The 72,089-nt window shown below is 45.9% G+C and overlaps 2 long non-coding RNA genes across 2 annotated transcripts; both read right to left on the bottom strand.

Moving 5' to 3' along the window:
- Positions 1-18,760: 18,760 nt before the first annotated feature.
- Positions 18,761-41,268, bottom strand: LOC147119704 (uncharacterized). The gene is made up of 2 exons (XR_015077834.1): positions 41,181-41,268; positions 18,761-20,252 (listed from the first exon to the last, which is right to left on the bottom strand). It is a non-coding gene; the product is annotated as an uncharacterized LOC147119704 (long non-coding RNA).
- An 8,239-nt stretch (positions 41,269-49,507) lies between these two features.
- On the bottom strand, positions 49,508-56,197 carry LOC147119703 (uncharacterized). The gene is made up of 2 exons (XR_015078063.1): positions 55,270-56,197; positions 49,508-51,438 (listed from the first exon to the last, which is right to left on the bottom strand). It is a non-coding gene; the product is annotated as an uncharacterized LOC147119703 (long non-coding RNA).
- Positions 56,198-72,089: the final 15,892 nt, after the last annotated feature.

The raw sequence follows: 72,089 nt of genomic DNA, 5'->3' as shown, positions 1-72,089 counted from the left end.
CCTGCCGCACCGCATCGGTTGCCGCAGCGGCAGCTGGGCGCCGGAAACTGACATTCTTCGCCCCAAACGAGGCGTCCAAACCCTCCAATAGCACCCGCCTCCGTCTTGGGGCGGCGCTACTGAATTTCAGGTGGGCGCTAGGGGAATCCGGCCCAGCGCTAAATTTCGGGCACTAAAGACCTGGCGCGGCGATACCGAATTTTTAGCCCACAGTGTTTAAATGGACATGATCACACTGAATGTAAATGTGCTGAACAGGACCTGTCCATCCTGAATGTCACTGCGTTTAACTGGACCTGTCCACACTGAATGTAACTGTGCTGAACTGGAACATTCAACACTGAATGTAACTGTGCTGTCGTGGATCTGTCCAAAGTGAATGTAACTGTGCCGAACTACAATTGCCCATCTTGAATGTCACCGTGTTGAACTGGACCTGTCCACACTGAATGTAACTATGCTGAACTGGACCTGTCCACATTAATGTCATTGCGTTGAACTGGACCTGTCCACACTGAATGTAACTTTGCTGAACTCGAACAGTCAACACTGAATGTAACTGTGCTGAACTTGACCTGTTCATACTGAATATAGACAGGCTGAACTGGAACTTTCCACAATGAATGTCACTGTGTTATACTGGGCATGTCCACACTGAATGCAACGGTGCTCTACTGGACAAGTCCACATTAAAAATAACTGTGCTCAGCTGGACCTGCGATCACAAAATGTAACCGTGCTGAAGTGGACCTGTCCACACTGAATGTCACAGTGTTGAAATGGACCTGATCACAATGAATGTAAATGTGCTGAACTGGACCTGTCCTCACTGTGTGTCTCTGTGTTGAACTGGACCTGTCCACACTGAATATAACTGTGCTGAGCTGGACCTGTCCACACTGAATGTTACAGTTTTTAAATGGACATGATCACACTGAATGTAAATGTGCTGAACTGGACATGTTCACACTGAATGTCAGCGTGTTGAACTAGACCTGACCACATAGAATTTAACTGTGCTGAACTGGACCTGTCCACCCTGAATGTCACATCGTTTAACTGGACCTGTCCACACTGAATGTAACTGTGCTGAACTGGAACAGTCAACACTGAATGTAACTGTGCTGTAGTGGATCTGTCCAAAGTGAATGTAACAATGCTGAAATGGACCTGTCCACATTGAATGTAAATGTGTTGATATGGACCTACCCACTCTGAATTTAACTGTGCTGAAACTGAACTGTCCTCACTGAATGTAACTGTGTTGAACTGGCCCTGTCCACACTGAAAGTATCTCTGCTGAGCTGGACCTCTCCACTCTGAATGTAGCCATGCTATTCTTGACCTTTCCACACTGAATGTAACCGTGCTGGACTGGACCTATCCACACTGAATGTAACTGTACTGAACTGGACCTGTCCTCACTGAATGTAAGTGTGTTGAGCTGGACCTGTCCTCACTGGAGGCAACTGTGTTGAACTAGACCTGTCCACACTGAATGTCACAGCGCTGAACTGGTCCTGGTCACACTGAATGTAAATGTGCTGAACTGGACATGTTCACACTGAATGTCACCCTTTTGTGAACTAGACCTGTCCACATTGAATGTAACTGTGCTGAACTGGACCTGTGCATACTGAATGTAGACATGCGGAACGAGACTCGGGAACACGGTATGCCTCTCTGTTGAACTGGACCTGTCCACACTGAATATAACTGTCCAGACTGAATGTCACCGCGTTGAACTGGATCTGTCCACACTGAATGTAACTGTGCTGAACTGGAACAGTCAAAACTGAATAATGTAACTGTGCTGTAGTGGATCTGTCCAAACTGAATGTAACTGTGCCGAACTACAATTGTCCATCCTGAATGTCACCACGTTGAACTGGAACTGTCCACACTGAATGTAACTGTCCTGAAGTGGAACAGTCAATACTGAATGTAACTGTGCTGTAGTGGATCTGTCCAAAGGGAATGTAACTGTGCTAAACTGCACCTGTCAACACTGAATGTAACTGTGCTGAGAGGGAACTGTCCACACTGAATGTAACTGTGCTGAGCTGGACCTCCCACACTGAATAGAACTGTGCTGAACTGGGCCAGTCCACTCTGAATTTAAATTTGCTGATGTGGACCGATTCACACTGAGTATAGACTTACTGTAATGGGCCTCTCCACACTGAATGCAGTCATACTAAACTGGACCACTCTCCACTGAAAGTAACTGTGCTGAACTGGACCTATCCACACTGAATGCAACTGTGTTGAACTGGACCGGTCCACTCTGAATTTAACTTTGCTGAACTGGACCTGTCGAAATTGAATGTAACCGTCCTGAACTGGACCTGTCCACACTGAATGTAGCCATGCTAAACTTGACCTTTCCACACTGAAGTAGCCGTGGTGAACTCGACCTATGCACACTGAATGTAACTGTGCTGAACTGGACCTGTCCTCACTGAATGTAACTGTGTTGAACTGTACCTGTCCACAGTGAATGTAAGTGTGCTGAACTGGACCTGCCCACTCTGAATGTAACCGTGCTGAACTGGACCTGTCCACACTGGATGTACCAGTGCTGAACTTGAACTTTCCACACTGAATGTAATTGTGCTAAACTGCACCTGCCCTCACTAAATGTAACTGTGCAGAACTGCACCTGTAGACACTGAATGTACCTGTGCTGAACTGGAACTGTGCACAATGAATGTAATTGTGCTGAACTAGACCTGCCCACCCTGAATGTAACTGTGCTGAGCTGGACCTGTCCACACTGAATGTAGCTGTGCTGAATTTATCCTGTCCTCACTGAATGTAACTGTGCTGAATTGGACCTGTCAACGCTGAATACAGAGACCGTTGGTTAAATGGGTGTACACTCTCAGATGATTTTGGATACAGCTGCATGCGACCCGTGCTTACCCGGACTGGAGCTGGATGCTGCGCCGCGTTTTTCGGCTTCAGGACCAGAGTTTCGCTGGTCATTTAGAGAGTCTGCTGAGATCTGTTCACTCAGCACTTGTAGGTTTAAACCGGGCATTCCTCCTGTATAATGTTCACTTTCACCTTGGCAAATACTTTTTTGGCGTTTTATTATATCTTATGAAGAAATCTAATCGGTTCATAATGTAAATCTGAGTATTTCACTTCAGAGCCGGGTCAGAGTTATTCAAAGACATTCCATTCCATCAAAACATAAACACCATCCTGGCAACGGCTGCACTAATCTGCTTGTATCAATTAGTGTCATTAATATAAAAGATCAAGCCATCTGATTATCTCCCTGGGGCCTGACATCAGGTATAAATGTGACAATCTGTGAGTGTAGAGCAGAGCTTCTGAGAGAAATGCACGGGATACCAAAAGGTCTGGCGTTTGCCATTTACTATCCCATCATTGCAGCTAACGGGGTTCCAGGTAAAGTATTGGAGTTAGTTACTAGTTATGGGAATCATTGTTTAACTGTATCACTGTTCCTATTTACCGGGAATGCTTCTCCCCTTTAACTGTCATTTCCGCCATTGTACAGTATATTTTATCCCCTTTAATGGAATCATTTCTCCTCTTTGACGGTATAATTCCTCCCCATTTACCGCGATCATTTTTCCCCTTTAACGGAATCACTATCTATTTTGAGGACCTTGTTCTCCATTATTTTTTTTAGTGTTTTTTCCACAGAACCGCCTTTTCATCGATATCTGTCTATTTGCTCCGTGTGATGTTTTATTGAAATTTAATAGCAGATGTCGCTGCACTGTGAGTGATATTATCACAATATTTTAACTGTGTGCATATATTTCCTATTGTGTTATTGGTATTTCACTCAGTGGTATTATCACACTATTATAACTGTGTTCATATATTTCCTATTGGGCCAGAAATTCCAGAACGGGGCTTGCAGCGCGTGCAAGCCCCATATTTGCACTTACCCCGCGCTCCTGCCGATCAGCTTCTGGGACGCCTGAACTTGGAGAAATTGAAAGCACATTCCCGGGCAGCGTATGACTCCACTTGCCGGGACTGTCTGGAGCGGGGTTCGAAACCCTACCCTGCTCTGGCCCAGCGGCGGGGATCCATACCGCTATGACAAACGCCCAATCCGATTAGCTACGTGAAATGGCAGCATAGGGCTCCAGTCACGGGGAGGGAAAAGGCGCAGGAAACGTATGGGTGTCACCTTTTGTGCGGAGTGGGCCTTTTGCGTAGCAGTAAGCATCCCTGCCGTTGGGCCAGAAGGAGTAGGGTTTTGAACCCCACTCCAGACAGTCCCGGCAAGTGGAGTCGGAGCTCCAACTTTAAATTCTGGGTGGACATCCAGCGGGATACTTGCGTCCGTGGGTGTTGGTGGCCCCCCCCTCAGATGGGTTGTGGGAGCCCGTAAAACCCTCCCGCCATAGGACTAACCACCCTAATGGCTGGTTCAAAGATGGTTACGGTCACGGAATGAGCGTTAATCACGGCCATAAATCCTTCCACCACTTCATACAGTTCCCCAAAGGGAACAGTGTGAGGATACGTGCGATGATGACCTCTTGCGCAATGCACCTCCTTGGACCCTCAGTCGCAGATGCGAGGGGGCAAGTCGTGCAAGTGTTAATTTTTTTATTTTATTGACATGTAAAATGTTGGCCCAATAATTCCCTTCCAAATGCGCTAGTACGGTCGGGGTACTTACGCATCTGGCCGGATGAAATGCCGGTTTTCAGCATGCACAGTGCATGTGGGGAAAACCGGCATTTCCTGTCCTCTGAACGAAGGGGTTCAGAGGCAGAACGCGTGCGACTGCACAGGCAGCGCGTGCGCAGTATAATTCGCCGCTTTCATTAATGCTTTCAGTGAGGTCCAGTCATTACAACTTACACATGAAAAAAGCATGGGTACAGTTGCTACAGAGGCTGCGGAGGAAGATATTTCTTATCGTGGAGCTTCTGAAAGTATGTATGTCTGTATATATTCCTTTGCGTGTTATGTATATATTCCTTTACTTATGTGTATGAATGTATTATTTAATTATGACTTTCAGAGAAAGTAACTTATTGGAAAATCATAATTAAAAACATACATTCATAGTAAAGGAATATAAAACATACATACATATACGTAAAGGAATATATGTGGACAGACATACATAACTCATTCTCACATTCCATTCACACAGCCACAATTGCTCCTTCTACCTACCGTTCTGAAAACCCTTTAAAAAAAAAAAATAATAATAATTTTAACTTTAAAACTTACTTAAAATTTCTTAAAATAACTTCCCTCCCTTTCCCAAACAAAAATATTGCATTTCAAAAGCTCCACGATAAAATATATCTTCCTCCGCAGCCAATGAACCACTTTACACTTGCTTTTTTTCAGTGTAACTTCTAAGGACTTAACCTCACGGATTTCATGAATGAAATCCACGAAGTTCACTGCGCAAGCGCTGCCTGTGCAGTCGCACGCGCTCGAGGTCTGGAAATGCCGGCGTTCCCCGCATGCGCTGTTCATGCTGAACGCCGGCATTTCCAACGGCCAGAAGCGTGAGTAAGCCGACCGCACTCACGCTTCTGGCCTGGAATTTCTGGCCCATTGTGTTTTTGGTATTTCACAGTGAGTGGTATTATCACACTATTATAACTGTGTGCATATATTTCCTATTATGTTATTGGTATTTCACTGTGAGCTTTATTATCACACTATTATAACTGTTGTACATATATATCCTATTGTGTTATTGGTATTTCAAGTGAGTGGTATTGCACTATTATAACTGTGTACATATATTTCATATTGTTATGCTGGTATTTCACTGCGAGTGGTGTTATCACTGTATTGTTACTGTGTACATATATTTCCTATTGTGTTATTCGTATTTCACTGTGAGTTGTATTATCACACTATTATTACTGTGTACATATATCTCCTATTCGATTAGGCACTTTACAGCCTTCCAGACTAAATATTGAGTTCAAAAATTTCAGATCATAACCGTTGCTCCCATTTATTCAGGCAGCAGTAGTTGGTCATGACTCTGTTGTTGCCAGTTACACCTCTTCTTGCATCATATTGGTATACATTATTTGTCCCATTACCACCCCCTTTTGCGTTGCCCATCATCCCTTTTGTCATTTAATCAGTCCTTCCTTCCACCCATTCACAGACCTTCCCTTTTGATATTACCTCCCCTCCCCCTTTCCCAGCACCTATACTTGCTTGAAAACAGTTAAATCTCTAACGTTATCCAGTTCTGATGAAAAGTCCATCGACCTGAAACGTTAACTCTGTTTCTCTCTGCACTGATGCTGCCTGACCTGCTGAGTATTTCCAGAATTTTCTCATTTTATTTCAGATTTTCAGCACTTGCCATATTATGTTTTTGTGCAAATATTTCCTATTGTGTTATTGACATTTCACTGTGAATGGTATTATCACACTATTATAACTGTGTGCATATATTTGCTATTGTGTTGTTGGTAGTTCACTGTGAATGGTATTATCACACTATTATAACTGTGTACATATATTTCCTATTATGTTATTAGTATTTCACTGTGAGTGGCATTATCACCCTGTTATAGGTGTTTCCATATATTTCCTATTGTGTTATTGGTATTTCCTATTGTGAGTGGTATTATCACACTATTATAACTGTGTTCATATATTTCCTATTGTGTTACTGGTATTTAACTGTGAGTGGTATCACACTATTATAACTGTGTACATATATTTCATATTGTGCTGTTGGTATTGCACTGTGAGTGGTATTATCACACTATTATAACTGTTTCCATATATTTCCTATTGTGCTGTTGGTATTTCACTGTGAGTGGTATTATCACACTATTATAACTGTTTCCATATATTTCCTGTTGTGCTGTTGGTATTTCACTGTGAGTGGTATTATCACACTATTGTAACTGTGTTCATATATTTCCTATTTTGTTACTGGTATTTCACTGTGAGTGGTATCACACTATTATAACTGTGTACATATATTTCCTATTGTGCTAATGGTATTTCACTGTGAGTGGTATTATCACATTATTCTAACTGTTTCCATATATTTCCTATTGTGCTGCTGGTATTTCACTGTGAGTGGTATTATCACACTATTCTAACTGTGTTCATATATTTCCTATTGTGTTACTGCTATTTCACTATGAGTGGTGTCACACTATTATAACTGTGTACATATATTTCCAATTGTGCTCCTGGTATTTCACTGTGAGTGGTATTATCACAATATTATAAGTGTTTCCATATATTTCCTATTGTGCTTTTGGTATTTCACTGTGTGTGGTATTATCACACTATTCTAACTGTGTTCATATATTTCCTATTGTATTACTGGTATTTCACTGTGAGTGGTATTATCACACTATTATAACTGTGATATACCTATCAATTTATCCAATGAAAAGCGACGAGTTAAGAAAGTAACTATAGGTTTTTCTTGGCTAAATAACAGAGCCCACCCTCGTGGGTGATCGGATCCAACAAGGAGGAATACCAGCCAGTCGACCACCTTTATACCTGGGCAGGTAGGTGGAGCCGTGGGCGGAGCCAGCAGTGGTCAGCCCAGGTATAACAGCGTGACAAGAGGCGACCTCGTACAGTGATACAACAGTGTGAACAGTGATAACCATAGAGTAACGATATAACAGTGATAACTATAGTGTAACGATAGTGAACGATAAAAGTGGTTTACCACATTCACCCCTTGTTTAGATTTGAGTCTGGCGGGGTGAAGTGTACTACCAGTTCTGGTATGTCAGTCTGTCCGGAGGCCTCGTAAGCCTTTCTGATCGTCGCAGCGGCGGTGTTGCATTATCCGGTGTTAATGCTGGTGTCTGCGTGGTCGGCGAAGGCTCGGGGGTTGTAGCTGGTGGTCCTGCTTGCAGCGATACCTCTCGCTAGTAGGAACTGACGGAGTTCCTCGCTCATGAAGGAGGAGCCCCGGTCACTATGTATATAGTTTGGGAACCCGAACAAGGCGAAGAGGTCGTTCAGGCATTTAATGACCGTGGTACTGGTCATGTCTGGGCAGGGGAAGGCAAAGGGGAAACGGGAGTACTCATCAACAATGTTGAGGAAGTACACATTGCGGTCAGAGGACGGGAGGGGCCCCTTAAAGTCGATGCTCAGGCGCTCGAAGGGGCGGGTGGCCTTGATCAGGCTTGCTCTGTCCGGCCTAAAGAAGTGCGGTTTGCACTCGGCACAGGTCTGGCAGTTCCTGGTCATGGTCCTGACCTCCTCGATGGAGTAGGGCAGGTTGCGGGCCTTAATGAAGTGGTAAAGTCTGGTGACTCCGGGGTGGCAGAGGTCGTTGTGGAGGGTCTGAATTCTATCACTTTGCGCGCTGGCGCATGTAATTCGTGAAAGAGCATCAGGGGGTTCGTTCAGCTTACCTGGCCGGTACAAGATATCATAATCATAGGTGGAGAGCTCGATTCTCCACCTCAAGATCTTGTCATTCTTGATTTTGCCCCTCAGCTTGTTATTAAACATAAAAGCGACCGAACGCTGGTCGGTGAGGAGGGTAAATCATTTGCCTGCCAGGTAATGCCTCCAGCATCGTACCGCCTCCACAATCACCTGGGCCTCCTTCTCGACCGACGAGTGTCGGATCTCAGGGCCCTGTAGGGTCCTTGAGAAGAAGGCCACCGGTCTCCCCTCCTGGTTATGGGTAGCGGCTAGGGCGAAGTCGGATGCATCGCTCTCCACTTGGAAGGGGATGGACTCATCCACTGCGTGCATTGTGGCCTTGGCAATGTCTCCCTTAATGAGGGAGAAGGCTGCGCACGCTTCCTCCGTAAGGGGGAAGGATGTGGACTTCATGAGGGGTCTGGCTTTGTCCGCATAATTGGGCACCCATTGGGCATAGTAGGCGAAGAGCCCCAGGGTTCTCTTTAGTGTCTTTGGACAGTGGGGGAGGGGTAGCTCCATGAGGGGGCACATTCTTTCGGGGTCAGGGCCGATGACTCCGTTCTCTACTACACAGCCGAGGATGGCAAGGCGCGAGGTGTTAAACACACATTTCTCCTTATTGTAGGTGAGGTTCAGCCGTTGGGCCGTACGGAGGAATCTCTCCAGATTAACATCATGGTCCTGCCGGTCACGGCCGCAGATGGTGACGTTATCTAGGTAGGGGAACGTGGCGTGCAGCCCGTTCTGGTCAACCATCCGGTCCATCTCCCTTTGGAAGACCGAAACCCCGTTGGTGACGCCGAAGGGAACCCTAAGGAAGTGGTAGAGGCGGCCATTCGCCTCGAAGGCGGTATACTGGCGGCCCTCAGGGCGGATAGGGAGTTGGTGGTAGGCCGACTTAAGGTCGATGGTCGAGAATACTCGGTATTGTGCGATCTGATTGACAATATCAGATATGCGGGGAAGGGGGTATGAGTCCAGCTGGGTGTACCTGTTTATGGTCTGGCTGTAGTCGATGACCAGGCGGTTTTTATTGCCAGTCTTAACGACCATGACCTGGGCACGCCAGGGGCTGGTGCTCCCCTCGATGATGCCCTCCTTCAGGAGATGCTGCACCTCCGAGCTAATGAAAGCTCTGTCCCCGGCGCTGTACCGCCTGCTCTTGGTAGCGACGGGTTTGCAGTAGGGGGTGAGGTTAGCGAACAGGGAAGGTGGCGGAACCTTGAGGGTGGATAGGCCACAGGTGTTATGCGGTGGGCGGTTTAAAATCTGTTGGTTGTCGACTGTGAGTGGGGGGAGGGGTCCGCCGTATGCTAGCGTGACGCTTTGGAGGTGGGATTGGAAGTCTAGACCTAGTAGGACGGCAGCGCATAGCTGGGGCAGGACGAGGAGTTTAAAATGTTTATACTCCGTGCCCTTAACCGACAGGGTCACAAAACAGTAGCCGCTGATGTCTGTGGCATGGGACCTCGATGCCATCGAGATCCGGTTGCGCATTGGCCGGACAGTGAGGGAGTAGTGGCTCACCGTGTCTGGGTGGATGAAACTCTCCTTGCTTCCGCTGTTGAACAGGCAGGTCGTGGCGTGGCCGTTTACTTTGATGTCCATCATGGACTTGGACAGGTGGTGCGGGCGGGCTTGGTCCAGTGTGATGGAGGCTAGTGTATAGCTGAGCGAGTTGCTGTCGTCTGCGGGTGAGGCGGTGGTCGGGTCTGGAGGCACGGTGGCGGTCGAGCGTGGTGGGTAAAATGGCGGCACCCACGAGGTTGGACAAAATGGTGGAGAAGATGGCTGCCCCCACAACTCACATGAGGCACTGCTGGTGTCGGTTGCCTGGATCAAAGATGGCCGCCCCCATGACTCACATGTGGGGATGCTGGCCTCTGTGGCCTTGATGGAAGATGGCCGCCCCCACAGCTCGCATGAGGCACTGCTGGCCTCTGTTGATCTCCCTCTGCAGGCCTTTGCAAAGTGGCCTTTCTTCAGGCAGCTCGAGCAGGTCGCGTTTCTGGCTGGGCAGCGTGCCCTCGGGTGTTTCGCCTGGCCGCAGAAGAAGCAGCCGGTGGCCCGATCGCGGGGGTCCGATGTCGCAGCTGGTACCGGGGGTGGCGGTCCCGATCGGGTCCGGGACGCCGACGCTGAGGTAGGTCCCAGGGGGGGTGCTGCGGGGGGTATTGCGGTCGGGGTCGGTCCCGAGTCCCAGGGTCGCAAATTACAGTACCTGGAATATGCCTCGAGGTCCCGATGGGCCACTTCTAGGGAGCGAGCGAGGGCTGCAGCTTTGTCCAGGTCGAGGCGCTTTGCTTCAAGCAGTCTTTCCCATGAGTAGTCGGACCGCAGGCCTTTCACGAAGGCATCGTGGACATTGTCTTCAGTATTTTCTGCCGCCGTTACCACTTTAAAATTACAGTCCCTGCCGAGTGCTTGTAGCGCCTGTAAAAATTCATCTACAGACTCTCCTGGCTGTTGCGGGCGGGATCTTAGGAGGTGTCTGGCATACATGGAATTTACCGGGCTCTGGTACTGTCGTTTCAGCCGGTTGATGGCGTCCTCGTATGTTTTAAGGTCCCGGATGAGTGCGAATACTTTAGGGCTCACTTGGGTGGTCAGAACTCTTAGCTTGGATTTCTGAGTAATGCCGGATTCTCCCAGGTAGGACTCGAAGCAGCTCAGCCAGTGTTCGAAGTCGAGGGCTGAGTTTGCTGCCTGTGGGTTTAGATCCAGGTACGGTGGTCGGAGGGCTTGCAGCCAAGCCGGCTGCTGTGGCTGTTGTAGCTGGGCGTCTGGCTGGTCGTTTGGCTGCTCGTCTGGCTGCTCGTTTGGCTGCTCAAGTAACGACATTTTAAAATTTAGCCAATAAAATTGACATACCTATCAATTTATCCAATGAAAAGCGACGAGGTAAGAAAGTAACTATAGGTTTTTATTGGCTAAATAACAGAGCCCACCCTCGTGGGTGATCGGATCCAACAAGGAGGAATACCAGCCAGTCGACCACCTTTATAGCTGGGCAGGTAGGTGGAGCCGTTGGCGGAGTCAGCAGTGGTCAGCCCAGGTATAACAGCGTGACAAGAGGCGACCTCGTATAGTGATACAACAGTGTGAACAGTGATAACCATAGGGTAACGATATAACAGTGTGAACAGTGATAACCATAGGGTAACGATATAACAGTGATAACTATAGTGTAACGATAGTGAACGATAAAAGTGGTTTACCACAAACTGTTTACATGTATTTCCTTTTGTGCTGTTGGTATTTCACTGTGAATGGTATTATCACATTATTATAATTGTTTCTATATATTTCCTATTGTGTTTTTGGTATATTACTTTGAGTGGTATTATCACACTATTATAACTGTGCACAAATATTTCTTTTGAGTTAATGTGTGTTGTACTTTGAGTGGTATTACCACACTATTATAACTGTGTGCACATATTTCCTATTGTGTTATTGGTGCTCTACTGTGAGTGCTATTATCATACCATTATACCGGATACATATACTACCGATTGTTATATTGGTATTGCACTGAGTCGTTTTTTCACACTATTAGAACTGTGTACATATATTTCCTCTGGTGTTGCTGCTGCTGTGCTGTGAGCTGTATTTTCAACAACAACAACCTTCATTTGTATAGCGCCTTTAAATTAGTAAAGTCTTCACAGGAACGTTATCAAACAAACTTTCACACCGAGCCACATAAGGAGATATTATCATAGCAATATCTTGATTAAATAGGTCGGTTTTAAGGAGCATCTTAAAGGTTGAGATAGAGTCAAAGCCCTCGCAATGATGCATGGTTGGGAGACGGGGGGAGCGAAGCTATGTAGGGATTTGAAATGAATGATGATAATTTTTAAATGGAGGCTTTGCTTAACTGGGAGCCAATGTAGTTCAGCGAGCACAGGGGTGCTGTGCGAATGGGACTTGGTGTGAGGTAGGATGCGGGAGGCGGAATTTTGGATGAGCTCAAGTTTATGGAGGGTGGAGGGTGGGAGGGCAGCCAGGAGAGCGTTGGAATAGTCATGTCTAGAGGAACCAAAGGCATGGGTAAGGGTTTCAACAGATGATGAGCTGAGGCAGGGGTGGAGACGGGCGATGTTACAGAGGTGGAATTAGGCGGTCTTGCTGATGGAGCCAATATGTGGTTGGAAGCTAAATTTAGCGTCAAATAGGAGGCCGACTTTGTGAACTGTCTGGTTCACCCTCAGAGAGTTGCCAGACAGAGGGCTGGAGGCACTGACTAGGGAATAGAGTTTGTGGCGGGGACCGAAGTCAATAACTTCGGTCTAAACAATATTTAGTTGGAGCAAAGTTCTGCTTATCTGGTACTAGACGTCGGACAAGCAACGTGAACAATCGGAGACAGTGCAGTCAAGAGAGGTCAAGGTGAGGTAGAGATGATTGTCATCAGTGTAGATGTGGAACCTAACGCTGTGTTTTCGGATGATGTTGTCGAGGTGCAGCATGCAGATGAGAAATAGGAGGGGGGTAAAGATAGATCCATCAGGGATTCCAGAGATAACGGTGCGCAGAGGGAAGAGCAGGAAATGCTGGTGATTCTCTGGCTATGAGGGCAGGCCCACTGAGCTGGACGATGGAGGAGAGGCGTTGGAGGAGGATGGAGTGGTCAACCGTGTCAAAGGCTGCAGACATTTCGAGAAGGACGAGGAAGAATAGTTTACCACACTCACAAAAACATAAGGTGTCATTTGTGAAATTGTTAAGAGCTGCTTCAGCACCATTATATTTGTGTGCATATATTTTCTTTTGTATTATTGTTATTTTACTGTGGGTGAATTATCACACTGTTATCACTGTGTACATGGTGTTCTATTGTGTTACTGACACTGTCACTGTGGGTGAATTATCACACTGTTATCACAGTGTACATGGAGTTCTATTGTTTTACTGACACTGTCACTTTGGGTGAATTATCACACTGTTATCACTGTGTACATGGAGTTCTATTGTGTTATTGACACTGTCACTTTGGGTGAATTATCACACTGTTATCACTGTGTACATGGAGTTCTATTGTGTTATTGACACTGTCACTTTGTGTGAATTATCACGCTCTTATCAATGTGTGCAGGTAGTTTTATTGTGTTATTAACACTGTCACTTTGGGTGAATTATCAAGCTCTTATCACTGTGTGCAGGTAGTTTTATTGGCCTGTATTATCTGATGACAACGGGTATTTATGAGTTGTTTACACCACCGTAGGCACATCGGGAATGCCGGTGTCAGTCATGCAAAGCGCATGCGCTAAATACCGGCTTTGCCGATCTGTCAAGAATCCTCTTGACAGATCGGATGCCTGCCCTGGAGAAGGGCCTCAGCGGGTGGAGAGTTTCGCTTTCTGCAGAACCTCCGCCCGCTGTAAATCCTTAGAAATCATACACCTGGTAAAAGCAGGCTTAAAGCCTCTTTTTATGGGCATAAGCTTTTCAAATAGTAAATTGTTTAAACTAATTTATAATTTAAAAGTAAGTTTAAGGCAGGTAAGTTTATTTTTAGCCACGTTAAAAACCTAAATTATATTTTTCAAAAAAATTAATTTTTGTTAAAATATTTAATTTAATGTAATTTTATCTCCTTTTCAAATCGTGATGGTTTTTTAAAAATGTATTTAATATTTTAGTGTATTTTTTCAGTGATCCCCATTCATACTTTTGACAGGTCTATCTGTCAAATTTATGAATGGGGATTCTTTTCTTTCATTGTCTCACCTGGCCGACGTGATCCCAGGGACGCTTGCGAACTGCATGCACCCCTGGGATATGTGGGCCCTGTGCATTTCGACTGTGGAGAGGCCCAGCACCGGAAGTGTCCGGACCTCGGGAGACCTCAGTTAATTGCATAGATTTTTTTCCGAATGGAGGCATCCGCACGCAGAAAGCCTCATCCGGAAATTACGGGCCATTGTGTTATTGAAAGTGACTGACTAAGTTCCACAAATGATTTTTTAATTGAGATTATTCGCCAATTAAATAATTCCCGCCTGAATTTAATGAATTAATTTAGTGTAATGACATTATTAGGCAGTGAGTTGTCAGAGATACTAGCAAGGTAATAAGTGACCGTTTTATGAATGAATCTGTATTTTCCCCAAACTCACAAAGGTCAGTGTTTCTGTTTTCAGATTCTGACTCCCCATGGTTCAGCCCGGCTCCCTCTTCCACATTTGCTGCGGCTAACAGTTCTATAGTGACCGCTGCTGAGCCTGGGGTTTCCTTCTGCTCCTGACATCAGGCTATGTCCCGGAATGCCCCCATCTTCACTCCTTTCTCCACATTGAGTGACGCTGCATAACTGGTGGCATGTCGCGTATCTGAGTCACAAAGTTTTAAATTCAATATCCACTCTAAGACTAGGCTGATCATTTATCCGGGCAGCGTTGTGCAGTACTGAGCAAGTGCTGCATTGTAGTTGGTGCCTTTCACCAACTGAGACCGGATCCTCTGCCAGTTCCAGTGGTACCGATGGACACCGAAGATCCCAGGTGATTATCAGAAGAAGAGCTCAGAGTTTTCACTGTGTCCTCGCAACATCCCCTCCGCAAAGAAAGAAACGCCAATTGTCCATCCGCCCCTCACTTTTTGCGAATCTTTTGGCGCAAGTTCACTGCAGAATTCTCCAAAAGTGAATAATTTTACACAAATTCATCCGATGAGGGCGTTTTTGGTCCTCCGCAGGACCTAATCTGTTTTAAATGTTTTTTTCCTATTGTTTTGCTACTTTCCCCTTCCATTATCGGGTTTATTATTTACCCTCTTAAATATCTTCTCTACTGCGTTACTGTATGTTTTTCTGTCTGTGTGATGCTCCCACGTTGGTTGGGGGTATTTCCGATGTTCTCTTGTTCTCCATGAGGATTCATTACAGTATTTTACATTCCGATGTCATTGGCCTGTCTTATTTTTAATCACGATGATTATTTTAAACACAGAAGCAGGTACCCACAGCGTAAGCGATCTGTTTTCAACTTAGGATCACTTATCAAAGCTGCAAAATTCACACTGAATCCTGTCAAACAGATGCATTTGGTGGGAGTCGGACCAGTAATCTTCCTGTTCTCGCTCTCACACAAATTCACTCTCTCTCGCTATCTCTCACACTCATTTACTTTCTCTCACACACATTCACTGTCTCTCCCTCACACGCATTAACACTCACACACATTCACTCTCTCTGTCCCTCTTTCTCCCACACATTCACTCTCTCTCACACGCATTCACTGTCTCTCCCTCTCTATCACACACATTCACACTCTTTCCCTCTCAGTCTCTCTCTCTCTCTCTCTCTCTCTGTTACAGCTAACTTGGCAGTGATTGTGATCCTGTCCCGAGGAAGGTGCGGTCTCTCCAGATGTGTCACTTGGTACCTGGTGTCCGTGGCAGTGGCGGATCTCCTGGTCATTTTCACCGCTGTGATATTAAACCGAATTGCCGGTAGTTATTTCCCGTTCAGTTTCCTGTCCATCACACCAGTCTGTAGTCTCAAACTTGCGCTATTTTATGGAGTTATGGACAGTTCTGTCTGGTTAACAGTTGCTTTCACCTTTGATCGATTTGTGGCCATTTGTTGCCAGAAGCTGAAAACAAAATATTGCACTGAAAAAACAGTGGCGATGGTTATAGGAACGGTCTGTGACGTGTGCTGTTTAAAACTATCTTATTGTATTTTGTATATGAATCTTTGTACACAATTAGCAACATACCCTGGTTCTGCAGAGTAAAATTAATATTTTATACCTCACATGCATGGGCTGCATTTGACTGGATTGGTCGCATTTTAACCCCGTGTCTCCCATTCATTCTGATTTTGCTGCTCAAAGCTCTGACCGTCCGACACATTCTTGCGGCCAGCAGAGCCCGCAGGAGACTCCGGGCCCAAAGTAATGGCGAGAATCAGAGTGACGCAGAGATGGAGAAGCGGAGAAATTCCATCGTTTTACTATTCGCCATCTCGGGAGGTTTTATCCTGTTATATTTGTTGTATCTTTTAACTTTCCTCTATGTCGGGATTGCGAGTGTTACTTACTTCTCTGGTTCAAATTATACAAAATCAAATTTTATTCTGGAGGAAAGCGGATTTATGCTTCAGCTTTTGAGTTCCTGCATCAACCCGTTTATATATGCAGGGGCCCAGATTAAATTCAGAGAGGAGTTAAAAAATGGGGTGATATATCCTCTGAGTCTAATAGCTGAATCATTTGAATGATGAAAATGGTAAAGTTTAGCATGAATTGTACATTAGATTCCATGCTGTGCTCTTCTTGTCCGTGTCAGACACAACCTCCCCTCCCAGATACACAGTCACTCACTCTAAGATTCTTACCCAATGTGAATTTAAGAATGTATGTGGAAAACTGCATAAGCGCACAATTCAATGTTGTAACCCATTCTCAGTTAGTTTCCACTTCTCCTGTCGGTGCTGACTCGGGCCTGGTACATTCCCACCAGCCCCACGAGCCCTGGATTATCTCTACATTCATGTGGATCCAGGCCTCTGGTCGGTGATTGGATATCAAGTTTACCTGTTCAAATATCCCTCCTGGGGATGGTTTTGATCTTGAGGGTCGGATACGCTCTGAAATGGGATCACGCACTTTGCCCATGCATTGTTCTCCACTCACTGGGCACCGCCCCACAGCCGCACTCCTGTCTCCATAAACACAGGAACAGAGGAACTGCTGGAGGATAAAGACAAACGACCACCCAGGTCACTTTCTACTCTTTCCACTGGCCAATTGGGATGATACCCCCAGTGTCATTAAACAAACTAAAATTAATCTGTCTTTGTAAATATGCACAAACAATAATCATCAAAACCATACAAATTGGAAAGTTATCAAATTAAATGAGAATATTAAATTCACTATCGTTTATGCACTCCAGCCTAGTTCGCTTTTTACCATCCTGGTAGTCCCTCGATACAATGATAATGGAGTTGTTGCCTAGTCATAAAAATCAATCTCTATCGATTAGTCCACAACAGACCCAAGCATTAGATGAAGGAAACCCCAGTGGTGGAGAGCTTTAGGAACCATAGGACCAAAGCCAACTGTTCCTCCCAAGCATACTGCACTTACCACATGTCATATCTCAAATTACTCACATACTATGTCCCAATATATTATTCTAGGAATTAAATATCTCTAATTTGCATTTGAATGAATCAACACTAACTGCTTCCACCTTCTCCCTATGCAGCCTGTCCCATAAATTGATCACTCACTCACTGAAATACTGTTTCAGCAGATTGGGTTTGAATTGACCCCCTTGAAGTGCAGGCCATGTCCTCTGGTTCTACTGACTGGACAAGGTGAAATAACTTGTCCTGCTCTACATTATCTGGTCCCTATAGAATCCTACAAAGAGCACACTGCGAGTCAGGAAGGTATAGGGACCCAGGATGTAGTGCTGGAGGAGCCTCAGCCCTGGAACTTGTCCAAAAGGTATGAGGTAATTTCTACCTGTATGGATGAGGAAAAGCACTGCAGGGAGGATGGACAAACTAATCACGGCACTGTGGTAGAAGGGGCCATCCAAGAGGGGGGTAAAGGAAGGAATGTGGTAGTAGTAGGGGACAGCATAGTCAGGGCGATACATTCTGTTCTCTGCAGCCAAGAAAGAGTGTCCCGAAGGCTGTGTTGATTGCCCGGTGGCAGAGTTAAGGATATCTCCTTGCGGCTAGAGAATTAATTGGAATGCGAGAGGGAGGATCCATATGTCATGGTCCATGTAGCAACCAACGACATAGGTAGAACTTAGAATGAGTTTCTGCTGAGTGAGTTTAAGGAGCTAGGGTAAAATTAATAAGCAGAAGCACAAGGGTAATAATTTCTGGAGTACTACCTGAGCCACGCACACATTGGCATAGGGTCAAGCAGATTGGAGAGTTAAATGCGTGTCTCATAGCATGGTGTGGGAAAAAGGGGCTTCAATTCATGGGCACTGGCACTAGTACTGGGGAAAGAGGGAGCTGTTCCGTCAGGACGGGCTCCACTTAAACAGGGCTGGGACCCGTGCCCTGACTAATCAAATAACCAGGGCTGCAGATAGGGCTTTACACTAGAAAAGTGCGGGGGTGGGAGGGGTCAAGTGATGGGAATTTAGAAACCTAAAGAGAAAGGACAAGGCAATAGAGCAGTGTAGCGATTTGGGTGAAAATAAGCAGAGTGTGACAGGAAAGGACAGGGAGTTTAATGGTAGCAGTGCAGCAGAGAGTAACCTCAAAGCAGGGAATGATGGTAAAAAAAATAAATTAAGGACTCTTTAATTGAAAGCATGAAGCATTCCTAACAAGATAGATGAACTAATGGCACAAATAGAGATTAATGGGTCTGATTTATTAGCAATTACACAGACATGGTTGCAAGGTGGCCAACGTTGGAAAATAAATGTTCCAGGGTACTTTACATTTCTAAAAGACAGAGAGAATGGTAAAGAAGGGACTGTAGCCCTGATAATAACGGAGGACATAAGGGCAGTAGTGAGAAATGATCTCGGCTCTGGAGATCAGGACGTAGAATCAGTATGGGTGGAGATATCAATAACAAGGGGCAGAAAACACTGGCAGGAGTAGTATATAGGCCCCCTAACAGTAGCTATATTGTTGGACAGAATATTAATCAAGAAATAGTAGGAACTTGCAAAAAAGGTAATGTAATAAACTTGGGAGACTTTAATTTTCATATAGACTGGATAAATCAAATTGGCAAAGGTAATCTGGAGGACGACTCCCTGGAATGCATGTGGGAATGCATGCGGGACAGTTTTCTAGAACAATGTCATGGAACCAACCAGGGAACATGCGATTTTAGATCTTGTATTGTGTAATGAGACATGCTTTATTAACAATCTCATAGTAAAGGATCCTCGGGGGCACAGTGATCATAAAATGATAGAATTTCAGGTTAGGTTTGAGAGTGACTTTCCTAAGTCTGAAACTAGAGTCTTAAATTTAAATAAAGCCAATTACACATGTATGAGTGGCGAATTGGCTAAGGCAGATTTGAAAAATAGATTAAAAGGTATGGCAGTAGATAAGCAGTGGCTAGCATTTAAGGAAATACTTAATTATTCTCAGCAAATAAACATTCCATTGAAAAACAAAACCTCCACGGGAAAAGTGATCCAGCCGTGGATAACTAAAGAAGTTAAGAATAGCATTAGATTGAAAGAAGAAACTTATGATGTTGCAAATAATAATAGTGAGCCTGAGGAATGGGAGAGTTTCAGAAAACAGCAAAGGTTGACCAAAAAATTGATAGAAATGGAAAAAATAGAATACGATAGAAAACTAGCACCTATATATTTAAAGCGGTATGTCTCTCTGTCTCTCTGTCTTGCTGTCTGTCTCTGTCTCTCTGTCTGTCCTGCTATACAATCAAAAGTTATAGAGCGTACCTACACATATGTTATATCAAAAGAAAGCTTATCATTAGTGGACTCTTATAGGCGTATTCACATTTTGGTCGGACAAAAATTGTGCCAACGGTATCCAAAAAACGTTCAAAATTCCACTCATTGCCCACTCATTAGCATCGAGTGACGTGAAGGTTGACCAATCGTACAGTCGAGCGACTCGACGGTGGACCAATCGCTGCATCACGGGGACGGGTTCATTGCGTGTGCAGGCGGGCCATCCTAGAGTCGAGTGACGTGATGATTGACCAATCCTACAGTTCAGTGACCTGACGGTTGACCAATCGGTGCATGTGTGGGCGGGCCTAGTCTTTCTGAGTTGAGGTGAGTGGCCGCCATCTTGATTCCAAACTCTTCATTTCTTTTTCCCACTTTCTGCATGTTTCTTTTCAAATCTACATTTCCAGCAAAAAAAAAAGTAGCTTTTAAAATACAAATTGTTTTAAAAAAAAGTTAATTAATTTGTAAATCTTTTCTCTAACCTCTATAATCTTCCTACTTTCACCGTTTTTGCAGGCCTGGAAGCCTGGGCCTCTGTTGCCCAGCCACGCCTGAGCTAGGCACCGCCCCTCCCGCTTTGTAAAGGCTGGCGGCACGGGACTGGGCCGAGCATAGCCATCGCCGCCATTATGGTAAAGGCTGGCGGGGCGGGAGGGAGACTTGCAGGAGGTGAGTTTCGGTCACTGCGGGGCTCGGGCTCAGCTGATCGGGCACACATCAGGGGTTGGCCTACAACACATTGACCAGAGGAGCGGCGGCTCACCTTCTCATTCCTCCCCCACAGCTCGGGCGGGGTGCCAGTGCTCGGGAGGGCGGGACTTGGAAGCGCAGGGCTCGGGAGGCCGGTGCTCGGGAGAGCGGGAAGGGGGGGAAGGGTTACCCCGGCAACCAGGCCCGGCCCTCTCTCACAGCCTCAAGCCGGTTCACGCCCGTTCCCGGGGCTTGGCTCCAGCGCTGGCCCAGCCGCAATCGGCGGTCTTGATGCCGAGGCTTGGGAGGGCGTGCGGCGGGGCTCGGGAGGGTGGGGGGCGGGGTTCGGGAGGTCGTGGGGCGGTGGGCGAGGCTAGGGCTGACTGGGGCGCTGCGCTCGGCTGGGCCATGTCAGTGCGTGGGGTGGCACGGAGCTCCGTGGAGCCATCAGCGGCAGAGGGGAGAGGGTCTGCTGGCTCCCGCCTCCCTTTCTCCCCCCCTCCCTTTCTCCCTTCCCCCCTCCTTCCCCCACCCTTCCCCCCCACACCCATCCCACACCCCCTTTCCCTCACCCCACACACCCCTCCCCTTCCACCCCCAACCTCCTCCCCCTCCACCCACCCCCAACCCCCTCCCCCTCCACCCCCTTCCCCCCTCTCCCCTCCCCTCCACCCCCCCTCCACCTCCAACACCGCTCCCCCCTTTCCCCTCCACCCTTCCCCTCCCCCCTCCCCCACTTCCCCTCCCCCCTTCCCCTCCCCCCCACTCTACACCTCCCCCCTCCCCCTCCATCCCCCTCCCCCTTCCCCTCCCTCCTCCCCCCCTCCCCCCGCCAAAAGCCCCCTTCCCCCAGTCGCTCTCTTTCTTCCCCCCAGTCGTTCTCTCTCTTCCCCCCAGTCGCTCTCTCTCTTCCCCCCAGTCGCTCTCTCTCTTCCCCCCAGTCGCTCTCTCTCTTCCCCCCTTTCGCTCTCTCTCTTCCCCCCAGTCGCTCTCTCTTCCCCCCAGTCGCTCTCTCTTACCCCCTGTCGCTCTCTCTTCCCCCCTGTCACTCGCTCTCTCTCTGCCAACAACAACATGCCCTCAAAAAAGCCTCGGCACTGCCGGGCACTCCAGCTTGTGAAATATAAAAGCAGACTGTAAGAATTTCTACAAGAATGTAAAAAGGAAAAGAATAGCAAAAGTAAACGTTGCTCCCTTAGAGGCTGAGACAGGAGATGAGAAATAAGGAAATGGCAGAAACGTTAAACAAATATGTTGTATCTGTCTTCACAGTAGAAGACACAAAAAGTGTACCAAATAAGATGGGGATCCAAGGGACTATGAGGGTGAGGAACTTAAAGTAATTAGTATAAGTAGACAGAAAGTACTAGAGAAACTAATGGGACTAAAAGCCAAACCAATACCCTGGACCTGACGGCCTACATTCTATGGTTCTGAAAGAGGTGGCTGAAGAGATAGCGGATACATTGGTTTTGATCTTCCAAAATTCCCTAGATTCTTTTATGGTCCCGGCAGATCAGAGGGTCGCAAATGTAACACCGCTATTCAAGAAAGGAGGGAGAGAATAAACAGGGAACTTCAGGCCAGTTAGCCTGACACCAGTCGTCGGGAAAATGCTGGAATCCATTGTTAAGGAAGTGGGATCAAGTCACTTACAAAATCACAACATGATTAGGCAGAGTCAGCATGGTTTAATGAAAGGAAAATCGTGTGTGACAAATTTATTAGAGTGTTGTGAGGATGTAACTATCAGGGTAGATAAAGGGGAACCAGTGGATGTAGTATATTTGTATTTCCAAAAGGCATTCGATAAGGTGCCTCATAAAAGTTTATTACACATGATTAGGGCTCATGGGATGGGGTAATATATTAGTATGGATAGGGGATTGGTTAACGGGCAGAAAAAAGTGTGTAGGGTTAAACGGATCTGTTTCATGTTGGCAGGCTGTAACTAGTGGGGTGCTGCAAGGATCAGTGTTGGGGCCTAAGCTGTTTACAGTCTATATTAATGAACTAGATGAAGGGACTGAGTGTAATGTTTGCTGATGATACAAACTAGGTGGGATGGTAATGTGTGAGGAGAACACAAAGCGTCTGCAAAGGGATAGAGATAGACTAAGTGAGTGAACAGTACGATGGCAGATGGAGTATAATGTAAGGAAATGTGAGGTTATTCATTTTGGTAGGAAGAATAAAAAACAGAATATTTTTGTTAAATGGTGAGGAACTTTCAAATATTGGTGTTCAGAGAGATTTATGTGCCCTCGTGCAAGAAACACAGAAAGCTAGCATGCAGGTACAGCAAGCAATATGGAAGTCAAATGGCATGATGGCCTTTATTGCAAGGTGGTTGGAGTATAAGATTAAGGAAGTCTTGCTACAATTGTAGAGGGCCTTTGTGAGACCACACCTGGGGAACTGAGCACAGTTTTGGTCTCTTTTTCTAAGGCAGGATATACATGCCTTGGAGGCGGTGCAACAAGTTTCACTAGATTGATTCCTGGGATAATAGGGCTGCCCTATGATGAGAGATTGTGTAGAATGGGCCTATACGCTCTGTAATTTAGAAAAATGAGAGGTGATCTGGTTGAAAGATACAAGATTCTGAAGGGAATTGACAGGGTAGGTGCTGAGAGGTTGTTTCCCCTGGCTGGAGTGTCGAAAACTAGGGGGCATAGACTCAGGATAAGGGGTGGGCTATTTAGGACTGAGATGAGGACGAATTTCTTCACTCAGACGGTTGTGAATCTTTGGAATTCTCTGCCCCAGAGGGCAGTAAATGCTGAGTCTTTGAGTATATTCAAGGCTGAGATAGATAGGTTTTGAACTCTGGGTGAAACAAGGGATATCAAGATCGGGCGGGAAAGTGGAGTTGAGGTCTATGATCAGCCATTATCTTACTGAATGGCAGAGCAGGCTCGAGGGGTCTACCGCTGCTCTTATTTCTTATGTTCTTATGTTGTTTCATCTGGTACACTCTCTTGTTACCATTTCCAGTTCAAATAAATTACCTGACCCGTCTATTGTAAAAATTGAGGCAAAAAATGTTTTTAGCCCTTTGCAGTCTGTGCAGATCAGTTATCATGTGTATGTAGTATCAGTTATCAGGGCCTAACCAGATCACACTTCCGGTGCCTTCACTTCGTCCATCGTTTCTTTCTCTCTTAAATGAACTAAAAAACAAACACATTTTTGACCTTCCCTTCTGTTGCTACATTCAACTCGAATTTTTTCTTTGCCATCTTTATGCACTTTTCACATTCCAGGCATGCATTTAGTATTGAATCCATCTACACTTCTTACTGTACCATCTAACAATGTCGTCAGTGATCTTGGATATACGGTTCTCTAGTCCTTCATCTCCAGGGATGCCTTTTGTTGTTGAATCCACCTTAATTCTGCGGTATTTTTTCATGAATTTTAAATGCTTTATTTCTTTCGTTGTATTCATGGCTGCATAGCTTTCAGTGTCAGGTTAGCACGCAAGCCCTCCCAGCACATCAAGGTACAGTCACTAGGGAGGTGTGTATATGTGTAGGTGGATGCACAAATTCATTAATAATACAGGATAATTATATAATTGAATAAAATGTTTTGTCAGCCACTCATTGACTTATTCTTATATTAAATTCAGACAATATTTGTTTGGTTTGAATCTGTCTTCACGAAAGAGGAGAAATCTGCCAATGTCATGGTAAAGGAAGAGAGTGGAGCAATTGGATAGGATTAAAATAGATGAATAGGTTGGCAGCGATCAAAGTAGAAAAGTCACCTGGTCCAGATGGGATGAATCCCAGGTTGTTCAGGGGAATAAGCGTGGAAATAGTGTAGGCCCTGACCGTAATTTTTCATCCTTCCTTGGATACAGTAGAGTTGCCAAAGGACTGGAGGGTTCCAAATGCTACACCCTGTTCAAAACAGCGGAGACGGAAAGATCCGGTATCTACAGGCCAGTCAGCCTAACATCGGTGGCAGGAAAAAGTTCTAGTGAGCAAAATGTGGGACATGAATTGTCACTTGGAAGATCTTGGGTTAATAAATGACAGCCAACGTGGATTTGTAAAAGGCAAATCGTATCTGACAAACTTGATTGAGTACTTCGAGGAAATAACAGAGGGTTGATGGAAGTAGTGAGGTTAATGTGTATATGGACTTTCAAAAGGTGTTTAATAAAGTGCCATGTAATAGACTTGTGAGCAAAATGGAAGTCCATGGGATTAATGAGGCAGTGCCAGCTTGGAAGCAACATTGGTAAGGGACAGAAAGCAGAGAGTAGTGATGAACGGGTTTGTTCAGACTAGAGGAAAGTATACAGTGGTGTCCCGCAGGTGTCCACTGCTCTTTTTGATATATATTAATGACCTGTACCTAAGAGCCATAATTTCAAAATGTGCAGATGAAACAAAACTTCGAAATGTCGTAAACAATGTGTAGGATTGTATGGAGTTCCAGATTTTCACTACATTTGTGTAAAGAAGTGGTTTCTGGCATCAATCCTGAACAGCCAAACTCTTAATTTAATTTAAGCCCATTTGTCATGGAATCCACCAGCAGAAAAATACTTGCTCGCTATCGACCCTATCAAATTCTTCAATCGTCCCTGACAGGGTTCAGTTCTACGCTCAATGGTTCCCCTCCACCTCCTCACCTGAAGGTGCTGACTCTGGCTGGGTTCAATTCTACGCTCAATGGTTCCCCTCCCTCTCCTCCCCTGGAGCTGCTGACTCTGGCTGGGTTCAGTTCCACACTCACTGGTTCCCTTTGCTCCCCTCCCCTTAAGGTGCTGACTCTGGCTGGGTTCAGTTCTACACTCACTCGTACCCTTCCCTCTCCACCCCTGAAGGTGCTGATGCCGGCTGGGTTCAGTTCGACACTCACTGGTTCGCCTCCCACTCCTCCCCTGAAGGTGCTGACTCTGGCTGGGTTCAGTTCTACACTCACTGATTGCCCTTCCTCATCTCCCCTGAAGTTGCTGATTCTGGCTGGGTTCAGTTCTACACTCACTGGTTCCCCTCCCTCTCTTCCACTGATGGTACTGACTCAGGCAGTGTTCAGTTCTACACTAACTGTTTCCCGTCCCTCTCCTCCCCTGTAGGTGCTGACTATGGCTGTGTTCAGTTCTACACTCATTGGCTCCCCTCTCTCTCCTCCCCTGAAGGAGCTGACTCTGGCTGGATTAAGTTCTACACTCATTGGTTCCCCTCCCTCTGCTCCCCTGAAGGTGCTGACTCTGGCTGCGTTCAGTTCTACACTCACTGGTTCACCTCCCTCTCCTCGCCTGAAATTGTTTACTCTGGCTGGGTTCAGTTCAGCACTCGCCAATTTCTCTCCAATTGTTTTCCCATATGCCCAAGTTACACGTGTGACCCTCGACTGTGTAAGGTTTGAATCACAGGTCACGCACTGCTTGGGTCTTAGGAGTTGTAAAGCTTTTTATTAGAGAGCTACAGTTTAAGCATAACTAGTTACTATATGCCATTGAAATAGATACAGTAGACCTACAACCCATGACAAATTAAAGCCCGCAATGGAACACATTGAACGAAAATATCGGACGGATGGACGGACGTCGGATGGACAGACGTCGATGAATGTTGATGGATGTCTTTATCTGCAACAACGGTCAATTCTGTTGGGTCTCTCCTCGAGCTGTTGGAGCTGTTACGCTGTCAGCCAGCATGGAACCACCTCAGAGCTCGAGCCTGATCAGAGTCATAAGCCAAAGCCAGCATTCACCCCCTCCGAGGAAGCCCTGCCCCTAACAGTTAGCTTCTCTCTCTCTCTGTTGCCCATTTTTATATCTTATTTCTGTGAGCTGGGAACACAGGTGCCCATAATTTTTAATCCACCTCATGACATTTAATGCCAGGGCAAATATAGCCGCTGGCCATCTTGTATCCTCAGCTGGAGCTCTGTTACTCCTTATCTTCGTGTTAAATATTTCATTATGTTTAAGAATGTTTTGCTCATTCAGCTAGCTGGTTCCCTGCTCTCTCCCTTATCAGTCTCACTATGTCTGTTTGGGAGGCCTGTTTGTACCTGTGTCTACCTAAGGCCTCGCTCTGTTCTCATCTGATGTGATTGGAATCCTTTCTGGCAGATCAGTCAGCCTTACTTGCTGGGTTAGCAGATCTATTTCCTATGGTGTAGTGTATGTAACTTTAAGAGGAACTATGTTTTTGAAGCCCCTGTATACTGTAGTATCAGTAGTAACCACTCGGGTATATAAGCCTGTGTAGCGTCTTGTGTTGTTAGTTCACCTCCAGACTTTGTTCAGTAAACACTTGTTAAATCAACTCCTGCATTCCGTGTCTCCATTAACACACGGATCTAACAGTGGCGACGAGTTAGAAACGAACTTACCTGCAATTCAGCAGCAACACAAGGGGATCGATTCCTCAGATGAAGGTCGCAGCCAGAAGCAAAAAAAAAAAATAATAACTCGAAGAAACTCGAAAACGAGGGCCAGGCTTGGTCTCCAGTCTGTGGTTCCTCCAGTTAAACGTGCTGGTGGCAGGTAGTGCACTGATCCTTCCTGGGCAGCGGCAGGCTAGAGCTCGATCGGGTGGCTCTGCAATGGGGCCAGGCAGCGAGTCGGGAAGCAGTATCAAAGAGAGAGAGAGGGTGGAGCACTCAGGGCGCGGCCGGTGCTGCAAATCAGGTCGGCGTTCGGACCGAGCAGAGGGAGGGGCAAGTCCCAGAGGGTCCGCTCCACGACGGGAATGGTTCTCCAAGTAACAGAGAAACTATTGAAGCGATATATAAAAAAAAAAATAGAGATACCGCGAAAAGCTGCAGGTCGCAATGGGAACCGCGGAGAACAGCGTTGGCAGCATCGGCAGTGGTGGGAAAGCGCGGGAGGTGCCATCTTAACTCGGCGGGGGAAGAAAGAAAAGCACGGGAAGCGCCATTTTAGATTTTCAAGATGCCGAAGACTGGCAATATTACTGCTTTCGATAGTGATATAGAAGATTGGACCACATATGTGGAAAGAGTGGAGGTATATTGCAAGGTGAATGAAGTAGCGGATGATAAAAAGGCATCGGTAATTCTAAATCTGATGGGCGCAAGGACATACGGGCTGCTACGAAACTTGGTCACTCCAGCCAAACCGATGGACATGAATTTAAAGGAGATTGTTGATACCTTACAGGAGCACTTAAACCCAACACCACTGCTGATATTGGAACGATTCAAATTCTTCAGGAGGAATCAGCACAAGAATGAAAGGAACACTGGTTACCTCACCGAATTACGAAAGCTGTCAAAGCACTGCCAATTCGGGGCAGGACTGGCAGATTCTCTACGAGACAAATTCGCCTGCGGTCTCCTAAGCGAAGGAACACAGAAAAGACTACTTGCTGAGAAAGATTTGACACTGGACAAGGCTTTCAGTGTGGCTGTATCATACGAAGCAGCAGCAAGAGGATCTGCAGTGATACAGCAAAAGCCACAGGACTTCGGCACCCATGAAATGACACGGGATTTTGAGAGATGTTATCGCTGCAGCAGATCCACCCAAGAACAGAAGGACTGCTTGTTCAAGGACAAAGCATGCAGGCAATGCGGAAAGATGGGACACATTGCACGTGTATGCAGATCTGGAAAGAAATCCGCTGACAGTAAAAAGGTCAATAAGGAAAAGTACAGAAAGGTGCAAATGATGATGGACAGTAGCTCCGAAGACCAGAAGAGCGATAGCGACTCCAGAAACAAGAGACTAAGCTGTCTCAAATTACATAATGTAATTGCCAAAGAATATTACCAGACCATTTGGGTTACCCTCACGATAGCGGGGTCCCCAGTCAAAATGGAGCTAGATACAGGATCAGCTCTGACCATCATGAGTCAAGGGGATTACGAGCGGCTATTTCCGCATATACCTTTGAAAGACACATCCATTGCCTTGAAGACATATACGGGGCAGAAAGTATACACCAGAGGGAAAATAAGGGTGCCTGTTGTATACAACGGCAAGGAAATACAGAAGTTGTATTTATACGTTCTGCAAGATGGTGGTCCGCCGTTGTTGGGACATGAATGGATCAGAAAGATACGTTTAGACTGGCACTCCATTCAGGCACTGACGGTGACCAGTAAGAAAAAAAACGATGATGATGTCATACCTGGACGATTAAAAGAAATCTTGGCTAACGCCAAAGAAGTGTTTCAGCAGGAACTAGGAACCCTGAAAGGCACCACCGCCTCAATAAAAGTGGAAGATGCGGCAATTCACAAGTTTTTAAAGGCAAGGCCGGTGCCATACACAATTCGTCCAGCCATCGAGGTAGAGCTGCAGAATTTGGAAAAAGCAGGCGTGTTATCCAAGGTAGATTGGAGCGAGTGGGCAACAGCCATCATCCCGGTCATGAAGAAAACGTTGAATAATGATAAATCTGAAGAACAGAGAAAAGTTCGCATCTGTGGGGACTTCAAGGTGACTGTAAACCCAGTTCTCCACACGGTACAGTATCCTCTTCCGAGGATAGAAGATATTTTTGCCTCACTATCCAGAGGAAAACGTTTCACCAAAATTGACTTAGCACAGGCATATCTACAGATGGAGGTTGAGGAGGCCTCTAAAAAGTATCTCACGATAAACACACACAAAGGCCTGTACCAGTACAATCGACTGGTTTTCGGAGTGGCATCAGCTCCGGCTCTCTGGCAAAGAGCTATGGAGCAAGTCCTGCAAGGGATTCCGGGGACTCAATGCTACATAGACGACATCCTTGTAACAGGAGAAAACGACAACGAGCACCTTGCCAACTTGGAGCAGGTGCTCACGAGGCTGAGAGAACGGGGCCTATGAGGAAATCGCCCCAAAGGCGAATTTTTCCAGAAAAAAAATATCATATTGTGGCCATGTCATTAACGAAGAAGGGTTGCATAAGTCACCTGAAAAAATTGAAGTGGTCGTAAAGGACCCAGCGCCTGAAAATGTCTCACAATTAAGGTCGTTCCTGGGATTAGTAAATTACTATCATAAATTTTTACCAAACTTGTCGACGGTTCTGCACCCGCTTAATGCACTGCTACAAACGGGAGTAGTTTTGAAATGGAGCGAAGACTGTAAATGTGCCTTCCATAAATGCAAAGGCTTGATCACGTCCAGGGAAGTGTTGGCTCATTACAACCCCTCACTGCCAATCAGACTGGCGTGCGATGCATCTCCTTATGGCATGGGAGCAGTATTATCGCATAGATTCCCTGATGGCTCGGAGCGGCCGATAGCTTTTGCGTCACGCTCATTGAACTCAGTTGAGCATAACTATGCCCAGATTGACAGGGAGGCACTCAGCCTGTTGTGGGGGGTGAAGAAATTCAACCATTACCTACACGGACAAAAGATTACCTTGTTGACTGACCATCAACCCCTCGTCTCCGTATTCAACCCTAAAAAGGGCGTTCCCATTATGACAGCGCAAAGGCTACAGAGGTGGTCCCTTTTCCTAGGGGCACACCAATATGACATAGAGTACAAAGGAACAAAACAGCATGGGAATGCTGATGGGTTATCGCGCCTACCGTTGCCAATGGTGGAAGAGGCGCCTACAGTGGACCCAGTGGAGATATTCCACTCGATCATAGTGGAATGTCGACCAGTGACAAATTCTACCATTGAAAAGGAAACGCAAAATGACCCGACTCACTCATGAGTCTACGATTTAACGGTGAAGGGATGGCCAGCACATGGCGAACCACTGTTGCCAGCATTCTCACAAAGAAGAGAAGAGCTGTCAGTGTGCCGAGGAACCTTGATGTGTGGATCCAGAGCGGTGCTTCCACCCAAACTCAAGGATAGAGTGCTAAAGGAGCTTCACGAGGGGCATCTGGGTGGAGTGAAAATGAAGAACTTAGCCAGAGCGTTTGTGTGGTGGCCAGGTATCGATGGAGACATCGAAGAAATTACCAAGAGCTGTCTAGGATGCCAGAAGGTCCAAAACGCCCCACCACAAGCCCCTCTACATCCATGGGACTGGCCCGCATCTCCATTTCAAAGGGTACATATCGACTTTGCTGGTCCATTTATGGACTCAATGTTCTTAATCACGGTGGATGCACACTCCAAGTGGCCGGAGGTAATAAAGATCTCCTCCACCACCACGGAAAAAAACCATCACAGTATTAAGGACCATATTCGTCAGGAATGGGCTGCCTGAACAGATCTGTTCTGATAATGGACCGCAATTTGTATCCGAAGAATTCAGGAAGTTCTTAAAAAACAATGGGGTTAAGCACTACACGTCCGCCCCATACCATCCCGCCACCAATGGATTGGCTGAAAGGTTTGTCCAGACATTCAAGAAGGCCATAAAGGCCATGGGTAATGAAGACATAAATCTACAACATAAGGTAGATAACTTTTTGTTTGCATACAGGAATGCAACACATGTGGTTACAAACCAAACCCCCGCCATGATGTTTCTCAATAGAAGACTAAGATGCCGGCTGGATTTGGTCAAGCCAAACGTCAGAATGGACGTGGAGAACCGGCAATTTCAAAGCATGAATGAAAGGCCAACTAGAACCTTCCAGATAGGTCAACCAGATTTGGTCCGGGACTACCATACTGAGAAATTGCAGCCTGGAGCTATTTACACATGACTAGGACCGCTGATGTATACCGTGGACATTGGAGAAAGCATAATAAGGCGCCATGCTGACCAGATCATAGAGTCATCCGAAAAGGGACATCCTACACCACAACTCTATATGCCTAGTGATGAAGCAGAGATACCCATAGTATCTACCTCCGATCCGGTGATACTGGAACCAGATGAATCCGACAGTAGCATTGAAGCCGAATCGACCTATCTTCTATGTTTCTATGTTTCTATGACCTTGCCAAAAGAACCTACTACACCACCAAGGCATTATCCGGACTGAGTGAGGAAGCCTCCAGAGAGACTGAATTTGTAATTGATTAACTTCAGCAAATGTGTATATTATTGCTCTTGTAGAAATGTTATGTACTATTTATCTAAAAGGGGAGGAATTGTAGTGTATGTACCTTTAAGAGGAACTATGTTTTTGAAGCCCCTGTATACTGTAGCACCAGTAGTGACCACTCGGGTATGTAAGCCTGTGTAGCGTCATGTGTTGTTAGTTCACCTCCAGACTTTGTTCAGTAAACACTTGTTAAATCAACTCCTGCATTCCGTGTCTCCATTAACACACAGATCTAACATATGGGATCATTAATCACCTTATAACTAGCAACTTTCTTTGGGATTGAATGTTTCTCACAACAGAGAAATTCTGAGCACTATTCCACTTTCCTCACCTGAGGCCTCACATGTGCCCTTTCCAGCCGGGTCACTGGACCTCCTCCCAATGGCTCAGTGGCTAGTGGCACCGCTGCTGAGTCATAGGAACAGGAGGAGGTCATTCAGCTCCTCGAGTCTATTCCATCTTTCAATTAGATGAGGGTCGATCTGTAGCTCAAGTCCAATTAGTAAACTTTGCTCAATATCCCTAGATAACCTTACCGAATAACGTGTCAGCTGTGGCTCAGTGGGTAGCACTCTCGCCTCTGAGTGACACGGTTGGGAGTTGAAGTCACACGCCAGAGACTTAAGCACATAAACCTAGGCTGACACTCCAGTGCAGGACTGAGGGATTGCTGCACTGTCAGAGGTGCCGTCTCTCAGATGAGAGGCCCCGTCTGTTCTCTTCTGTTGATGGAAAAGATCACATGGCACTATTTTGAAGAAAAGCAGGGGAATTATCCCTGGTGTTCTGGCCAATATTTATCACACAACGAAAATGACTAAGAAAAGAATGGCCCAGAAATTCGTGTCGGGGGCTTCTCACGGGTGCAAGCCCCCGACCTACACTTACCGAGTGCGCCGGCAGTTGAGGCCTGGGCCTGCGTGGATTTCCTCTCTCTGGCCCGGTCCAGCTCCCGGCGCGCTGTGCTTGTGTGATCCAGCGGCGTAGTTAGTGCAATGCATCGGCTGGGATCACGTGAGCACTGGACAACCAATCGGAGGAGGGAAAATTCCATTCATGGGTTTGACAGAAAGAACTGTCAAACTCATGAAAACTCCGGGCGCCCAAAACTGTACTTAACCTTAAAATAAATTTGAAAAAAAATCACACTATTTAAATCAACTATAAATAACATTAAATAAATATTTTAAACAATAATTTAAATTTTTGAAAAAAATAATTTTTTTAAAAATCGGAGCTAAAAAACCTGTGGAAAAAATGTTTTAATTTTAATTAGTTGACCACTTACCTTTTAAAATAATGTCCTTACGTCTGTTTTTTTAACGTGTAAAATGTAGAGGTCTTCACACATGGGCAAACATGTAAAAAAAGAGGAAGTTCAACGCGCACGCGCAGACTCCTGCACGCACGCGTTCGATCTCTGAACCCCTTGGTTCAGAGGATCGCAAATGCCGTTTTCCCGCGCCTGCGTAGTGCATGCAAGAATCCGGCACTTCCATCGGGTCCACGTGTGAGTACTCCGTCCGTACTCATGCATTGGGACCCGAATTTCTGGGCCATTATCTGGTCATTATCACATTGCTGTTTGTGGCAGCTTGCTCTGCGCAAATTGCCTGCCGCGTTTCCGACATTTCAACAGTGACTACACTTCAAAAGTACTTCATTGTCTTAAAGCGCTTTGGGACGTCCTGATGTCAAAATGTTCTGAAAGGCGCTGTAGAAATGCAAGTTTTTCTCTCTTTAATAAAATGGTGTCGTGCTCAGTTCAGAAAGTTACAATTGTCTGCCAGCATCCACAGCGTTTTGGGCGTGTAAGTTCCAGATTTCCAATATGTTTTGTGCGAAAAGTGCTTCCTGATTTCACTCCTGACCGGCCTAGATACTATTTTAATACTTTGACTCCTTGTTCTGGATTCCTCCATCAGATGAAATTGTTTCTCCACATCTCATAGAGTCATAGAGTCATAGAGTTTTACAGCACAGAAAGAGGCCCTTCGGCCCATCGTGTCTGCGCCGCCCATCCATCCCTGTCCAGTCTAATCCCATTTTCCAGCATTTGGTCCATAGCCTTGTATGCAATGGCATTTCAAGTGCTCATCCAAATGCTTCTTGAATGTTGTGAGGGTTCCTGCCTCCACCACCCTTTCAGGCATTGAGTTCCACATTCCAACCACCCTCTGGGTGAAAAAGTTCCTCCTCAAATCCCCTCTAAATCTCCTGCCCCTTACCCTGAATCTATGCCCCCTTGTTATTGACCCCCCTACTAAGGGGAAAAGTTCCCCTTTATCTACACTATCTATGCCCCTCATTATTTTGTACACCTCAATCAGGTCCCCCCTCAGCCTTCTCTGCTCCAAGGAAAACAACCCCAGCCTGTCCAGCCTCTCTTCATAGCTGAGGCGCTCCATCCCAGGTAACATACTGGTGAATCTTCTCTGCACCCTCTCCAAAGCAATCACATCCTTCCTATAGTGAGGCGACCAGAACTGCACACAGTACTCCAGCTGTGGCCTCACCAGCGTTTTGTACAACTCCATCATAACCCCCCTGCTCTTATATTCTATGCCTCGGCTAATGAAGGCAAGTATCCCATATGCATTTTTAACCACCTTATCTACCTGCTCCGCTGCCTTCAGGGATCTATGTACATGCACACCAAGGTCCCTCTGACCCTCTGTACTTCCTAGGGTCCTACCACTCATTGTGTATTCCCTTGCCTTATTTGTCCATCCAAAATGCATCACCTCGCACTTTTCAGGGTTAAATTCCATTTGCCACTTTTCCGCCCATCTGACCAACCCGTTAATATTGTCCTGTAGCCGGAGGCTTTCCTCCTCGCAATTTACCACCCCACCAATTTTCGTGTCTTCCGCGAACTTACTGATCATACCTTTTACATTCTCATCCAAATCATTTATGTAGATCACAAACAGCAAGGGACCCAGCACCGATCCCTGAGGACAGGCTTCCAGTCACAAAAGCAACCTTCGACCATCACACTCTGCCTCCTGCCACTCAGCCAGTTTAGGATCCAACGCGCCAAGACACCCTGGATCCCATGGGCTCTTACCTTCTTGACCAGTCTCCTATGCGGGACTTTGTCAAAAGCTTTACTGAAGTCCATGTAAACCACATCCACAGCATTTCCCTCATCCACCCCACTAGTCACCCCCTCGAAAAATTCGATCAGATTTGTTAGACATGATTTACCCTTGACAAAGCCATGCTGACTATCCCCGATTAATCCTTGCCTCTCCAAGTGGAGATTAATTTTGTCCCTCAGAATTTTTTCCAATAATTTCCCCACCACAGATGTTAGACTCACTGGCCTGTAATTCCCTGGTTTATCCCTGCTACCCTTCTTGAATAATGGTACTACGTTAGCTGTTCTCCAGTCCTCTGGTACATCCCCTGTGGCCAGAGAGGTTCTGAAAATTAGTATCAGAGCCCCTGCAATCTCCTCCCTTGCCTCCCACAGCAGCCTGGGATACATCTCGTCCGGGCCTGGGGATTTATCCACTTTTTGGCCCGCTAAAACCGCTAGCACCTCCTCCCTCTCGATGCTAATATGTTCGAGTATGTCACAGTCCCCTTGCCCGATTTCTATGTCTGCATCGTCTTTCTCCATAGTGAACACAGATGCAAAAAATTCATTTAAAACCCCGCCTACATCCTCTGGCTCTACACACAGATTGCCACTTTGGTCCCTAATGGGCCCTACCCTTTCCCTGGTTATCCTCTTGCCCTTAATATACTTATAAAACATCTTCGGATTTTCCTTTATTTTGCTCGCCAGTGTTATTTCATGGCCCCTCCTCGCCCTCCTAATTTCTTTTTTAAGTATGCCCCTGCACTTTTTATACTCCTCTAGGGCTTCTTCTGTCTTTAGTCTTTTGTAACTGCCAAAAGCCCCCCTTTTATTTCTAATGCATTTTTGTATATCCCTTGTCATCCAAGGTTCCCTTTGCTTGTTGGTCCCACCCTTGACCTTTACAGGAACATGTTGGCGTTGTACTCTCTCTATTTCCCTTCTGAAAGTCTCCCACTGTTTTGATGTGGATTTTCCTATAAGCAGCTGCTCCCAGTCCACTTTGGCCAGATCCTGCCTTATCATATTAAAATCGGCCTTCCCCCAATTTAGAACCCTTATTTCCGGGCCGTCTTTGTCTTTTTCCATGACCACCTTAAATCTCACCGAATTATGGTCACTGTCGCCAAAATGCTCTCCTACTGACACTTCCACCACTTGCCCGGCTACATTCCCCAGAATTAGGTCGAGTATCGCCCCCTCTCTTGTAGGACTTTCTACATGTTGGCTCAAAAAGCTCTCCTGGATGCACTTTAAGAATTCTGCACCCTCTAAGCCTTTCACACTCTGACTGTCCCAATTTATATTGGGGAAGTTGAAATCCCCCACTATTATTACCCTATTATTTTCGCACTTCTCTGAGATTTGCCTACATATCTGTTCCTCTATCTCCCCCTGACTGTTTGGGGGCCTATAGTACACTCCCAGCAAAGTGCTTGCCCCCTTTTTGTTTTTAAGTTCTACCCATATGGCCTCAGTAGAGGAACCCGCTAATATATCATCCCTCCTTACAGCAGTAATTGACTCCTTAATTAATATTGCAACACCCCCTCCCCTTTTACACCCCCCTCTGTCTCGCCTGAAGATTCTATACCCCGGAATATTAAGCTGCCAGTCCTGACCCTCCCTCAACCATGTCTCCGTGATAGCAACAATATCGTACTCCCATGTGTTCAACAACAACTTCAGTTCATCCACCTTATTTGCAAGACTCCTTGCATTAAAATAAATGCCTTCCAGCCCTGCCATATTCTCTTTTGCCTTCACATATTTGCTCTGCCTCCCCGGCTGACTTGTTTTTCCCTCTGTATTTGGCCGTAAATCACCCCCTACTATAGCTCCACTCTGTACCCCAACCCCCTGCCAAGTTAGTTTAAACCCTCCCCAGCAGTGCTCGCAAACCTCCCCGCAAGGATATTGGTTCCCCCCTGGTTCAGGTGTAAACCGTCCGACTTGTACAAGTCCCACCTTTCCCAGAAGCAGACCCAGTGATCCAGGAAACTAAAGCCCTCCCCCCTGCACCATCCCTTTAGCCACGCATTCATCTGTTCTATCTTCCTATTCCTATACTTACTAGCACGTGGCACCGGGAGTAATCCAGAGATTACAACCTTTGAGGTCCTGCTCCTTAATCCTTCACCTAGCTCCCTAAATTCTTGCTGCAGGACCTCATCCCTCTTTTTACCTATGTCGTTGGTACCAATGTGGACCACGACCACTGGCTATCCTATCAAAATCATTTATTATTGTAAACATCGGTTAAATTACCCCTCAACATTCTAAACTCAAGGGTGTGTGTTTCTGTGTGTGTCAGGCCCCTCGGGAGTGAAACCCCGGCCACTGTCAGACAGGACCTCGTCCCCTCGGGAGTGAAACCCCGGCCACTGTAGGGACAGGACCCCGGCCCCTCGGGAGTGAAACACCGGCCAATATAGGGACAGGACCCCGGCCCCTCGGGAGTGAAACCCCAGCCACTGTAGGGACAGGACCCCAGCCCGTCGGGAGTGAGACTCCGGCCACTAACGGGAGAGGACCCCGGCCCCTCAGGAGTGAAACCCCGGCCACTGTAGGGACAGGGCACCGGCCCCTCAGGAGTGAGGCCCCGGCCACTGTAGGGACAGGACCCCGGCCCCTCGGGAGTGAAACACCGGCCACTGTAGGAACAGGACCCCGGCCCCTCAGAAGGGAAACTCCGGCCCCTGTAGGGACAGGACCCCGGCCCCTTGGGAGTGAAACACCGGCCACTGTAGGGACAGGACCCCGGCCCCTGGGGAGTGAACCACCGGCCACTGTAGGGACAGGACCCAGCCCCTCGGGAGTGAACCAGCGGCCACTGTAGGGACAGGACACGGCCCCTCGGGAGTGAACCACCGGCCATTGTAGGGACAAGACCCGGCCCCCTGTAGATACTGTAGCCACGGGCCCTGTGGAGACCGGACTCCCCGCCCTTGTGGGGAATGAACACCCGGCCCCTGTGGTGCCTGAACCACTGGCCACTGAGGGAACTGAAACCGAGGCCCATAAGTGGACCAAAATCCTTGCCGCTGTCGGGACTGGACTGCGACCCCTTTGGGGACTGAATCCCCGGCTCCTGTCGGGACTGGTCCCCGGCACTGTGGGGAGTGAACCACCAGCCACTGTAGGGACAGGACCCGACCCCTGTAGGGACTGAAGCCCAGGGCCCTGTCGGGACCGGACTCCACGCCCTTGTGAGGAATGAACATCCGGCCCCTGTTGGGGCTGGTGTGTGACCCCTGTGGGGACTGAACCACCGGCCCCTGTGGGGACTGGTCTCCTGGCCCTGTGGGGTGTGAACCACCAGCCACTATAGGGACAGGACCCCGGCCCCTGTAGTAAGTGAAACACCAGCCCCTGTAACGACTGAACCACCGGCGACTGTATGGGCAGGACCCGCGGCCCGTGTGGGGAGCATACCCCGCGGCCTCTGTAGGAATTGAACTCCCAGCCCCCTGTTGGGACGGGACCCCTCGGCACTAAGCAGGGTTTGGATCCTCTTCCCCCAGCGATCTGTGTCACTGACAGTATCTTCAGTGACGTTGATCCTGATCTCTGATTGCCTGCTACAAAGACTAATCTATAAACGATCACTCATGGCTGCAGGATTACCAGCAATCCCGGGGCTCAGAATCCGCTCTACATGTCCCGGGGTTTGCCGGTTGTTTAGGTCAAAGTTTCCGGCCAGAGTGAAACGGCAGGAACCAGCGGGCAGCGGGTATAATGCTCACTGTTTTATATTCGGTCATGGGGCCGCACTCGGTGTTTGAAAAACCTGTTACTCTCGGGGTTTATTAACCCGCTCGCCCCGTGTATTCTGGGCACGGTCAGATGCTATTCGAGTTCCGACCATAGAATCAGAGAATGATTCAGCCCAGGGGGAGACCATTCTTAAATGATGCCTTTATATATCAGCAGCCTGTAATGGAGAAAATATTATAGGTCAAAGGTGAATGGAACGGCAGAAGCACTGAGAGGCGCATTTAGACCAGGAAGTGAGTGGAGGAGATAACATTAAAAATGACGAGATTGTTGACACCGCCGCCCTTCTGTGCTCATGATGATGTCACAGTCAATATCGAGACAGTAGCAGGTTCGTGATTAGTTTATAGTTTATGGTTAGGGTTTAGTTTCGGTTAAGGGTGGGGTTAGGATGTTATTGTTAGCATGTTACAGTTCTGGAACGTATGGGGAGCTTAGACCCATAGTATTATTTCCATTACAGGCTGTAGATAAATTAACAACAACCAATCAACTCTTCAGAAACTCAATGGTGCTTATACTTACACTGAATGCTTTGCGTTATAGAATACGCCCTATCTAAAATAGTGCACTGACGCGATAGTTGCTCATTCCTGGACAGCTTCTGACCTGAGGATGTGCAGTCCCGGCCGACAGCTGCTCTCAGGAGGAAGACGGCAGGAGGGACAGAGGAGGTGGGAGCGAGACAGGTAGGAGAGGACGGGGTGCAGGGGGGTAATAAAAATCCGAGGCCAATTTTATAAACAGGGTGTGTGGCCTAAGGACCGAATAAAATCCCCGAACCAGTGATATCCAGCGGGGCCGCAGCTGCGGGGCTTTTTCTCTGGTGACAGACCCGGGTTATCGAGGTGCCCGAATGCTCAGCTCAGGGTCAAATTGACGGCAGAGTTTGTGAACTTACTGCTTCGGCCTCAGACAGGGGCCAGTGTGGGAGTCGATGTCCAGGGAACGGAGCTTTATTCTTTATCTAACCCGTGCTGTACCTGCCCTGGGAGTGTTTGATGTGACAGTGTAGAGGTAGCTTTACTCTGTATCTGACCCGTGCTGTACCTGCCCTGGGAGTGTTTAATGGGACAGTGTAGAGGAAGATTTACATTGTAACTGACCCATGCTGTACCTGTCCTCTGAGTGTTTGGTGGGACCGTGTAGAGGGAGCTTTACTCTGTACCTAACCCGTGCTGTACTTGCCCTGGGAGTGTTTGATGGGACAGTGTAGTGGGTGCTTCAATCTGTATCTGACCCGTGCTGTACCTGCCCTGGGAGTGTTTGATGGGATAGTGCAGAGGGAGATCTACTCGGTAATTAACCCGTGCTGTACCTGCCCTGGGAGAGTTTGATGGGCAGTGTAGAGGGAGCTTTACTCGGTATCTAACTTGTGCTGTACCTCACTCGAGAATGCATCAAGAGACACGAAATGCTCAGAATGACCCATTTATTTACTGCACGAAAACACTTTATGACTTTTATACCTCTATTATGTTTGCCCTTAACATGCTGTGCTGTAAGGAGAGCAACCGTAGTTTTTTTTCGTCTCTCTAAGTATCTGAAGTCACTCATCTCTGGTACTAAAATCTACTTTGTACTGTCTCCAAGTCCTTGACATCCTTCCTAAAGTCTGGTGCCCAGAACTGAACACAGTCCTGCAGCTGAGGCCTACCCAGCGATTTATAAACTTTCAGGATAATTTCTTTGCTTCCATCCACTTTGTCTCTTCTTATAAAGCCAAATATACTGTCTGCATTAGTAACAGAATTCTCAACTTGTCCTCCCACTTTTAAAGGCTTGTGTATCTGAACCCCTTGTTGGTTTTAGAGATATTAAAAACATGGCTAAAATATATTGAATTAAATGTCTCACAGAATGTGTATTATGGCAAAGAGAGGTTTAGTCTGAGTTAGAAACTCAAATAGGCACTTCGCTGCAGACAGATCGCCATGGCAACATTGATAAGACATTCCATTCCAATGAATCTACTGTTTGGAAACTCTAAGGGGAAAGGTCAGCATGTGTTTGTTATTAACCACAACATAAGCTTAATCCAGAGTGCGTACTAGAATAGATTAGATTATAATATGTCATCTATACACCTATAATATTTAACCTATAAGAATGACATAATAAATTGTAGGCAGGGTAGTATCGGGATAATGAGAACATTACTGAAGAAAATTAACGGACAGGAACCAGGGAAAGTGCCCTTTTAAAACACAGATTAGAGAAGTTCCAGCTGTCTTTCCCTCGCTTCCTGCCAAAGCCCAGCAGAGAAGACAAAGAAGAGTCAGGTGCCAGAGATGGATCACTACAGGGTACAAAAGCGAGGGGATCCTGATGTAAGGGGACAGTTGGGACTGGAGACACCGGAGATCAAGCTCAGGGCGACCTCGTGTAAGTTATTGTGGGCACGGGGGCCTCGCAAGATTACTCTGATTGATGGATCAATGTGACGAGGTACGGTAAAGTGCAGTGAACCTGCTTATCTCAGATTTCTAAATATAATATTAAAGTTGCTGACACTAGACTCTCGATCCTGCCAATTAATAAGACAAGGCATTAGTTAGAGACTTATACATCTAAGTCTTTTTACTCCTCTACTCCTTTTGAAGGTTTAGCAGTTAGTGTACATTACATCCCCCTTTGCTTCATCCCAAAAGAAATCTCCTCACATTTCTTCAAGATAAATTTTCTTCTATCATCTACCCACCCCATTAACCAACCTGTGGATTCACTCTGAAGTAATTTACAGTCAGCTTCAGAATTCCCACGCTCCCTATTTTGCTTTCATCTGGAGACTTTGACCTTTTGCCCCACTTACCCAAGCCCAGATCATTTCTCCATATTTCCGTGCAGGGCTGGCTGGGGATTGTTGTAGCATCCACAGTCCGACTGCAACTAGACTGGAGATTCTCCTGTCAGGTCACATAATGTTACAGTCTTACCATGTATTTACACACTGAATTACCAGAGTTACTACAGTTAAGGTGGATCCAAGAATAATTAGTAACTGGTCCAATACTTGATGAATTCCAAAATGTACACATGTCCCAGTGTTTTATTTTATTCAGGTTTTACCCAACTGTCTCTCTCATGGGGGGCTGAGTGTTTGTGACGGTGTTTAATGACACCAAGCGCTGGAGTTTCAGGCTATGTTATTATCCTTGCTCCAAACGCATTCTACCTGCTTGTAATTTATTTCCTGTTCGAATTATCTCACTGTTACCACTCTGTACATGGAGTTCAACATGGTGAGTGTAGAACTGAACACAGCCAGAGTCAGCACCTTCAGGGGAGGAGAGAGAGGGGAACCAGTGAGTGTAGAACTAAACCCACCCAGAGTCAGCACCTTCAGGGGAGGAGAGAGAGGGGAACCATTGAGTGTACAACTGAACCCAGCCAGAGTCAGCACCTTCAGGGGAGGAGAGAGAGGGGAACCATTGAGTGTACAACTGAACTCAGCCAGAGTCAGCACCTTCAGGGGAGGAGAGAGAGGGGAACCAGTGAGTGTAGAACTGAACCCAGCCAGACTCAGCACGTTCAGGGGAGGAGAGGGAGGGGAACCATTGAGTGTACAACTGAACTCAGCCAGAGTCAGCACCTTCAGGGGAAGAGAGAAAGGGGAACCAATGAGTGTAGAACTGACACTAGCCAGAGTCAGCATCTTCAGGGGAGGGGAGGGGGGGGTAACCGGTGATCATCCTCACATTTTACTACATTTCCAAGTTTTGCTTCATCTGCAAACTTTGAAATTATGGCTCCTACACGTAAGTTAAGGTTATTAATATATATATCAGAAAGAACAGTAGCCCTAATACAGACCAATGGGGGACACTGCCATATACTTTCCTCCAGTCTGAAAAATAACCATTCACCACTACTCTCTGCTTTCTGTCTCTGAGCCAATTCTGTGTCCATTCTGCCGCTGCCTTTTTAATCCCATGGGCTTGCATTTTGCTAAAAATGCTATTACCTGGCATTTTTAAACACCTTTTGTAAGTCCATTTACACATCAACAGCACTTCCTTCATCAACTCCCTCCATTTATCATTCAACTACTACAGCAAGTGTGTTTGACACGATTTGCCTTTAACAAATCTATGGTCTTCCAAGTGACAATTAATGTTGTCTCGGATTTGCTCACTAGAACTTTTCCTGCCACCGATATTAGGCTGACTGACCTGCAGTTAACGGATGAATCCAATGCCCTGTTTTGAACAGTGGTGCAACATTTGTAACCCTCCCATTTCCTGGCACCAACCCTGTAAACAAGGAAGGTTGAAAAACTGTGGCCAGGGCCTCTGGTATTTCCACCCTTCCTCCCCTCAACAACCTAGGATGTATTCCATCTGGACCGAATGACTTTTCTACTTTGGTCACTGCCAACCTATTCATCTATTTTTATCCTGGACAATTGCTCCACCCTCCTCCTTTACCATGACATTGGCAGATTTATCCTTCTTTATGAAGACAGATTCAAATCAATCACAAATTGTCTGAATTGAATTTAATGAATTTACATTACCGAGACCGGAGAGGCAGTGGACCTGCGAGGGATCACCAGAGGCGGCGGAGCTACTTAAGAGCAGCCCGAGGCAGCAAGGCCCAGAGCCCCGAGACCGGAGAGGCAGCGGACCTGTGAGGGATCACCAGAGGCGGCGAAGCTAATTAAAGAGCAGCCCGAGGCAGCGAGGCCCAGAGCCCCGAGACCGGAGAGGCAGTGGACCTGCGAGGGATCACCATATGCAGCGGAGGTACTTAACCAGCAGCCCGAGGCAGCGAGGCCCAGAACCCGAGGCCGGAGAGGCAGTGGACCTGCGAGGGATCACCAAAGGCGGCGGAGCTACTTAAAGAGCAGCCCGAGGCAGCGAGGCCCAGAGCCCCGAGACTGGAGAGGCAGTGGACCTGCGAGGGAGTACCAGAGGCAGCGGAGCTACTTAAAGAGTAGCCCGAGGCAGCGAGGCCCAGAGCCCCGAGACCGGAGAGGCAACGGACCTGCGAGCGATCACCAGAGGCCCGACCAATCCAGGTTCCGGGAGAGAGGTAAAAAGTAATCCAAGTTTGAAGTCAGCAGGAAGCAGGTAAGTGATTGGTTGGTGAGTATTTCTCTCTTTTTTAAACTTTAACTCTGTTTTATATTTTCTAAGGTCTCTCTGGTGTAGCGGGGACTGTTGGTAAACTATTTAACTGCAGTGTAATTAGTGGGATAGATTGATTTAATTTAAACTCAATTAATTAAAGGTTACTCATGGCAGGACAGCCCGGCCCCGTGATCTGCTCCTCCTGCGAGATGTGGGAACTCAGGGACACTTCCTGTGTCCCTGACAACTACATGTGCAGGAAGTGCACCCAGCTGCAGCTACTGACAGACCGCATTGTGGCACTGGAGCTGCGATTGGATGCATACTGGAGTGCTCATGATGCTCGGGACATCGTGAATAACATGTTTACGGAGTTGGACACACCGCAGGTAGAGGTTGGACAGGAAGAAAGGGAACGGGTGACCAACAGGCAGAGTACTAGGCACAGGCAGGTAGTGCAGGGGTCCCCTGTGGCCATCCCCCTCTCCCACAGATATACCACTTTGAGTACTGTTGGGGGGGATGGCTTATCAGAGGAAGGCAGCAGCAGTCAACTTCCTGGCACCAGGGGTGCCTCTGCTGCCCAGAATGGGAGGAAAAAGAGTGGTAGAGCTATAGTAATAGGGGATTCAATTGTAAGGGGAATAGATAGGCGTTTCTGCGGCCACAAACGAGACTCCAGGATGGTGTGTTGCCTCCCTGGTGCAAGGGTCAAGGATGTCTCCGAGCGGCTGCACAACATCTTGGAAGGGAAGGGTGAACAGCCAGTTGTCGTGGTGCATATAGGCACCAGCGACATAGGTAAAAAGCGGGATGAGGTCCTAAAAGCGGAATATAGGGAGTTAGGAGGTGAATTAAAAAAAAGTCCTCAAAGATAGTAATCTCAGGATTGCTACCAGTGCCACGTGCTAGTCAGAGTAGAAATAGAAGGATACTTCAGATGAATACGTGGCTAGAGGAATGGTGCCAGGGGAGGGATTCAAGTTCCTGGGATATTGGAATCTGTTCTGGGGGAGGTGGGACCAGTTCAAACCGGACGATCTGCACCTGGGCAGGGCTGGAACTGATGCCCTAGGGGGAGTGTTTGCTAGTGCTCTGGGGGAGGGTTTAAACTAAAATGGAAGGGGGTTGGGAACCTGAGCAGGGAGACAGCGGAAAGGGAAACAAGGATAAAAGCAAAAGATAGGAAAGAGAAAAACAAAAGTGGCAGTCAGAGAAATCAACGGTTTAAATCAAACGTGGCCACAGTAAATAATAATTCTAATAGTTCAAAGAGCGTTAAAAAAAAACAAGCCTGAAGGCTTTGTGTCTTAATGCGAGGAGCATTTGTAATAAGGTGGATGAATTGGCTGCTCAAATAGAGGTAAACGAATATGATTTGGTTGGGATTATAGAAACGTGGCTCAAGGACGGCCCAGACTGGGTACTCAACATCCAGGGGTATTCGATATTCAGGAAAGATAGGCAAAAAGGAAAGGGAGGAGGGGTAGCATTACTGTTTAAAGAAGGGATTAACATAATTGTAATGAAGGATATTAGCTCTGATGAGGTGGAACCTGTATGCGTAGAATTGAGAAATGCTAAGGGGAAAAAAACGTTAGTGTGAGTGGTATATAGACCTCCAAACAGTAAGGCGGAGGTTGCGGATGGCATTAAAAGGGAAATTAAAGAAGCATGCAATAAGGGCACAGCAGTCATCATGGGTGACTTTTATCTATGTATAGATTGGGCTAACCTAATTAGTAACAATACTGTGGAGGAGGATTACCTGTAGTGCTTACGGGATGGTTTCCTGGACCAATATGTCGAGGAACCAACCAGAGATCGGGCCATCTTAGACTGGGTATTATGTAATGAGAAAGGATTAATTAGCAATCTTGTTGTACGAGGCCCCTTGGGTCGGAGCGATCATAATATGCTCGAATTCTTAATTAAGATGGAGGATGAAGTAGTTGACTCAGAAACTAGGGTCCTCAATTTAAATAAAGGAAACTACGATGATCTGAGGAGCGAGTTGTGTAGAATTCATTGGGGAATGGCACTCAAAGGGTTGACGGTGGATAGGCAATGGCAAACATTCAAAGACCGAATGGATGAACTACAGAAGTTGTTCATCCCAGTTTGGCATAAAAATAATACAAAAAAGGTGACTGAACCGTGGCTAACAAGGGAAATTAGGGATAGCATAAGATCCAAGGAGAGGACATACAAATTGGCCAGAAAAAGCAATAATCCTGAGGATTGGGAGCAGTTTAGGATTCAACAAAGGAGGACAAAGGGATTAATTAAGAAAGAGAAAATAGAATATGAGAGTAAGCTTGCAGGGATCATAAAAACTGACTGTAAAAGCTTTTATAGATATGTAAAGAGAAAAAGATTGGTGAAGTCAAGCGTAGGTCCTTTGCAGTCAGAATCGGGGGAATTTATAATGGGGAGCAACGAAATGGCAGACCAACTAAAGGAGGACACAAATAACCTCCCAGAGATGCCGGGGAACATAGGGTCTGATGAAAGGGTGGCACTGAAAGAAATCAGTATTTGTAGGGAAATGGTGCTAGGAAAATTGATGGGACTGAAGGCCGATAAATCCCCAGGGCCTGATAATCTACATCCCAGGGTACTTAAGGAAGTGGCCCTGGAAATAATAGATGCATTGCTGGTCATCTTCCAGAACTCGATAGACTCTGGAACAGTACCCATGGATTGGAGGGTAGCTAATGTTACCCCACTATTCAAAAAGGAGGCAGAGAAAAAGCAGGGAATTATAGACCGGTAAGGCCTGACATCGGTAGTGGGGAAAATGCTAGCGTCCATTATAAAAGATGTAATAGCAGAGCACTTGGAAAGCAGTGACAGGATCGGATAAAGTCAACATGGATTTACAAAAGGTAAATCATGCTTGACTAATCTACTGGAATTTTTTGAGCATGTAACTGGTAAAATAGATAAGGGAGAACCAGTGGATGTGGTGTATTTGGACTTTCAGAAGGCTTTCGATAAGGTCCTGCATAAGAGGTTAGCTTGCAAAATTAAGGCACATGGGATTGGGGGCAAGGTATTGACTTGGATAGAGAACTGGTTGGCGGACAGAAAGCAAAGAGTTGGAATAAACGGGTCATTTTCTGAGTGGCAGGCAGTGACTAGTGGGGTACCGCAAGGATCGGTCCTAGGACCCCAGCTGTTCACAATATATATTAATGATCTGGACGAGGGAATTGGATGTAATATCTCCAAATTTGCAGACGATACAAAGTTGGGTGGGAGGGTATGCTGTGAGGAGGATGTCATGAAACTCCAGTACGATTTGGACAGGTTGGGTGATTGGGCAGAAACATGGCAAATGCACTATAATGTGGATAAATGTGAGGTTATCCACTTTGGTGGCAAAAACAGGAAGGCAGATTATTATTTGAATGGCAATAGATTGGGAGAAGGGGAAGTGCCAAGAGACCTGGGTGTTCTTGTGTACCAATCGCTCAAGGTAAGCATGCAGGTGCAGCAGGTGTTTAAGAAGGCAAATTGTATGTTGGCCTTCATAGCAAGCGGGTTCGAGTACAAGAACAAGGATGTCTTGCTGCAGTTGTACAGGGCCTTGGTGAGACCGCACCTTGAGTATTGTGTGCAGTTTTGGTCACCTTACCTGAGGAAGGACTTTCTTGCCATGGAGGGAGTGCAGCGCAGATTCACCAGGCTGATACCTGGGATGGCAGGAATGATGTACGAGGAGAGATTGTGCCAATTGGGCTTACACTCACTGGAGTTTAGAAGATTGAGAGGGGATCTCATCGAAACCTATAAAATTTTGTCAGGTCTGGACAGACTAGATGTAGAAAGGATGTTACTGATGGCCGGGGTGTCCAGAACCAGGGGTCATAGTCTAAGGATAAGGAGTAAGCCATTTTGGACTGAAATGAGGAGGAATTTCTTAAATAGGAGCAGGAGTAGGCCAATCGGCCCCTCGAGCCTGCTCCGCCATTCATTAAGATCATGGCAGATCTGATCCGATCCTAACCGCCAATCTACTATCCCAGAACCATCTCCTGAATCTACCAGGATTAGACACACGAAATAGGAGTAGATTCAGGCTACACGGCCCCTGGGTCCGCTCCGCTACCTACAGGGCCATGTCCGATCCATACCTAGACTCATGTCCATATTCCTGCCTGCTCCCCGTAACCCTTAATTCCCTTTACTTCTAGGAAACTGTCTATTTTTGTTTTAAATTTAAGTAATGATGTACCACCCTCTGAGTAAAGTAGTTCCACCTCATCTCAGTTTTGAAAGAGCAGCCCCTTATTCTAAGACTATGCCCCCTAGTTCTAGTTTCACCCATCATCGGGAACATCCTCCCCGCATCCACCCGATCCAACCCCTTCACAATCTTATATGTTTCGATAAGATCGCTGCTCATTCTTCTGAACTCCAATGAGTAGAGTCCCAATCTACGCAAACTCTCCTCATATTTCCATCCCCTCATCCCCGGGATTAACCGAGTGAACCTTCTTTGTACTGACTCGAGAGCAAGTATGTCTTTCCTTAAGTATGGACACCAAAACTGTATGCAGTATGCCAAGCGCGGTCTCACCAATACCTTGTACAACTGAAGCAATACCTCCATATTTTTAAATTCTATCCCCCTAGCAATGAAAGCCAACATTCCATTGGCCTTCTTAATCACTTGCTGCACCTGCATACTAATCTTTTGTGTTTCGTGCACCAGGACCCTCAGATCCCTTTGTACTTCAGTACTTTCCAGTTTCTTGCCATTAAGATAATAACTTGCTCTACGATTTTTCCTGCCAAAGTGCATAACCTCACACTTTCCAGTATTGTATTCCATCTGCCAAATCTCTGCCCACTTTCTTAGCCTGTCTATGTCCCCTTGCAGGTTTTTTATGTCCTCCTCACTCACTACTTTCCCTCCCATCTTAGTATCATCTGCAAACTTTGATATGTTACACTCGGTCCCGTCCTCCAAATCGTTACTATAGATTGTAAAGAGTTGGGGACCCAGCACTGATGCCTGCAGAACACCACTAGATACTGATTGCCAGTCTGAGAATAAACCATTTATCCCAACTCTCTGCCTTCTGTTAGATAGCCAATCCTCTATCCATGCCAGAATATTACACCCAATCCCGTGATTTTTTATCTTAAGCAATAATCTTTTGTGTGGCACCTTGTCAAATGCCTTTTGGAAGTCTAAATACACTACGTCCACTGGTTCCCCTTTATCCACCCTATATGTTACTTCCTCAAAGAACTCCAGGAAATTTGTCAAACATGACTTCCCCTTCATAAAACCATGCTGACGTTGTCCTATTAAATTATGATTTTCCAAATGTCCTGTTACTGTCTCCTTAATAATGGACTCCAAAATTTTACCTACCACAGATGTTAGGCTAACTGGTGGTGAACCTGTGGAATTCTCTGCCACAGAGGGCGGTGGAGGCCAATTCATTAAATATATTCAAGAAAGAGTTGGATATATTTCTTGAGCCTAAACGGATCAAGGGATATGGGGAGAAGGCAGGGACAGGGTACTGAATTTAGATGATCAGCCATGATCTCATTGAATTGCGGAGCAGATTCGAAGGGCCGAATGGCCTATTCCTGCTCCTATCTTCTATGTTTCTATGTTTCTATGTTACATTATAAGTCAATGAGTTGTTGACAAAACATTATAATCAATTATATAATTGCCCTGTATTATTAATGAATTTGTGTTTCCACCAACACATATACACACCTCCCTAGTGACTGCACCTTGATGTGCTGGGAGTGCTTGCGTGCTACCCTGACCCTGAAAGCCATGAGTACAACGAAATGAATAAAGCATTTGAAGTCATGAAGGAAAATAGCACAGAATTAAGGTGAATTGAATACCAAAAGGCATCCCTGGAGATGAAAGAATAGAGAGCCATATATCCAAGATTACTGACAGCAATGTTAGGTGGCTCAGTAAGTAGTGTAGATGAATTCAATACCATACGCATGCCTGGAATGTTAAAAGGGCATAAAGGTGGCACTGAAAATTTTCGAGTTGAATATGACAACAGAATGGAAGGGCAATAATTTGCTTTATTTATTTGCATTAAGGGAAAAAGTGAAACGATGAATGAAGTGGGGCCAGTGGAAATGTGATTGGGTGAGGGCCTGATTACTGATGCTACATACACATAATAACTGATGCTACATATACATGATCACTGATGCTACATACACATGATAACTGATGCTGCATACACATGATAACTGATGCTGCATACACATAATAACTGATGCTACATACACATAATAACTGATGCTACATATACATGATCACTGATGCTACATACACATGATAACTGATGCTGCATACACATGATCACTGATGCTACATACACATGATAACTGATGCTACATACACATGAGAACTGATGCTACATACACATGATAGCTGATGCTACACACACATGATAATTGATTTACATATACATGATAACTCATTCTACATACACATGATAACTGATGCTACATACAAATGATAACTGATGCTAAATACACATGATATCTGATGCTCCTTACACATGATAACTGATGCTCCATACACATGACAACTGATGCTACATACAGATGATAACTGATGCTAAATACACATGGTAACATGCTTCATACACATGATAACTGATGTAAATGCACAGGATAACTGATGCTACATACACACGATAACTGATTCGACACAGCTGCAAAAGTGTAAATAAGTGATTTGCCTTAGTTTCTGCAAAAGATGGCTAAGGTAAATTATTTGAACTGGAAATGGGAGCCAGAAGGTTTTTTAGAGGTAAGTTGTGACACTATTCACATTACCATCAGCATGGTTGACGAACCGCTGTGCAATGTTAAGATGATTAACAAAGACTGCCTACTTCCACCTCCGTAACCTCACTCATCTCCGCCCTTGCCTCATTTCATCCAATGCTGAAACCCTCATCCATGCCTTTGTTACCTCTAGACTTGACTATTCCAATGCACTCCTCCTTGGCCTCCCACATTCCACCCTACATAATCTTGAGGTCATCCAAAACTTGGCTGCCCGTAACTCGCACCAAGCCCCATTCGCCCATCACCCCTGTGCCTGCTGACCTACATTGGCTCCCGTTTAAGCAGTGCCTCAATTTCAAAATTCTCATCCTTGTTTACAAATCCCTCCATGACCTCGCCCCTTCCTATCTGTGTAATCTCCACCAGCCCCAAACCCCCCGAGCTATCTGTGCTCCTCTAATTCTGCCCTCTTGAGGATCGTTGATTATAATAGCTCAAACTTTGGTGGCCAAGCCTTTTGTTGCCTAGGCCCTAAGCTCTGGAATTCCCTGCCTAAACCTGTCCATCTCGCTACCACTCTTTCCTCCTTTAAGACGTTTTAAAACTTACCTGTTTGAGCAAGCTTATGGTCACATGCCTTAATTTATCCTCATGCGGATCGGTGTCAAATATTTGTCTTAAAATACTCCCGTGCAACGCCTTGGGACGTTTTACGATGTTAAATGCGCTATATAAATATAAGTTGTTGTTGAATCAATCTCAGGGGCCGGGGAAGATTCATTCGAGGATCGTTGTGGAGCTGAACGAGAAATTTGAAGGAACTCTGGCCTAAATCTGGGAGAAACATTTGAATGCTGGAGAGGTGCCGGGGACTGGAGAAAGGCAGATGCTATATCTATTTTTTTAAAGAAAAAATGTAGCAAAGGTAAAAGGAAACTACAGAGCAGTGAGTTAGAGGTCCATTGTTGGTAAAGTCATGGAAACCCTGATTAACAATAAGATTAAGGAGCATCTGGATAGAAATATCATCTTAAAATCAAACCGGTAGCTGTTCTTGAAGGGGTGGCCTTGCCAATCTAGTTCACTAGTTCTCTTTGAGAGTGTGACAAAGGAGCTGGACAGGGGCTAGGCAGAGGGTGAGGTGGACTTGTCTTCAGTCAGGCCTTTTATACACATCCGCTGGAAAGGATGGTACTGGAAAGAAAGTTCGTGAGAATCAGTAAGAATATTTTAGAAGGGATTGATAATTAGTACACTTATAGATCCCAGATGGTGGCGATAGAGGGATTGCCTGGGAGAATGTTACCACTGGGGTCCCACAGAGATCTGGTCTGTAACTTTTTTTTCACTATCTTTATAAATGACTTGGAACTAGGAGTCATAAGAACAATGGCAACACTTTTAGATGAAACAAAGCTGGTGAAGGTGGCCGACTGCAAAGCTGAAGAGGATAAGCTGCAGGAGGAGTTAAATACCTGGGAATTGGGCAGACAGGCGACAGAAGTCATTCAAAGTAGAGAAAGACAAACTGCGTCACATGGAGACAAGGAATCCAGGAAGGGACAATCACTTAAATGGAAATATGTTAATCTCTATAGAAAATGAAAGAAATTTGGGGGTCTTATTGACGGTAAATTGAAGCTTAGGCAACAATGAGTAAATCAAATCAGGCTTTGGACTGGATTAAAGGGTCAATATTAAGCCGAGATAGCGAGTCAATCATGCCACACTTTATAAATCATTGGTACAACTGGGCTCAGATTACCGTGTACAGCTCTGGACACCACAGGGTTTTGCAGCTAGTGAAAAGACATGGAAGACCAGAATTACTGAAGGATGGATGCATTGGATTGTGAGGAGCAATTGTGTAAATTGAGCAAGTTCTCACTGGAAAAGAGAATGTCGAGAGGTGATATGAATGCTGTTTTTAGGACTCTAAAGGGACCAGATAATGTAGAGCATGATAAGTTATTTCACATTGTCCAGGCGGCAGAACCAAAGGACACGGCCTCACTTGAAGGGGTTCAATTTGAACCCAATCTGCTGGAACAGTATTTCAGTGAGTGAGTGGTCAATCTATGGACAGGCTGCCTAGGGAGACGGTGGAAGCTGTTAGTGTTGATTCATTCAAATGCAAATTAGATAAACATCATTCCTGGAATAACACTTGGGCATACAGAATGTGAGTAATTAGAGACATGACATGTGGAAAGTGTAGCATGCTTGGAAAGAAGAGGTGACTTTGGCCCTATGGCGATCAAAGCTCTCCACCACTGCACTTTAAACAGAATCATAGAATGGTTACAGCACAGAATGTGGCCAATCGGCACATCACGCCCTTGCCGGCTCTCTGAAGGAGCACTTCAACTCATCCCACTCCCCCACCCTTTCCCCGTAGCCCTGCAATTTTTTTCCCTTATCCAATTCCCTTTTGAAAGCTACGGTTGAATCTGCCTCCACCACCCTTTCACGCATTGCATTCCAGATCCTAACCAATGTTTTTCCACATGTCGCCTTTGGTTCTTCTGCCAATCAACTTAAAAGTGTTTCCTCTGGTTCTCGACTCTTCCGCCAACGGGAACATTTTCTCTCTATCTCCTCTGTCTAGACCCCACATGATTTTGATCACCACTATAAAATCTCCTCTCAACCTACTCTGCTCTAAGGAAAACAACCCCAGCTTGTCCAGTCTGTCCAGTAACCGAAGTCACTCATTCTTGGAACCATTCTTCTAAACATTTTCTGCACCCTCTCTAAGGCCTTCACATCCTTCCTAAAGTCCATTGCCCAGAATTGGACACACTACTCCAGTTGAGGCCGAACCAGTGTTTTATAAAGTTTCATCATAACTTCCTTACTTTCGTACTCAGTGCCTCTATTTATAAAGCCCAGGATGCAGTATGCTTTTTTAACCACTTTCTTTACCTACCGTGCCACCTTCAACGATTTGTGCACATATACCAACTTGTCTCTCTGTTAATGCACACCCTTTAGGAGTGTACCCTTTAGTTTATATTGTCTCTCCTCGTTCTTCCTACCAATATGCATCACTTCGCACTTTTCTGCATTAAATTTCATCTGCCACGTGTCCGCCAATTCCACCAGCCTGTCTATGTCCTCTTGAAGTCTATCACTATTATCCTCACTGTCCACTATATTTCTAAATATTGTGTCATCTGCACATTTTAAATTTTGCCCTTCACACCCAAGTCTATGCCATTAACATATATCAAGAAAAGCAGTGTTCCTAGTACTGACCCTTGGGGAACACCACTGTATACATTCCTCCCGCCCAAAAAAAAACATACACCAGTACTCTCTGTTTCCTGTCACTTTGCCAATTTGGTATCCATGCTGCCACTATCCTCTTTATTCCAAGGGATCCAGCTTTGCTGGAAAACCGATTATGTGGCACTCTATCAAACACCTTTTGGAAGTCCACGTAAACCACATCAACAGCATTGCCCTCATCAACCCTTTCTGTTACCTAACCAAAAAGCCTGGCTCATCTCTGGGTCTGTTGTAGACTAATTGATAGAGATTGATTGCTGTGAATAGTCAACAGCTCTTATCGTTGTATCACAGGACTACCAGGATGATTGAAATTGAACTAGACTGGAGTGCATAGTCAATAGTGAAGATGATAATCTCAGTTAATTTGATAAGTTTCCTACTTTTATGATTTTGGTGATTATTCGTTAGATTAATTTTATTTTGTATAATTACACTGGGGGTGTCATCATAATTGGCCACTGAAAAGAGTAAAAAGTGAACTGGATGGACCTTTGTCTTTATCCTCCAGCAATTCCTCTGCTCCTGTGTTTATGGACACAGGAGTGCAGCTGTGGGGTGGGGCCCAGTGAGCGGAGAACAATGCGTGGGGACAGCGCGTGCTCCCATTTCAGAGCATATCCGATCCTCAAGATCCAAACCATTCCCAGGAGGGATGTTGGGTCCCTTCATTAAACAGTTTAGCTTGATATACAATCACAGATCAGAGGGCAGACTCCGCATAAATGTAGAGATACTCCAGGGCCCTCGTCCTGAGTCAGCACCAACAAGAGAACTGGAAACTAACTGAGAACGGGTTACAACACTGAATTATGTGATGATGCAGTGTTCCTCATAAATTCTTAAATTCTCATTGGGTAAGGGTCTTAGAATGGATGACTGTGTATCTGGGAGCGGAAGCCGTGGCTGACACAGAAAAGAAGAGCATAGCATGTAATATAAGGTAAAATCCATGCTATACTTTACTATTTTCATCATTTAAATAATTTAGCAATTAGACTCAGTGGATATTGCACCCCATTCTTTATGTCCTCTCTGAATTTACTCTGGGTTCCTGCATAAATTAATGGTTTGATGCAGGAACTCAAATGTTGAAGCATATATCTACTATCCTCCAGAATAACATTTGATTCCTTGAAACTAGAACCTGAGAAATATGGAACGCTCACAATCTGGACAAAGAAGATTGTTAAAAGATACAATAAATATAACATGATGAAACTGCCCAAGATACGGCAGAGTAAGACTGTGGACTTTCTCCGGCTCTTCACCTTTGGGTCACTCTGATTCTCCCCATTGCTGTGAGCCCGGAGTCTCCTGCGAATTCTAATGGCCGCTCGAATGTATCTGACGGCCAGAGCATTGAGCAGCAACATCAGAATGAAACGGAGGCACTGGTGAATCCAGTAAAATGCGGCTCATGCAGGTGAGGTATAAAATCATACTTCTAACTGGCAGAACCTAGATACATCGTTAATTTTCAAAAAGGCTCATACATAATGTACCAGGGGATGTTTCTAACACAGCTCATTGGACAGGCCGTTCCTAGAGCACCTGCCACCGTTTTCTCGGTGCAATATTTTGTTTTCAGCTTCTGGCAACAAATGGCTACAAATCGATCAAAGGTGAAAGCAACCAGTACCCAGACAGAACTGTCTATAATTCTATAAATTAGCACAAGCTTGAGATTCCAGACCGGATAGTTCGACAGGGAACTGAATGGGAAATAAATACCTACAATCCGGTTCAATATCACAGCCGTGATAATGCCCAGGAGATCCGTCCCCGCCATGGACACCAGGTAATAAGTGATACATCTGGAGAGACTGCATCTTTCTCGGGACGGGATCACAATCACTGCCAAATTAGCTCTAAAACAGAGAGACAGACAGTCAGTGAATAAGTGATTGGGAGAGAGAAAGAGTGCAGAGACAATGCCGGAAATACTCGCGCCTGCATCTGTGAAGAGAGAACAGAGTTAGAGTTTCTGGTCGGTGACCTTCCGTTCCACCGGAGAAAGGCCCCTCTCATAATGCAGTGCTCCCTCAGCACTGCACTGCACTTTCAGGATAAACTATGGGCTTAGTACTAGACTGGACATTCAAATTACAACACTGAGACTCAGATCCGAGAGATGCCATCAGTTATGCGCCCTCACTCAATGAGGAATAAAGAACGAGGACGAGAACAGTACGAGACATTGGCAGGTCACAGGAGCAGTAATACAGTATCTACACCGATTTAACAGAGAGATGTCGTTCACAGTGTAACATGCGGTACACAATAGAACTACATGTACATTGTGATAACAGTGTGATAATTCACCCGCAATGACAGTGTCAGTATTCTTCTTATCATGTCCACGGACAGTCTATACACAGCCCAGCCAGAACTGGACACATTTTTTGCGCCTTGTTGTTGGATTCGGCAAGATCTGCAACAGTGCAGGGTTCCTCTAACGATGGGCATTGCAGGAGATGTTGCATAGTCTGTGCCTCAGTTCCACATTCACAAGTTGTCGGGCTGGTTGAATATCCCCATTTGCTTGGTTACACCTCTGAGCAACCTACACCGGTCCTAAGTCTGTTAAGGCACTTCCAGATTGCCCAGTTGCAATTTGCTCCTGGGGGAAGGCTTGTGTCAGTAACACAATAGAACTACGTGTAGACCATGATAACAGTGAGATAATTCACCCACAGTGACAGTGTCAGTAACACAATAGAACTATATACACAGTGATTACAGTGTGATAATTCACCCACAGTGACAGTGTAATAACACAATAGAACTACATGTACACAGTGATAACAGTGTGATAATTCAACGACAGTGAGAGTGGCAGAAACACAATAGAACTACATGTACACAGTGATAACAGTGTGATAATTCACCCACAGTGACAGTGTCAGTAACAGAATAGTACTTCAAGTACACATTGATAACAGTGTGATAATTCACCCACAGTGCCAGTGCCAGTAACACAGTAGAACTCCATGCACACAATGAAAGTGATAATACTGTGATAAGTCACCCACAGTAATATACCAATAATGCAATTGGAAATATTTGCACACCATCATTATTTCACTGAAACAGCTCTTATCAATTTCACAAATGACATTCTATGTGTCTCTGATCGTGGTAAACTATCCTTCCTCATCCTTCTCGACCTGACTGCAGCCTTTGACCCGGGTGACCACACCATCCTCCTCCAACGCCTCTCCTCCATCGCCCAGCTGGGTGGAACTACCCTCATAGCCAGAGAATCACCTGCAATGGCTTCTCTTCCCGCTCCCGCACCCTTACCTCTGGAATCCCTGATGGATCTATCCTTTATTTCCTCCTATTTCTCATCTTCATGCTGCCCCTCAGTGATATCATCTGAAAGCACAATGTCAGGTTCCACGTATATGCTGACGACACCCAGTTCAACCTCAGCATGACCGCTCTCGACCCCTCCACTGTCTCTGATTTGTCACACTGCTTGTCCGACATCCAGCACTGGATCAGCAGAAATTTCCTTCAACTAAAAATTGGTAGTCCGAAGCCATTGCATTCGGTTCCGCCACAAACACTGTTCCCGAGCCACTGACTCCATCCCTCTCCCAGGCAGCATGACAAATCAGAGGCAGTGGAGGGGTCGAGTGAGGTGGTGCCGAGGTAGAGCTGGTTGTCATCAGCGTGTACGTGGAACCTGACGCTGTGTTTTTGGATGATATCTCCGAGTGGCAGCATGAGGCTGAACCAGGCCGTTTGCAAACTTGGTGTCCTATTTGCCCCTAAACTGAGCTTCCAAACACATATTCGCTCCATCATCAAGGCCGCCGACTTCCACTTCAGTAACATCGCCTGTTTCCATCCCTGCCTCAGCTCATCAGCTGTTGCAACCCTCATCCATGCCTTTGTTGCCTCTAGGCGTGACTATTCCACTGCTGTCCAGGCTGGCACCTCATCTTCCACCCTCCATAAACGTGAGTTCATCCAAATCTCTGCTGCCCACAGCCTAACACGCATCAAGTCTCTTCCACCCATCGCCCATGTGCTCGCTGACTTCCATTAGCTCAGAGTCCAGCAGCGCCTCGATTTTTAATTCTCATCCTTGTTTGCAAACCGCTGCATAGCTTCACTCTTCCCTATTTCTGTAACCTCCCCAACCCTACATTACTCCGAGAGATTTCCCTCCATCTCCTTCTTTAAAACGCTCCTTAAAACTTACCTTTTTCCCAAGCTTTTGTTTTGCGAACATCTCATTATGCGGCTCGGCGTCAAATTTTCTTTGACAACGTTCCTGTGAATTATTTTAATACTTCAAAGGCACTATATAAATGCAGGTTGTTATTGTTGATAATACGGCGCCCAGTACATCGCCAATAAAATAATAGGAAATACATGCACAAAAGCAAAACACTGCGGATGCTGGAAATCTGAAATAGAAACCAAAAATGCTGGAAATACCCAGCACTTGAGGCAGCATCAGTGGAGGGCGAAACAGAGTTAACATTTCAGGTCGATGAATTTTATCATAAATTGATAAAGTTAGAGATTTAACTGTTTTTAAGCAAGTGTAGGGGCAGGGAAAGGGGTGAGGGGAGGAAAGAACAAAAGGGAAGGTCCGTGATAGGGTGGAAGGCAGGAGAGATTAAAAGACAAAAGGGATGATGATGGAAAGCAAAAAAGGGGTGCTAATGGGAAAAGTACAGAAACAAAATATGGGTCTAGAGGAGGCGTAAAAGGGAATGGCAGAATCATTACCAACAGCTGTTGTCAGAAAAAAACGGGAGCAGTGCTTATGATCTGAAATTGTTGAACTCAGTTTTGAGGCCAAAAGTTTGTAAAGTGCCTAATCAAAAGATAAGGTGCTGTTTCTCGAACTTCCGTTGAGCTCCATTTTAAAAGTTTTGGAGGCCGAGGGCAGAGAGGTCAGATTGGGAGAGGGATGGAGAATTAAACTAAAAATCTCAGAATCACAATTGAGGATTAAATGCAGGAGATCAGAAATGCAATCACCTGATCTGTGTTTGGAATCCCCAGTGCAGAGGAGACCGTATCGTGAGCAGCGAATACAGTATACTAAATTGCAAGAAGTACAAGTAAAGATATCCACAACGTTATAACCGTGTGATATACCACTCACAGTCTTCTTCTTATCCTCGCTACACACTGTTCCCTTTGGGGAACAGTATGAAGTAGTGGAAGGATTTCTGGCCGCATTAAACGCTCCTTCTGTGACCGTAACCATCTTCAAACCAGCCATTAGGGTGGTTAGTCCTATGGCGGGAGGGTTTTAGGGGCTCCCAGAACCCATACGAGGGGGGGGCACCCACACCCACGGACGCGAGTATCCTGCTGGATGTCAACCCAGAATTTAGAGCCGGAGCTCCGACTCTACTCGCCGAGACTGTCTGGAGCAGGGTTCGAAACCCTACACCTTCTGGCCCAGCGGCGGGGATACTTACCGGTATGCCAAAGGCCAACTCCACCACTCACAGTGAAACATCAATAACACAATAGGAAATATATGCACACAGTTATAATAGTGTGATAATACTACTCACATTAAAATACCCATAACACAATAGGAAATATATGTACACAGTTATAATAGTGTGATAATACTACTCACATTCAAATACCCATAACACAATAGGAAATATATGTACACAGTAGTAACAGTGTGATAATATTACACACATTGAAACACCAATAACAAAATAGAATAAATATGTACACAGTTATAATAGTGTGATACCACCCACAGTGAAATATCAAGAACACAATAGGAAATATATGTACACAGCTATAACAGTGTGATAATATCAATCAGTGAAATACCAATAACACAATAGGAATTATATGTACACCGTTATAATAGTGTGACAATACCAGTCACAGTAAAATACCAATAACACAATAACAACAGTGCCCAGGGCCGCAAACACTGCTTCCAGTGATTTACTTTTACTTCTTGTAATTTAGAATAATGTATTCGCTGCTCACATAGAAACATAGAAGATAGGAGACATAGAATATAGGAGCAGGAGTAGACCATTCGGCCCCTCGAGCCATTCAATGTGATCATGACTGTTCATCCAAATTCAGTACCCTGTCCCTGCTTTCTCCCCATATCCCTTTAGCCTTAAGAAATATATCCAACTCCTTCTTGAATATAGTTAATGAATTGGCCTCTACTGCCTTCTGTGGTAGAGAATTCCACAGGTTCACCACTCTCTGGGTGAATAAATTCCTCCTCATTTCTGTCCTAAATGGCTTAACCCTTATCCTTAGTCTGTGACCCCTGATTCTTGACTCCCCGACCATCGGGAGCATCCTTCCTGCATCTAGTCTGTCCAGTCCTGTCAGAATATTTAAGTTTCAATGAGATCCCCTCTTATTCTTCTAAACTCCAGCGAGTATAAGCCCAATCGACCCAATCTCTCTTCATACGTCATTCCTGCCATCCCAGGTATCAGCCTGGTGAATCTTCGCTGAACTCCTTCCATGGCAAGAACATCCTTCCTCAGATAAGGCGACCAAAACTGCACACAATACTCAAGATGTGGTCTCACCAAGGCCCGGTACAACTGCAGCAAGACATCCTTGTTCCTGTACTCAATCCCTCTCGCTACGAAGGCCAACATACCATTTGCCTTCTTAACTGCCTGCTGCACCTGCAGGCTTACTTTCAGCGACTGGTGCACAATGTCACCCAGGTCTCGTTGCAATTCCCCTTCTCCCAATCAATTGCCATTCAGATAATAATCTGCCTTCCTGCTTTTGACACCAAAGTGGATAACCTCGCATTTATCCACGTTATATTGCATCTGCCATGCTTCTGCCCAATCACCCAGCCTGTACAAATCATCCTGTAGTTTCTCAGCATCCTCCTCACAGCAGACACGCCCACCCAGCTTTGTGTCATCTTCAAACTTGGAGATATGAGCCCAGAAATCCGGGTCTCCACGGGTGAGTATGCACGGAGTACTCACCCGTAGGCTGAATGGAAGTGCCGGTTTCCTGCATGCATGGCGCATGTGCAGGAAACCAGCATTTCCAATCCTCTGAAATAAGGGGTTCAGTGGTTGAACGCGCATGCAGGGGAGGCTGCGTGTGCGCTTTGAACTTCGTTTCTTTTACAGGTTTTCACGCAAGGTTAAGCCTGCAGGATTTACACATTTAAAAAGCAGGCGTAAGGCCTGCTTTTTGCTAGGTAAGTGGTCAATTTATTAAAATTTAATCATTTTTTCCACAGGTTTATTAGTTTTAAATACTTTAAAGCAAGGTAAGTTTATTTTAGGCCCGTTATAACGTAAAAGTATTTTTTTCAAAAATTTAAGTTATTGTTTAAAATAGTTATTTAATGTCATTTATAGTTTATTTAACAAGTGCGATAGTTTTTAAAATTTATTTGTAGTTTTAATGATATTCTGGGGCCCATATTATTCATAAGTCTGACAGGAAGTCCTGTCAGACTTATGAATGGAGCATCCCCTGCTCCGATTGGCTGCCCATGGCTCACGTGATCCCAGGGGACGCATCGCACTAACTACGCCCCTGGGACACGCAAGCACAGTGCGCCGGCACCTGGGCCAGGCCCTGGAGAGGAATTCCACGTGAGCCCAGAGCTCAACGGCCGGCCCGCAAGGTAAGTGCAGTTCGGGGGCTTTCACCCGCGGGAAGCCCCCGACCCGAATTTCTGGGCCATTACCTCTAGTTCCCTTGTCTAGATCATTAATATATATTGTGAAAAGCTGGGGTCCAAGGACCGATCGCTGAGATACCCCACTTGTCACCGCCTGCCACTCGGAAAAAGACCCGTTTACTCCAACTCTTTGCTTTCTGTCTGCCAACCAGTTCTCTATCCAAGTCAATACCTTGCCCCCAATCCCATGTGCCTTAACTTTGCACGCGAATCTCTTATGCGGGACCTTATTGAAAGCCTTTTGAAAGTTCAAATACACCACAGCCACTGGTTCTCCCATGTTGACTTTGTCCAATCCTGTCACTGTTTTCCAAGTGTTCTGCTATTACATCTTTTATTACATCTTTCACAATGCGGTATCCTCTACATTGGGGAAACCAAATGCAGATTGGGTGACCGCTTTGTGGAGAATCTCAGTTCAGTCCTTAAGGGTGACCCCGAGCTTCTGGTCGCCTGTCACTTTAATTCTCCACTCCACTCCCACTCTGATCTCTCTGTGCTCGGCCTCTTACATTGTCCCAATGAAGCTCAATGTAAGCTCGAGGAACAGCAGCTCATCTTTCGATTAGGCACTTTACAGCCTTCTGGACCCAGCATCGAGTTCAACAATTGCAAACCATAACCTCGGCTCCATCATTTTTTCTCTCTTTCACATGGCAGCTGTTGATCACCTGCCAATGCCATTTACACTTCATCCAGATTCATCTTTTATTACTTAATTTGTCCCATTACCATCTCCTTTTGCCTTGCATCATCGTCCCTTTTATCTCTTAATCTCTCCTGCCTTCCAGCCTATCACAGGCATTCCCTGTTGTTGTTTCCTCTCCTTCTCCCTCTCCCTGAGCTTAAAAATCTGATACACCTCCAACATTTTCCAGTTCTGACGAAGGATCATCGACCTGAAAAGTTAACTGTGTTTCTTTCTCTACAGTTGGTGTCTGACCTGAGTATTTCCAGCACTTTCTGTTTTAATTTAGGAAATATATGTACACAGATATAATAGTGATGATAACACGACTCACAATGAAATACCAATAAGACAATAGGAAATATATGGACACAGATATAACAGTGTGATAATACTACTCAGAGTGACATATCAATAACACAATAAGAAAGATATGTGCACATTTATAAGAGTGTGACACCACTCACATTGAAATATCAATAGCACAATTGGAAATATATGGACACAGTTATAATAGTGTGATAATACCACTCAGTGAAATACAAATAACACAATAGGAAATATATGGACACAGTTATAATAGTGTGATAATACCACTCACAGTGAAATAACAATGAACACAATAGGAAATATATGGACACATTTATAATATTGTGATAATACCATTCACAGTGCAGCAACATATGCTGTTGAATTTCAATAAAACCTCACTCGGATCAAATGGACTGGTACGGCTGAAGAGGCGGCTCTGTGGAAAACGCATTAAAATAAATATTGGAGAACCAGGCACTCAAATTAGGCGGTGATTCCGTTAAAGAGAAGACATGCTTCCATTAAAGGGGATAAAATATATCGTGACTCAGTGGAAATGACACAGTTAAAGGGGAGAAGCATTCCCGGTAAATAGGAGCAGTGATACAGTTAACCAATGATACCCATAACTAGTATCTAACTCCAATACTTTACCTGGAACCCCGATAGCTGCAATGACAGTATAGTAACGGGGAAACACCTGACCTTTTGGTATCCCGTGCATTTCTCTCAGAAGCTCTGCACTCCACTCACAGGTTCTCACATTTATCCCTGATGTCAGGCTCCAGGGCGATAATCAGATGGCTTGATCATTTATATTAATTACACTAATTGAAACAAACAGATTAGTGAAGCCGCTGCCAGAATGGTGTTGATGTTTTGATGGAATAGAATGTCTTTCAATAACACTGACCCGGCTCTAAAGTGCAAGAACCAGAGATTACTGTATGGTCCTTCTGAGATTTCTTCAAATAATAAAATAAGACGCTGAATAAGTGGTTGCCAAGGTGAACGTTAGCATTGTACACGAGAACTTCAGGGGTTTAAACTCCTAAATGCTGCATTCAAAGGTCTCAGCACAACGTCTAATTGCCCAGAGGAACGCTGGTCCTGCAGCCGAAAAACCGTCGAAGTTCTCGCTGCTGGTCTTTATCCAGCTCCAGTCCATGTAAGCTTTCTCCAAATTCCTTTGGGAGTGTGCTCCCACTGTCTGTGCATACATTATGGACAGCTTCATTTAAGCAAGATTAATTACAGTGTGGCCAGGTCCTGTTCAGCACAGTAACATTCAGTTTGGACAGGTCCAGTTCAACACGGTTACATTCAGTGTGGACAAGCCCTGTTCAGCACAGTTACATTCAGTTTGCACAGTTCTAGTACAGCACAGTTACATTCAACGTGGAGAGGCCCTGTTCAGCACAGTTACATTCAGTGATGACAGGTATAGTTCAGCAGAGTTACATTCAGTGTGCACGAGTCCAGTTCAGCAGAGTTACATTCGGTGTGGACTGCTCCAGTTCAGCACGGTTACATTAAGTGTGGGCAGGTCCAGTTCAGCACAGTAACATTCAGTGTGGACAGGTCCAGTGCAACACAATTATATTCAATGAGAAAAGGTCCAGTTCAGCACAGTTACATTGAGTGTGGACAGGTCCAGTTTAACACAATTACTTTCAATGAGGACCGGTCCATCTCAGCACAGTTACCATCAATGTGGACAGGTCCAGCTCACCACAGTTACATTCAGTGTGGACAGTTCCATTTCCACACAGTTGCATTCAATGTGGACAGGTCCAGTTCAGCACAGTTATATTCAGTGTGTACAGGTCGAGTCCAGCACAGTTAAATACAGTGTGGACAGGTCCAGTTCAACACAGTTATTTTCAATGTGGACCGGTCCATCTCAGGACAGTTACCATCAATTTGTACAGGTTCAGTTCACCACGGTTACATTCAGTGTGGACAGGTTCAGTTCCACACAGTTACATTCAATGTGGACAGGTCCAGTTCACCACAGTTACATGCAGTGTGGACAGGTCCAGTTCAACACAGTTAGATTCTGAAATAAGAACAGAAAATGCTGGAAAAACTCAGCAGGTCAGGCAACATCCGTGGAGAGAAATTTGAGTTGACTTTTCGGGTCGAACCCTTCTTCAAAACTGGAAAGAAAAGAAAATAGATCGAAGGCTGGCCTGCGATCGGACAAAAGAATTTAAAGAAACAAAAAAGTAAAAGAGACAATAAAAGGTATTCGAAGCTAGACGAGATGGTAATAGGCTGAGATTAGGTGCGAAGTGTACTGGCAGGGCAAGAGATAGCTGCCAGGTGTGAGAGAGAAACATAAGGAAAGGGGGGGAGAGTGGAAAAATTACAAGAAAAAATGTAATGGGGCCGAGGTTATGATCTGAAATTGTTGAACTCGATATTGAGGCCGGAAGGCTGCAGAGTGCCTAATCAGAAGATGAGGTGCTGTTCCTCGAGTTTAAGTTGAACATCCGTGGAACAATACAAGAGGCCAAGGACGGTGAGGTCCGAGTGGGAATGGAGCAGTGAATTAAAATGACAGGCGACCAGAAGCTAGGCGTCACCCTTATGGACTGAATGGAGGTGTTCCGCAAAGAGGTCTGTGTGGACAGGTCCAGTTCCACATATTTACAAACAATGTGGACAGGTCCAGTTCCACACAGTTACATTAAGTGTGGACAGGTGCAGTTCCACACATTTACATTCAGTGTGGACAAGTCCAGTACAGCACAGTTACATTCAGTGTGGACAGGTCCAGTCCAGCACAGTTAAATTCAGTGTGGACAGGACCAGTTCCACATATTTACATTCAGTGTGGCCATGTCCAGTTCCACACAGTTACATTCAGTGTGGACAAGTCAAGTACAGCACAGTTACATTCAGTGTGGACAGGTGCAGTCCAGCATAGTTACCATCAAAGTGTACAGGTTCAGTTCACCACAGTCACATTCAGTGTGGACAGGTTCAGTTCCACACAGTTAAATTCTGAAATAACAACAGAGAATGCTGGAAAAACTCAGCAGGTCAGGTAACATCCGTGGAGAGAAATTTGAGTTGACATTTCGGGTCGAACCCTTCTTCAAAACTGGAAAGAAAAGAAAATAGATCGAAGGCAGGGCTGCAATCGGACAAAAGAATTAAAAGAACAAAAGAAGTAAAAGAGACAATAAAAGGTATTCGAAGCTAGACGAGATGGTACTAGGCTGAGATTAGGTGTGAAGTGTACTGGCAGGGCAAGAGATAGCTGCCAGGTGTGAGAGAGAAACAAAAGGAAAGGGGGGGGTGGGAAAAGGAGTGGAAAAATTACAAGAAAAAATGTAATAGGGGCCGAGGTTATGATCTGAAATTGTTGAACTCGAAATTGAGTCCGGAAGACTGCAGAGTGCCTAATCGGAAGATGAGGTGCTGTTCCTCGAGTTTACGTTGAACTTCCGTGGAACAATACAAGAGGCCAAGGACGGTGAGGTCCGAGTCGGAATGGAGCGGTGAATTAAAATGACAGATGACCGGAAGCTCGGGGTCACCCTTATGGACTGAACGGAGGTGTTTTGCAAAGCGGTCTGTGTGGACAGGTCCAGTTCCACATATTTACAGACAGTGTGGACAGGTCCAGTTCCACACAGTTACATTAAGTGTGGACAGGTGCAGTTCCAAACATTAAAATTCAGTGTGGACAAGTCCAGTACAGGACAGTTACATTCAGTGTGGACAGGTCCAGTCCAGCACAGTTAGATTCAGTGTGGACAGGACCAGTTCCACATATTTACATTCAGTGTGGTCAGATCCAGTTCCACACAGTTACATTCAGTGTGGACAAGTCCAGTACAGCACAGTTAGATTCAGCGTGGACAGGTCCAGTTACACATATTTACATTCAGTGTGCTGTCTCTCTGTAGAAATTTATGTTAGTTTTCAAGTTAATTCAGGGGTTTGAGTAAGTTGGGTCGATTCCCATTGTGTGCCGCCACCTAGTGGCTTTTTGGTACCTAGCAACTGCAGTAAAAGCGCAGTAAAGTGCAGTAAAGCGCAGTAAGTGCAGTAAAGTAAACTACTGTATATATTACAGAACTACAGCGGCACATGCTCTGGAAAGTATATTGGTCCCACGCCTGAGTCTTGGATATTATTTGTCCGTAAGTACTTGAGAATGTTATAGATGATTAGTGTACAATGTATGTTGCAGAAAATGCTTAGTTTGTAACTTTTCTCTGTAAGCAAACTTACACAGCTAGCCGCGAAGTGCTCACTCTCTGTCTAGCTGGTTAACTAGTAGCTGTATTTTGATGCACTATGTACAGGGCTAATTTAAAGAGAATGACTTCCAGTTTGCTAAATGTATATTCACAGTAAGCTGTGTTTCCACGTGTTTGGTAATTTACATGCCAAATGTACTGTGTTGCTCAGGCGTACCTAAATTTGTGTATGCATATCAGTTATGCGCTTGTATACTAATGTGTGCTTCCATTTCTGTGTTGTATTTCAGTTTTACAATAAGAATCTTTCAGTAACGCTTTACAAGAAAAGTCAAGCCTTGTGATTTTTATGGGAAGATATCAAATTGTTAGCTATCTGCCTAGCTCTGCATAGGAACGCGCTGCGAGGGCAGAAAAGTAAAAAGACAACAGCACAGCGGACTCAAGCACAAGAAGATACCACTCAACTACCATGAGTCTATGTTCAGGAAGACAATATACCATAGAGGACGTCGACCAGCCAATCAAGAAGCATGAGCCGCTCCGAGTAAATGATGCCAAGTCACAGTCCTCTAAAGCATCCTCTAGATCATCTCGGTGGTCCAGCAGACCGTCGTCATCGACAGCTTCTGCAGCTGCCAAAGCACGTGCCAAGGCAAAAGCTGCCCAGGCTCAATTGTCCTTCGCTGAAAACGAAGCTAGTGTGATGAAGCAGAGAGCTGACCTCGACACTAGTGTGATGAAGCAGAGAGCTGACCTCGACAATAGTGCGATGAAGCAGAGAGCTGACCTCGACGCCAGTCTCCACATTCTCCAAAGCCAGAGAGCTGCCGCTACCGCTGAAGCTGAAGCTGCAGCTTATGAAGAAGGTGAGGAGAATGAAGGCGGGGAGCCCAGCCATGAAGCATATGTTCTAGAACAGCCCCTCAGTCCAGTGCAATGTACAAGTGAGTATGTCCAACAACACTCCAAATTGTTCTTCAAGGAAACATCCAGGGATCTCGACGCAGAACAAGCTACTCACCACAGTAGCAAACAGCCTGTTTTTGGAGACACTGAGCTTAAAGGAGAAGAAACATGTAAGACTTACCTGCAGAGACCTCCACAGCACTCGGCCAATCCAGCCAAGCAGCCCTCACCCGAGCCACAAGGTGCACAGGACCTCGCTAGGTACCTTATCCGCCGAGAATTGTTAAGTTCAGGCCTCCTAGAATTTGATGACCGTCCTGAAAATTATTGGTCATGGAAAGCGTCCTTCCTGAGTACCACCAAGGACTTGAATCTCTCAGCCAGAGAAGAACTAGATTTGATGACAAAGTGGCTCGGAGCTGAGTCGTCAGAACAGGCGAAGAGAATTCGCTCAGCGCATGTCCGCAATCCCACAGCAGGCCTCAACCTGGTTTGGCAACGTCTCGAAGACTGTTATGGGACGCCAGAAGTCATTGAACACGCACTGCTCAAGAAGATTGAGGACATTCCGAAGCTAACCAACAAAGATAATGTCGAGCTCCGAGAACTGGGCGACATTCTCCTCGAACTGGGGTGTGCCAAGGGAGAAGGTTACCTGACCGACCTCTCGTATTTGGATACAGCTCGTGGGGTAAACCCAATAGTGGAAAGTCTCTCCTACAACCTTCAAGAGAAATGGATAGTTAAGGGATCCAAGTACAAGGAGGACAATGGAGTGGCATTTCCCCCCTTCTCTCTCTTCTCCAGGTTCGTCCAACAACAGGCAAAGGTGAGGAATGATCCAAGTTTCACTTTCTCCACCTCCAGCAGTTACGCTCCTTCGAGAACAGAGAAACCCACAAAGTACAGCAACAAAGCCTCTGTGAGCATGCACAAAACAAATGTTCCATCCGAACCCTCAGTCAACCAATCCAGTTCTGCTGGGAATAAAGTGGATGACCCAGATCGTCAGTGTCCAATACACAAGAAGCCCCACCCACTCAAAAGTCTCGAAGCTTTAGAGACAAGCCTATTGATGAGCGCAAATCATACCTAAAAGAGAATCGCATCTGCTTCAGGTGTTGTGGGTCGACTGTGCACATGGCGAAAGACTGCAAGGCGACAATCAAGTGCTTTGAATGCAACAGTGAAAAACACATCGCAGCCCTGCATCCAGGTCCTCCTCCTTCAACCACCGAGAGTGCTGCGGTTGACAAAGAGGATAGCGGGGAGCAAAGCCAAAGCACATCTTCTTCAGTCACCTCCAAGTGTACAGAGGTTTGTGGAAATGCAAGCAGCCCACGCTCATGCTCCAAAATCTGCTTGGTTAAAGCATATCCTGCAGGGAGAAAGGAGAAGGCAATTAGAATGTACGCAGTGCTTGATGAGCAAAGTAACAAGTCTCTAGCGAAGACAGAATTCTTCAATCTCTTTGAAGTCAAGGCCAGCGCAGCTCCGTACATGCTAAAAACCTGTTCAGGGACAACAGAGACTACGGGTAGGAGAGTTGGGAACTTCATGATCGAGTCCATGGATGGGAAACTACAGCTTCCCCTCCCCAACTTAATTGAGTGTGACATGATGCCAGATGATAGGACGGAAATTCCATCCCCAGAGGTCGCACTCCATCAGCCCCACCTACAGCCAATTGCCAACAAGATTCCAGCTGTGGACCCGAACGCTCCAATCCTCCTGCTCTTGGAAAGAGACATCTTAAGGGTTCACAAGGTGCGTGAGCAAATCAATGGGCCCCACAATGCTCCATATGCGCAGCGGCTGGACCTGGGATGGGTCCTCGTGGGTGGAGTTTGCCTGGGAACAGTCCACAAACCAGCGGGTGTCAACATCTATAAAGCAAACGTGTTGCACAACGGTCGCACATCCTTTCTCAGCCCATGCCCAAAGAGGATCCAGGTAAAGGAAGACTACGATGGCATGACGCAGCATCAGAGGTCAACCTCCTCTGCCTGTGAGGAAGAGGCGGGCCTCACTGTGAGCACAGACAGCCTAGGATGCTCAGTGTTTGAAAGGTTCAAGGATGATGACAAGCCAACGCTATCCATGGACGACAAAGCTTTCCTAACCATCATGAATGAGGAGGTTTACCAGGACAATGGAGACAGGTGGGTGGCACCCTTACCATTTCACTCTCCCAGACGCCGTCTTCCGAGTAAGAGGGAACAAGCTATGAAGCGCCTCTGCTCACTCAGGAGAACACTGGAGAAAAGGCTAGAAATGAAGGGCCATTACATAGAGTTCATGCAGAAGTTGCTGGACAACGACCAAGCCGAGCCTGCTCCACCTCTGGAGGAAGGTAAAGAACACTGGTACCTGCCAACATTCGGTGTGTATCACCCACAAAAGCCAGACCAGTTACGAGTTGTGTTCGATTCAAGTGCTGAATGTAAAGGAGTGTCTCTGAACGATGTACTCCTCAGCGGCCCAGGCTTGAACAACATCTTGTTGGGAGTTCTTCTGCGGTTCAGGAAAGAACCTGTAGCCCTGACAGCAGATGTGCAGCAAATGTTTTATTGCTTCGTCGTCCGACAAGACCACAGGGACTATCTCTGCTACCTGTGGCATGAGGACAATGACATCAACAAGAATGTGGTGGTATAGGATGAAGGTCCACGTGTTTGGAAACAGCCCTTCACCTGCTGTGGCTATCTACTGCATGAGGCGAGCCGCTCAGAAAGGTGAGCAAGAATATGGCTCCGATGTGAAGCATTTTGTTGAGAGACAGTTCTATGTTGACGATGGTCTTACCTCAGCTACCACACCTGAAGAAGCAATAGATCTCCTGACAAGAACCAGAGCGATGTTGGCAGAGTCCAACCTGAGACTACACAAGGTAGCATCGAACAATGGACAGGTGATGGAAGCCTTCCCTGCAGAGGACCGTGCTAAGGATCTGAAGGATTTGCACCTTGGAGTGGATCCTCTCCACCTTCAACGGGGCTCTCCTGGAACCTGGAAACAGACAGCTTCACATTCCTGGTGTCCCGTGAAGAAAGGCCATTCACACGGAGAGGCGTCCTGTCCACAGTCAACAGTTTGTATGACCCTTTGGTGTTCGTAGCTCCCATAACAATGCAAGGAAAAGCATTAGTACGGGAACTCTCATCGGATCAGAGTGAGTGGGATGCTCCACTCCACCCAGAAAAAGAAGCAAAATGGAACCTATGGAAGGAGTCCTTGACGGCTCTCGAAGACCTGCACATAGAGAGGTGCTACATTCCAGGATCGCTGTCTTCAACACAGAGAAGAGAGCTGTGCATCTTCTCAGACGCTTCCACAGTAGCAATAGGAGGTGTAGCCTATTTGAGAGCAGCTGACACCGATGGTAAATACCATGTGGGATTCGTTATGAGGAAGTCCAAGTTGGCCCCTCGGCCTGCCCACACCATTCCACGTCTCGAGCTTTGTGCATCTGTGTTGGCTGTTCAACTGTACGAGTTGATCAGAGACAAGATTTACATCGATGTGGGCGCCGTCAAGTTCTTCACGGACAGCAAGATTGTACTTGGTTACATCCACAACTCCACAAGAAGGTTTTATGTGTATGTTTCCAACGGGTGACTCATCTCACACACGATGTCTTAAGCACTCTCATGGCTGAAGTCATGGCGATCATGAATGCAAGACCCCTGGTGCCGGTGTCCACCTACCCAGGCATGCCTGCAGTCCTCACCCCAGCGATGCTCCTGACTTAAAAGATGAGTGCTATTTCAGCCCCCTCTGGAAAATTTGACATGGCTGAGCTGCACAGGAAGCAGTGGAAGCAAGTCCAGTGTCTTGCAGACACTTTTTGGAAGAGATGGAGAGGAGAGTATTTGTCCTCCCTACAGAGCCGTAGGAAATGGACAGAAGACAAGCCAAATGTCAAAGTGAGAGATGTTGTCTTGCTGAAAGACAGCCAAGCACACAGAAATGACCAGCCAGTGGGACTGGTTGACAAACTCTGCCGAGCAGGGACAAGAGGGTCCGCAAGGTGGAGGTGAAGATTGTCAAGGAGGTACTGTCAAAGTGTTTCTGAGGCCAGTCTCAGAGATCGTAGTCCTCCTTTCTGAAGAAACCTAGAGAACGGATTCTGAATATGTTTGCAGCCAAAGGACGTTTTCTTTAGGTTTATTTTGTATCTGTAGTGGTACAATGGAATTGTACCAAGCGGGGAGTGTGCTGTCTCTCGGTATCAATTTATGTTAGTTTTCCAGTTAATTCAGGGGTTTGAGTAAGTTGGGTCGATTCCGATTGTGTGCCGCCACCTAGTGGCTATTTGGTACCTAGCAACTGCAGTAAAAGCGCAGTAAAGTGCAGTAAAGCACAGTAAGTGCAGTAAAGTAAACTACTGTATATATTACAGACCTACAGCGGCATATGCTCTGGAAAGTACATTGTTCCCACGCCTAAGTCTTGGATATTATTTGTGTGTAAGTACTTGAGAATGTTATAGATGATTAGTGTACACTGTATGTTGCAGAAAATGCTTAGTTTGTAACTTTTCTCTGTAAGCAAACTTACACAGCTAGCCGTGAAGTGCTCGCTCTCTGTCTAGCTGGTTAACTAGTAGCTGTATTTTGATGCACTATGTACAGGGCTAATTTACAGAGAATTCCTTCCAGTTTGCTAAATGTATATTCACAATAAGCTGTGTTTCCACGTGTTTGGTAATTTATATGCCAAATGTACT

This window comes from Somniosus microcephalus, chromosome 4 (genome assembly GCF_052327205.1).
Source record: "Somniosus microcephalus isolate GS21.2 chromosome 4, FLI_Smic_1.0, whole genome shotgun sequence".
NCBI lineage: Eukaryota > Metazoa > Chordata > Chondrichthyes > Squaliformes > Somniosidae > Somniosus > Somniosus microcephalus.
Note: the sequence above shows the minus strand (reverse complement) of the source record. Positions and strands in the feature narration are given on the sequence as shown.